The sequence below is a fragment of the Xyrauchen texanus genome, chromosome 2 (genome assembly GCF_025860055.1).
Source record: "Xyrauchen texanus isolate HMW12.3.18 chromosome 2, RBS_HiC_50CHRs, whole genome shotgun sequence".
Taxonomy (NCBI): Eukaryota; Metazoa; Chordata; class Actinopteri; order Cypriniformes; family Catostomidae; genus Xyrauchen; species Xyrauchen texanus.
Genome location: NC_068277.1, coordinates 4,200,412 through 4,261,425, shown reverse-complemented (window position 1 = coordinate 4,261,425; position 61,014 = coordinate 4,200,412). Strand labels below are relative to the sequence as shown.

The window sequence follows — 61,014 nt, the reverse complement described above, 5'->3', positions numbered from 1 at the left end:
TGAAGTGGGGTAAGATGAGCTGATTTTGTTTCATATGATGGCAAATTAGGCAGAGGTCAATTTAATAGAGCAACCTTTATTTCAAGGTGTAATCTAAATGTTGTTATATATTTTTTTGTTATCACTGTACAGTACGATTCTATTTATTATCATGAGTAAATGCATTAATATATATTTAATGTACTTTATCACATTGAGAATCATGAAAAGCTGAACAATGTTGCTTTCAAAGGCTTTATATGGAGTTAGGATGAAAATAAGATGCACTTTAAACTGTTCTGAGACCAGCTGATAGACAGCACACTAGAGGTTATGTATGTCACTAAGTAGGGAGCAAGGGAGCATCCCATAGCTTCACTATACATTTAAGTGCATTCAGTCCTAAAATCTGACCAAAAGTTCAGTTTCAGGCGCTAGATGATGTAGATGACACACATGGGACAATAATAATCAGTACATAGATTCACAATTTATAAAGTATAATTTTATTTAAACATGTTTGGCAGTGATTGGATGTAATTGGCCATTGCTTTGAATCTGAATTATATATGAATCTTTCTAGAAAATCTGCTGTAATGTCTATAACGTCTCAAAAGCATGAATAACCAACATTCCTGTAAACATAATAGCATAACTATTTAATTAAAACAATCTGATTTTCTACAACTTGGTATTCCTTAAAATGTCACAACTTAATGTCATTTTTGATTCAATGATTTGTAACTAGTAGGACCTAATAAACAAGCAAAAAACAAAACAAAACAAACAAAAAAATATATATATATTTAAGTAATATCACACGAGCAAGTGTGCGATATGGTCCTATATCAGCACTGCTGTGATTCGGCCACAGAATGAGTGTCGTAGGTAATCACTGCAGTGCTGATTTAGGGCCATGTATTATGATTGCGTGTGTGATATTGCTTATATACAACAGTTCAATGAACAAGTCAATTTTTTTTTAAATTAGGAAAGGTACATAAAAATGCATTTGTGCATGAAACTACTTTTTTACGTGACCGATCAGAATCTGCCGTTGCTGGTTCAAAACAAATGATGCGTCCAAGGCTCTGTTAGTAATTCAAAAATGTCACTTCAGAAATAGTATCACGACTTGTGCTGTTTCTAACAAGTCATTGGATAAACAAGGATGTGTGTGTGTGTGTGTGTGTGTGTGTGAGAGAGAGAGAGAGAGATAGAGAGAGAGAGAGAGAGAGCGAGAGAGAGAGAGAGAGCATGTGTGATCAACTGTTGCCACTCCAAAGCAGAGATGCTGTCAGCTTTCTGAAGATCAGCTTTCTCAGTGGAAAAATAGCATCCAAGCGGGTGTTTCTCCCTATTTCACGGAAGCTAGTGCGCAAGAATCGATCACTATAGAAACCAGAATGTCCTCCACCATTTTTAACAGCACCCATTGTGTAATTAATCAGTCTGTTGTGTCTCTCAGCTGTGATGAGCCGTAATGCTGAAGTTGTTCATTTAAAGCTATTTCCTATCTTTAGTAGTGTAGTAGTAATACAAGCGATCACAAAGAACTGTTGTATGTAAATGGCTGATGCAGATTCACTTCATGTCACCAAATCGGCTCATATTACACACAAAAATGATCTTTTGTCACCACCTGCTGGCTAACATATGTAAACAAAAGACAAACAGTAGCTCTTAACACATCTGCACTGCTCTTACACTTTAGTTTAGAACGGCAGGAACACAAGTGGAGTGACACACACAGTGAAGCGTGTCACAGTGATGATGGTGTGAGACCATCAGTGCTCATGGAACGTCTGTCGTCCAATCAGATTCGAGGACCGGAACTAACTGTTGTATATATATATATAATTCGATTTTTCCCTAGAGCAAATAGTTTTCCTAAATATTGTCCAAAATTTAAAAGTCACACAGGGGTCTCAAAAAGTTATATAAGCAATGTAATACTGGTGGATGTTAATGAAAATCAATAAACAGATTATATTCTTGTGTGCATTTAGAGAAAATAAGCATGGAAAACAAGAACACAATTATTATTTTTGACTGGATGAACATTTAACATTTAAAACATTTTAGCTACTTGACAGTGGCTGTTTAATTGAAATGGCAGTTCCTCTGACATTTGAAGCCATCCCAGAACACATGAATAAATAGAGATTTAATATCTTTTATATTTTTCGGTTCACCCCTAATCTCAACACATTGTCAATGTCCTGTATAGTGTAATCTTTCTCTTAATTAGGAGGCATTCTACAAGGTAGGTATTGAATAGATAAATAGGCTGCACACACACACACACACACACACACACACACACACACACACATACACACACACACACATACAACACAAGCCTACACATCTCCCTCAACAGCTGAGAGAGAGAGAGAGAGAGACAGAGAGAGTGAGAGAGAGAGAGAGTGAGAGAGAGTGAGAGAGAGAGAGACAGACAGAGAGAGAGAGAGAGTGAGAGAGAGTGAGAGAGAGAGAGAGAGAGAGAGACAGAGAGAGAGAGACAGAGAGAGAGACAGGGGGATGGGTGATGCTAGAGACAAAGAGAGAGGAGGGGAGATGCTGAAAATATGATGCTATTGGCTGGACTGCATGATGAAATATGAATACGCAGGAAAGGCATCATCCCTGGCAAAGCTTTTATTTTCAAGTAACGGTTTCTTTTTTCCTATAACGATGTAGGTGAATGCATAAATAAGGGGAGAGGTATACAGTTATAAAAATGCAGCATTTGTCAAGTGGAGGTAGACAATATGCGTCACATCTGTATACTGGATATATAAACTGACATATAAAGTGGCTCACATGGCCGACACAGAAATATGACCAGCTGTCAACACAAATCCATGCTGCACTGCACACGGAATGGACTCCAACGGTGATGAAAAACAGGAATGGACAGAGGACCAATGGGAGAAATGGTAGGAGATTGAGTGTTAGATTATGTTGTATCAGAAAAACATTGCTGTGGTAGTGTCTGTGTTATGGTGGGTAGGAGATTCACAGACTTAAGATACTAGTGTAAAAGCATGGTGCGAAACAGTGTGCTTAAAGGTCATTGAATATGTGTATGTAACAGTAGCCAGCTGGATGGTATCTGTGCAGTGTGTAAACCTAAGGGGGGTGAGTGCAATGGTAGCCAGCTGGTAGGTAGCAATATATTAATAGGCTGATACACTTGTGAAGTGTGTAAACCTCACTCCCCTGGCCTCAAGAGGCACACTAGAGGCTGTAGCCTTGAGCTTCCTCGTTAGAGAGCCCACCTCCCATGCGGAGACCCCGGCTCGAATCCCAGTCAGAGTGGGTTGAGCAGGACCAGGTGCAGTGGTACCGTGATCCGGATGGGAGTGAGGTTTAGGGGTTGAGTGTAATGGTAGCCAGCTACTTTATCTTTACTTTTATGCATTTGGCAGATGCTTTTATCCAAAGCAACTTACAGAGCACTTATTACAGGGACAATCCCCCCGGAGAAACCTGGAGTTAAGTGCCTTGCTCAAGGACACAATGGTGGTGGCCGTGGGGTTCGAACCAGCGACCTTGCTGATTAACTTTGCTGATTAACAGACCTGTGCTTTAGCCACAGGTCTCATTAGCGCGCCCGCCTCCCATGCGGAGACCCCGGTTCGAGTCCCAGTCAGAGCAGGACCAGGCGCAGTGCTGCTGTGACCCAAATGGGAGTGAGGTTCAGCCTTAGGTTCATTAACATATTAGTTTTTGCTGTAGTATTGAAACTGGAAATGAGATTCTTAAAATTGTCATCAGTATTGACTAAATATGACAACCCCTGAACTGAAGTATGTAAAACAGTATGTTTTGATTCTGTTGACAGGTTGACTCATGACATCGGTTTGGATGAATTTGAAGATGAGGATCTGTCTGAAATCACAGAAATCACTGATGAGTTTGTTCTCAGGGGGCGCTGCCACGGCTCCGACATCAAAGTGAGGAAATGGTTTGTTATAAGGATAACTATAGTATTCCAGAACGTCCTGTAACAACCTGCACTGGGGAACGCTGTCTTACCTTGTACCTCTGGTCTGGCTGCTTGTATAAATATTACACCATGTGTACAGAAATTAGGGTTTGTATTGTGTGTTTTCTTGTTTAATGCTCATTACATGCTGTCAATTTATAGACTCATTTTGGTTGAACACATTATTACATCTGTTATCAGTTTGTTACTCTCTATGTTAGTGATTCGTCAGGATTACCATAAATACACCATTAAAAAATACAGTAGCCTGTTTTAAAGATTTACGCATTTTTATTTCATAAAAATTCCATCCATCCATCCATCCATCTTCAACCGCTTATCCGAAGTCGGGTCGCGGGGGCAGCTGCTCCAGCAGGGGGCCCCAAACTTCCCTATCCCGAGCCACATTAACCAGCTCTGACTGGGGGACCCCGAGGTGTTCCCAGGCCAGTGTGGAGATGCAATCTCTCCACCTAATCCTGGATCTTCCCCGAGGCCTCCTCCCAGCTGGACGTGCCATCTGCAATTCCATCAAATTGAATTGATGATTAATAAACTTTTTAAATTAATAAACTTAAAATATTTGTATTATTTTATTAAAGATTACTCGATTAAATTTGATGAAATTTGATGAAAGTGTAAATCTTGAAATATTTGTTTTGTATGTCTGTAAATGGGCTTGTACAAGGATTGCTATAAATACTCAAATGGGCACTTCAGAAGACATATATTAAACCACTTTTTGTCAGACACATCTGGGATGGCACGAGGGTGAGTAAATTATAATTTTTGGGTGATCTATCCTTTTAAATTTGAACATTTGATTAACAAATGGGAAAATGGGATTGACATTTCTAATTTAAGTGGCATTCATCCAATTCCGACACACAATGCATCTCATACTTACTCTTACAGAGACAGGAACAGTTCATCCACGGAAATCCTTTGCATCTGTATCCATGCACAGTATTACAACCCAGGACGTTTTGGACTGAAAGTGGCCATTTTGTCCTTTGGAAATAAGATAACGCATTGGCAGTGAAAGTTAATGCACTTGAGGCAGTCATGCTTTGAGTGTCATTTTGTTTCTATGATTCGTGAACCTCACAAATACTGTACACAGGAACAGGTTAACATGCTAAACTGAATGCGTTAACGTTCATGTTCGTACAACCGATCATGCTTATTAATCTGAAAAGGTGTGCAAGGTCATGTAAACGCATTTAACAGCATTTCTTTATCTGGTAATGTCATAAAAGGCTTAAGCAAAAAAACATTTTTCCCCATTACCCCGATTTCGTGTTGCATTTCACAACTTCACTGGCGCTATTGCCGGCTAATCAAATGTGCGTAAGTATTATGCGCATGGCTGTTTACACTTTGACATCAAAATGCAGAGAATAATCAGATGACTTCAAACTGAGTATCGCTGAGTATCACCGGTGTTCAGCAGATGCTTCTTGTGAATAGCAAACTCAAGATGTTTGAGTGCTTTTTATATGTCAAAGTACAGTACTGTGTAAAAGTTTAGGCACATAAGATGTTTCACAAAAGCATTTGTCTTACGATGGTTATTTATATCTTCAGCTTTAGTGTGTCAATGGAAATATAAATGTTTGTGAGACTAACATTACTTTTGCAAATAGAAAAGATAGAATAGAAGAACAGGGATCCCTGCAACAGATGTCATGGCCCCCACAGAGAACACTGTGCTGAACATCGAGTCAGTCTGAGATTACATGAAGAGACAGAAGCGATCGAGACAGCCGCAACAGATTGAAGAACTGTGGTGAATTCTCCAAGAAGCTTGGAACATCCTATCAGCCAACAAAAACTGTGTCCAGGTGTACCTAGGAGGAGAATTGATGCTGTTTTAAAGGCAAAGTTGGTCACACCGAATATTAATTTAGCTTTTTTTATGTTTACTGGACTTTGTATCAAAAGTGCCTAAAACTTTTGCACAGTCCCATAGCTCTTACCCACACCTCCAATCCCGTTTCATTTACTGGATGCCAGGTTTGCCAACTCTTGACTCTAATTAGCTTTTGTTGACGTCATTAGCCTAGAGGTTCACATACTTTTTCTAACCTACAGTGTGAATGTTTGAATGATGCATGCAAGAACAATACAATTATTTCTGTGTTATTAGTCAAATATATACATAAATGCAGGTAATTCCAAAGGGTTCACAAATTTGCTCTTGCCACTGTAAGTCCCATTTTACTATAAAATCTCCTTCCTGTCGAGTTGGTGGCGATATGCATGAAGAATGTGAAAACTGTGAAAGTGAAAGTGGAGATTGATAGTAAAAAGGACTTCAGTATTTATCTGTATCTCACCTACACTTATCATATCACTTCTGAAGACATGGATTCAACCACTGGATTCCAAAAGATCCAAACCTTTCTTGTCGCAGTTAACAACCTAGGCAGTGACCAAACTGAAATGTAACATATTTTGCAAACTGTTGCACACAATTGAAGCTGAACTCAGACATAATTGCATGTGTTAGTGCGTCTCCTTGTGCTGCAGTGTGTAAACAGGCGAGATGAATAGTCTTTGTATCACACCCCTCCCCCTGTCTCTTGTTCTCTCGGCTGAGCTGGCACTGAAAATGCCACCGCCTGATGTCATATCTGGCTCCAATGGTTTGCTCAGTGGCCCCATGTCTCTCCTCTTGCTTTATCATACACTCTCTTGTTTGACTGATATCCGATCTGTCCAATCCCTGTAGGATCATGTGAAGAAGGCACCCAGTTGTGGTCTGGAGGAGACGGAGGCAGGAGCAGTAGCTGAGATCCAGTCAGAGGAACAGCCCTTATATCTAATTGACGCTTTGAACAGGACTCAGAGAGCGGTCTGTCAACACGACAGCAAAGCACCTGCTATGGATTCACCTGCTCTTCCTGTCACCATGGATACTTACCGTCCAAAAAGACCCACCACTCTGAACTTATTCCCGCAGGTACCCCGCACTCAGGTAATGAACACTGGCGGAGGAGTGTGTACAGATATGACTGATAGTTTTGATATTCAGCATGGGTCTAAAGAGGTCTAAGGGTGTGAATTTTGTTTTCGTGGAAAATCTATATTTCATGTTGCCTCAAGCACTTTTTTACTTACTAATTCTTGAAAGATTGAATTCATAAATTAACTAGAGAAGGCAAAATACTGAAAATCCACAGGACCTAAAGTATACACTTTTCCCTATGTATGTTCATATATATTTTAATCCAAAAATCTAAAAATGTGTATATATATATATATATATATATATATATATATATACCACAGTTAGTTCCGGTCCTCGAATCTGATTGGACAAGAGACGTTCCATGAGCACTGATGGTCTGACACCATCATCACTGTGTGTATCACTCCGCATTCATGCTGTTCTAAACTAAAGTGTATCTGTTAGGAGTCTTTATTTTTGAAATGACATATGTTAGCCAGCAGGTGGTGGCAAAATATATTTTTTGTGTGTATTATGAGCCAGTTGGTGACCTAAAGTGAATCTGTTAGTCATTGTTTACATAGAACAGCGCTCCGTGATCGCTCGTATTACTAATACATTACCAAAGCTAGGAAATAGCTTTAAACGGCTTTAAATGGACAACTTCAGTATTAAGGCTCATGCTGAGAGACACAACTGACACTTATTACAGAACTCAAGTGCTTACCTTTTATCGGAGTTTCCGCATTGGGCAGATGCTTTTATCCAAAGTGACTCACAGTGCACTTATTACAAGGACAATCCCCTCGAGCAACCTGGACCCCAAAGACACAATGGTAGTGGTTGTGGGGATCAAACCGGCAACCTTCTGCTTCCCATTTCTGTGCTTTATCCCACTCTGCCACCACCACTCCTGGCTAGATGGGTCACTCATACAAACAAGGTAATGTTTTGATAGAGACACAGTGTTTACAGTTTTTGGGGAGCAGCCTACAAATGGTTTACTTGTAGTTGTCCCTGAATATTAAGCTGGGATAGGGGAAATAATTTGAGCTTTTTTATCTGAGTGGTTTTCTTTCAATCACTCTTTCTTTCACAGGAGTTTGGTTTCATCCCCTCACTTGATCACTCAGAATGTCTGTTCATCTCCTCTACAGGACACTGTAAACAACAACTCATTTGCAAAGAAGTTCAGTTGGCAGGAGAAAATCTCTCAGTCCTCATCGCCCCTAAAAACAGGTGAATGTAGCGTCCATGTTCACTTTGGAAACGTTTTTTTCTTATTAGGGAAGTTGACATGACAGCAGTTTGACATGCTGTACTTCATCTAAAACTATTTTAAACTGCTTTATTATGATTTTTATATTTGTGGACTATTTAAGTGAACTGCAAAACTTGTGCAGGTTTGCAGGCAAATTTAGGTTTGAAAAAGTATGTGAACCCCTAGGCTAATGACGTCAACAAAAGCTAATTAGAGTCAGGAGTTGGCAAACCTGGCACCCAGTTAATGAAACGAGATTGTGGGTGTGGGTTCGAGCTACTTTGACTTATAAAACGCACTCAAACATTTTTGAGTTTGCCATTCAAAAGAAGCTTCTGCTGACGTGGACCGTGCCTCGCAAAAAAGAGATCTCAGCAGACGATCAAGAATAGTTGCTTTGCGTAAAGCTGGAAAGGGTTACAAAGTTATCTTGTAGAGCTTAGATATTCATCTGCCCACAGTTAGAGAGATTTTATATAAATGGAGGCGATTTTGTACTATGGCTACTCTCTCTAGAAGTGGCTGTCCAGCGAAGATGACTCCATATAAGATTATAATTGTTTGTGTGTTGTTATCTTAAGCACAGCTAAGTCCAGCTAAATCCAAAGGGTTCACATACTTCTTCTTCTACGGCCCCTAGTGTGAGAACCACAGTATTAAAGTATCATCTCTTGAGCACCACCCACTCATTAGCATAAACTATACATGTTGACTTTTGCAAATGTATTTGGCACATTTGTCACAGACACTTTTGGAAGAATAATTTGTGTTAAAATTGGCAGAATATAAGCTCCACACCTCTCCCTTACATATTCATTGACATTTTAACCTAAAATCTTGATGTAAAGAAAGGCTTTTTCATTTATAATAAATCTCTCAGATATTCCCTCATGACAATTATACTAACTATACAGTATTTTTGGTTGCATGATGTTTGGTTATAGTGACAGAAGTGTAGTTTGGCTCAGTGTGTGAGCTCAGTTCACTGTATGCAAACTTTCACTTGCTCTGTTGTCTCAATGACAAAAGGCCAGCCATGTTTGTCTGCCAACTACAGTCATGTGAAGTTGATTTAGCCCAGTCATCGACAAAAATATGTTTGCATGTGCAAAGAATCAGTCTAGCCGAACAATGGATCGCCACAAAAGGCATACTGACAGTTTTTGCTTTTGATTTGTCCTTGTCTGTTTCAAGAACAAGAATATTGGAGAACAATTTGTATGATTATGTGCCATTATTGTTCCAAACAATGTTACTCCGTGGAACACAAAAGCAGATGTGAGGCAGAATGTTAACCTCAGTCACCGTTTACTGTCACTTCATGGAATAAATGATGCAATGAAAGTGAATGGTGACTGAGGCTAACATTCTGTCTATCATTTTTTCTGTTCAATGCAATAATTCGAATGGGTTTGGAACAAGAAGTCATTAATTATGACAGAATTTTCATTTTTGAGTGAACTTTCCCTTTAACGTTAAAGAAATGATGCAATTCAAACACAACAATAATTAAATACAGCTCTGCTATGATGAACATGTTTTCAGTTTATGAGTTCAAAGTCATTTTTATATTTTAGTCAAAAATGTCTAAGAGGTGTAACCGTCTGGAGACAATAAATCAATAGAAAGTCCTGTTAAAAAGACCCTTATTGACCCTCATGACTGTGTTAACTTTTTTTGAAATATCAGATATTTTGACATTTATATGAAAAACACATTTTGTTCAGGTCAATTGGAGTAGCCCTAAACTCAAAAATGCCTCAAAAATTCATGATATTTGTAAACAAATATTTTTTACTCTGCAAAATATGTTTGATATGGAAATGATTGATTAATGCACTCACATGTATTTTAGGTACAAAAATGATTTAATAGCATTTACTTGATGGTTACTCCACTTGACATTTTTTGTATCATTACATTTTAAAATTCAATCTTTTCTCTTTTTTTGTAGAAAATGCTATACACGTTTTTTAAAAATATTATGAAACCAACATGGACACAAAGATTACATTTTTACTAACTTGACACATTTTAACTACATTTTAAGAAGATTTCTCAATTTTATCACCTTGGACAACCTTACTTGTCAACGATCAATACGTCATTATTATGGAGTGTTTGGGAGAGAAATCAACCCTTTAATCTCTGAGGGTGTTTTTAAAGATTTCCTCTTTCAGTTTCAAAAGTTATAACAAAAAATTCAATAAATAAATATCCTCAAAAAGCCTCTCTAAACAAATAAAACATAATAATTGTATATAAGAACTAATTAAACATGCAAATACAACAATGACTAAAGGTTTGCATAGCATGCAAACATGATTTTAGTCATGAGATTTCACAGACTGAGTTTCATTCTGTGCCATTTGAGTCATCAATAAATCTGTCATGTACTTGGCGCCATCTCCTGGTGGCCATATGCAATTACAGTGATTGATCACATTATTCTCTGCCCAAATATGGAGGACTATCACCACTGATTGGAGCAATCTAAACCCAGTCTGGTTAAAGGTTTAACAGCCTATTATGTTTTTGGTATATGGACTTAATAAGTAATCAATCAAGTCACAATAATGTTTTTGCTTTAATTCTGTTGTATCCAGGAGAGCTGACGCCATCTCGCGAGCACATCTGTCTGTGCGATGATGAGAAGCTCCAGCAGGGCGGCAGTGGAAGTCGGGTTCATCTGAAAGACTGTGGCACCTCGACTGACAAGCTGCCCATCAGTTGCACCTCTAAAAAGACTCTTGCTTCCTCTGTGCCATCCTGTAAAGCCAGCTTTCACCGAGAGGCAGGTCACTGCGAGCAGATTCGTTATCACACCGATGTTTGTCTTGAAGCTACTGAAGAAATATATCTGACGCCGATCCAGCGTTGCACCGAGGCTGTGGAACAAGAGAGAACCTCAGTGCTAGCCCAAGTCATCGAGAAAAAGCCAAAGTTTGTCAACTCTGACAATGAAGCACCTCCACCGTATGAACCCCCTTTTCATGAGCAGATCATTCCATCCATCAGAGAGCAAGAGGAGATGCTTCAACCGCCCTCGTATTCCTCATGTGTGGAAGCTTTGGCCACTCGAGACCCTGACAGCAGCAGTGAAGAAGTCATCGGAGATCTGTGTTATAGAGATTGTGGTGCTGGAGAGGCTCATGCTCCTCACGAGTGCATTCCAGGAACACTGATACACCCCGGTACTCTTCGGATGTCTGAGAGCAACTCGGATGCAAGCGGACTTTCTTACGATTCTGTGAAGTACACACTGGTTGTAGACGAACATGATCAGTTGGAGCTGGTCAGCTTGAAAGAGTGTTACCGTAGCTATAGTGATGACAGCGATTCTGCAACGCTCTACGATAACTGTGTGTCTCCATATGAGTCAGTGCTTGAGAAAGAGTACGAAGAGGACGAGGATGAAGACAAGGGAAGAAAACTGTGTGGGATCCAACGCAAAGCTTCAAGCTGCCCTTCAGAGGACTCCACGCCTGAAGCTGACATTCCGCTTTCTCGAAAATTTGTTAATGTCGTCATAAATGGCTGTTCCCGCTCTTCCAGTAGGTGTTTTTTGTGGAATTGCAATTGTCCTTTTTATATCTCAACTACTCCCATTTTCTTTTGTGCATTTGAAAAAGCTTCGGAAACGTTACTTGTATAAACAAGGTTCCCACTCCTTTTCGACAAGTGAATTTACATGATTTTTCCATGACATTTCAGTGCATTTATTGGTCATTTGGATTACTGGAAACAGAGTTCCCATTGTCGTGAAAAACATGGAAATATCAGAAAATTCTAAAATGGAGATTTCTAGGCCTGGAAAAGTCATGGAAATGAGTTAAATCGTAAAAAGTCAAGGAAATTTCAAGAGTGAATATACATTTTTCTTTAACCCACGTTAAATTAGGTGTCTACTATGCACTTAAACATTTTATACAATGTACTTATTATGTACATACAGTACGTGCCGTTGCATTGCGTTTACATTTAAAGAACCTGCATTTAATTACATCTGTAGTTACACTGTTAACCTCACCACTAAGCCGAAAGGCCCAGAAATACTTCATGTGAAATTGAAGAACGAATGGGTTTAACGTCATTAGAACAAAATCTGGCCAAAAAGAAGGTGTTTTTGCATTCGTTTCTGTGGTTTTGGCACCAAAAGCAATATGTAGTTGTAAATTACATAATACAGTCAACAGGAATGCATATTTTATTAACTATGTGGCCTAACCCAAACCCTAACCCTAAACATAACTGTAACTGGAGTAAAACGAATAACGAACCTCCGAATTGTACTCACATTTGTTTATGTGAACGCGATCACTTCCTGGTTTCCATGGGACTAGAACCTGGGTCTAACAGATTGCACACACAACACATTCTCAGGGTAAACACATTTGATGCAAAATTGTCTGATGAAGGGTTATTCGGGAGAATGGGGTCGATTTCAAAGTACATCAAAATTAAGAAGCAGCGTGTCGATTTCCCGTGTGATCATGATGAAACTGCACCCTACCACACTTGTAGTTGTTGTTGTTTGATTCACCCCAATTTATTTTTGTTCCTAGAGCTTTTAAAGATTTGTTTTTAGAGCTTTTAGAAATCAATTGTTGATAACTAATCGTCATTTGGAATTAGACCGAATCTTCAACTAGAATGTTGAATTTTCTCTAATGGGATCTCAAATCAGCATCCATCATGAATGGGGACACGAAGGACTGATGACTGGATTAGAATAGACATTTACATTTAGTCATGACATAACATCAGACTGGAATTACCTAATATAATACACTTTGATCAAATTAGAACACTCCTTGTTGATTTTGTGAAAGTGTTTCGTATAATACACTGCGTTGGTGTCTTTGTTCACTGTAGGTACAGAATCGTTTGGCTTGTTTTCCTGCACAATTAACCGAGAGGAGAGGGAACAGACTCACAGAGCTGTCTACAGGTAAAACCAATGAACAAACAAAGACTTGTGGATGAATGCACAGCACAAAAGCTCCTTTATTTGAACTCTGTTCTTTCTGTTTTGTGAAACCCGGAGGTCACAATCATTTCCTGACCTCATGACTTGTGTTTGTTTTTGTTAGATTTGTTCCTCGTCATGACGATGAGCTGGAGCTGGATGTTAATGACCCTCTTTTGGTGGAGGTAGAGGATGAGGATTACTGGTACGGAGGCTACAACATGAGAACAGGAGCACGTGGAATCTTTCCTGCCTATTACGCCATTGAGGTATTCAAGGAGCCAGAGAATTTAAAAGGTAAATAGTTAAGATATATATAAGATCTAACCTAACCCCAACCATGTCTACACTAATACGTTCTCGTTTGAAAACGCATTACTTTTGCTACATTTACGCCTCTCATCCACACTAGAATGGCAGTTCCACTTCTGTCACTCACTTGACGTTGTGTCGATTGTAGTGACACAAGGGGTCTCTTCTGAGAGCCTCGTGTAACTCTGAACTTGAACTTGAGAAAAGTTGGCAGACAGAATTTGCATGCCCCGCCCCCGGATATACAGGTAGAAAGGGAGTGGGCGAGCGAATGTCAGACAGATTTTTTCTTCGGAGCCGAACGGTTGTGTGATCAGTGAGCTGTGTGACAATAAAAGAGTTTATTCTCCTCTAAAAGAGCTTGATTCTGGTAAAAGAGCAACATACACAAGCGAGCGTTGAACGTCCTTTTCAGGACGCGTCTTTTCAAAGATGTCCTTCCGCCACTGTGTAGTTCCTGGACTGCGAACACACGCAGGCAGCGTTTTATGAATGGTTCATGTTCTCAGTGAGAGAACATAGCCATGGCAACTTTGTGGTCGCGGCTTTCTTTTCTCATGAAAGAAAGCCACTTCAGCCACCCCTGCGTCATTCCTTCTTCCCATGGGATTGAGGATGACCCAGCTGGCATTGAAGGTGATTTGGGGATGACGATGGGCTCGGTTTTGCCAGGTAAAACCCCACGAACCACCCACCCCCTGGCATGCTTGCTTGCTTCCGTCCGAGCTTGGGATGAGTGTGGCTCGATTCAGCGGAGGAATTCGCCACCAGACCCACCACGAGTCGAGTGCTCCGTGTTGGGCTTGGGCTCCACAGGCATAGTTCGCGCTTCAGGCAACTCCCTGTGATGTATTTTCCGCGGTACGGTCCCCCCGCTGGCAGGACCCGCGTCTCCCTAGGGCAGTCCTCGCTACTCCCTGGTCGCCGAGTCTGTAGCAACTCCTCTCTTGTCAGGCAGGATCTACCACCGCACCATGTCCACGGGTGGCTTGACAACCCCCGTGTGTATTAACCACAAGTTACCTCCCCCAGTTTGGTCAGTTCGTGGTCTCCACGGCAATGCGCTGTAACCGTATTCTCGGCTCCTCAGTGAAAACCTGTCTGGCATTCGCTCGCCCGCTCCCTTTATACCCGTATGTCCAGGGGCGGGGCATGCAAATTCTGTCTGCCAACTTGACATTGGCCTTTTCTCAAGTTTCTCAGAGGTACGCAAGGCTCTCTATTTATAATAGGTTTATGTCTATTGCGAGACATACCTCTATTCAGAGGCAGTTACCTACATGTTAAAATGATTGAAATGGTGAAAAAATACAAATCCTCGTATAACGAATTGATAGTTGGCTGAACAAGAAATTAGTAGTTCTCACAACAAGAATTTTTGCATTAAGTGAACAAATATATTCAAGTTGACTAAACAAAGCAATGTTACTGAGGACAGTTATTAAGACATATTAAAAAATCGTACTGCATCATGTTGCCTTGATTTATTTCAGTCTCACCTCATTTTTAGATTTACTTAACTCAAAGATCTTGCTGTGCATGATCTAAGGTGAGAGTGAACCGGATTTATAGACATTAGAACAATGGTAAGAAATAATGTATGTGCGTACATAAATTATGCATCTGAACACAAGTATGCAATTTCAATGCATTTAGTCTTTATGTCATTTAACTTTCAGAACCATTTACATTCTCTCTGTCTCTTTCTCTCTCTCCATCTTGTTTTCATTAGTAGTAAGTTCTGAATGGGTGGAGCAGTACAGACTGAAATTTCTCGGCTCAGTCCAAGTGTTGCAGCACAAAGGCAATGATGTGTTGTGTGCAGCCATGCAGAAGGTTCGTATAAGATGTACACATTTCCCCTGGGGGCCAGATTCAAAATGAACCTTACCTCTACTGCTCTTGATAGGATTGGGGCGGCTGTGGTTCAGTTGGTAGAACGGATCGGCCACTAATCGCAGGTTTGGTGTCCACATGCCAAAGTGTCCTTGGGCAAGACACTGAACCCCAAGTTGCTCCCAATGTCAGGCTAGCGCCTTGCATGGCAGCTCTGCCGCCATTGGTGTATGAATGGGTGAATGTGTCACAGTGTAAAGTGCTTTGAATACTGTTAAGGTTAAAAAGGTGCTATATAACATTTACCATAGGTATTAACTTTGGGTTAAACCTAAAAAAGATGACATTGAAATATTCCTCTGCACGATTGATTCCAGATTGCGACGAACAGGAGACTGACGGTACACTATAATCCACCCTCATCCTGTGTGCTGGAGATAAACGTAAAAGGACTGAAGCTCACAGTGCAGGACGATTATGAAAGAGTAAGAAAACACACAAACACAGAAATTAAACAATCCGATGAATGCAGCCCAAATACAGGCTATGAATTTGGTGTGAAATGCAAATTTGTCTCACCAGAGGGAAGTGAATGATGCAACAAACATGTTTGTAACACTTATGCCTCCTACACACTACACTACTTTCAAAGACGTCGGATCGTGGTACCGTTCACATTACACAACTGTCCGTCTTGTCATCGAAGTCGTAGCGTGGGGGTGAACACGTTACAAAACGTTTCACTATTGATGAATCCCCGACGACTCTGCCTGGACTCCAAATTACGTTTCACAACAGAGTACACGTGAGAAATGATGCAAGATACGAAAACAAATGCATGATCATATGTTATGCATTTCAGAATATGATGTGAATGTTTTTAATTATATATTTTATTGGTTACAATATGAAAAATCTACCTATTTGCTACCTGACTGTCCAAGAGAATTGGCAATTTCTCTCCAACTCTTCTTTCTCCACCCTGTTGTGGTACAGTTTAGATGAAACATCAAATAGGCACTGGTGCTCTTGCCAATGTTCCACAAATTTTTCCTCCATTTCTTCAGTCCAATGAGACTTTCTTGATACCACAGGCATGCTAGTTGATGTTCTGTTGCAGGTACATCAGGACTCCTCCCATTGAAACATCCCGTGGCCTGTTTCTTGCTCTCTCATTGGCTGTAGGTCAACGCTGCAGTTTCACATTGTGCGATTTGGAATCACAGACGGATCCAGATATTTAACATCCTAGATATCTCGCTGACATGGGCGACCTGTCGGTGCTTCTCTCAAATCGCATGTTTGATAGTTTTTACATTGCGATCATCGCTCCGATTTGCCTACGATTTCAGGCTTTTGTCGGCAATCTCAACAAAACTGTCAGCGAGCGAAAATCAGGCTTAAAATCGTGTAGTGTAAACTCGGCATCACAGGCTGTTCTGTGCATACGGCTCTTATCCATACAGCCTTGCCTTTAATGAGTCTAATTAATTGGTTAGTCAGTCTCATTTTAATTAAAGTAAAGAGAACTTCATAGTAGTTGGCTTAACCACCCGAGACCGTGACTGCTGTGTGAATTTTCCATTTCCCTTCACATTGTTTTTTATCTTTTAAAGAAATGTGGTGCCAGTTTCCACGCACGTGGACATCATGTTTATCAGTGCGCTGACATGTGAAAAATTTTGGGATTTTTTAAAGCTGCATATCAAACGAAACTAGAGACACTACTCTTTACACCTAAACAGGATTCAGTGAAAAACATAAAGAGGTTCCTTACCAGAGGCACTTTAGTTGGCTCTGCGCCTGTAGAAGCGCTTCAAGGAAATCAACGTCATGTTGTTGTGTCACATGACTCGGTGCATCAGAAGTTTAACCCTTAAATGACAGACTAGAGTCTTGTGAACAGTATTCAGTTGGTGAAAATGTATTTAAATGATGCGTTGCGTATAGCGAAGCCAAAACACAACGTCCACACACGTGGATGCAGGGTCACACGTGGTTAATAATTACAGTTTAATGTATCAATTAATGATGTGCACAGGTTTGTGAATTTGTAATGTGAAAATTGACATTTTCTAAATGTTTCTAAAATGTGTTTCCACAGAGCAGCCAATATAGTCACTTTTTTTATTTGAAAAACGTCTCATTTTGTGGCTACCATCCCAGAAACAGAAAGTAAGTCAACCATGTTCTTGCATCCCTTGATTTTACGATTCTGTCGAGAATTTATTACTATTACTATTATAATTATTTTCTTTTAAACTTGTGCATCTGCAGGTATTTTGGCTTCATTACAAAACACCCGGCTGACGATCGATTTGCCTGTCATGTGTTTGTGTCCGAGAACTCCACCAAACCGCTGGCAGAGTCTGTGAGGTATGACATCTTATTTTTAGTAATATTTCGTAAAAATAAAATAAAAGGGCTTAATGGACACAATTAGCTTTTTTGTATAAATGTTCCTGGTTTTGTGCATGTTAATCCAAAGGGGATAAAAGTGTCTTTGTGATCTTTCATCAAAATGTAAAAACTTGCCCCACCTCTGAAAATCAACTTTTCATTTGGTATTTGTATGTGTACAGCCGTAGCCAAAAGTATTGGCAGTGACATAAATTTTGTGTTTTGCAAAGTTTGCTGCTTCAGTATTTGTAGATTATTTTTTCACATGTTTCTATGGTATACTGGAAAACAATGATAAGCATTTCATGAGTTTTTATTGGCAAAAACACTGAATTTATGCAAAGAGTCAATATTTACAGTGTTGACCCTTGTTCTTCATAACCTCTGCAATTAACTCTGGCATGCTGAATATCAGCTTCTGGGCCAAATCCTGACTGATGGCGATCCATTCTTGCCTTATTAGTGCTCGGAGTTGTTCACAATTTATGGGCTTCTGCTTGTCCACTCGCCTTTTGAGGATTGACCACAGGTTCTCTATGGGATTAAGATCCGGAGAGTTGCCTGGCCACTGATCCAAAATTTCAATGCAATGTCTCTGAGCCACTTCAGTATCACTCTTGCCTTGTGACATGGTGCTCCATCATGCTGGAAAATGCACGGATCATCACCAAATTGCTCCTGGATTGTTGGGAGAAGTTGCTCTTGCAGGATGTTTTGATACCATTCTTTATTCATGGAAGTGTTTTTGGGCAGAATTATGAGAGAGCCCACTCCCTGTGATGAAAAGCAACCCCACACGTGGATGGTCTCAGGATGCTTTACTGTTGGCACGACACCGGACTCATGGTAGCGTTCACCTTTTCTTCTCCGAACTATCGATTTTCCATATGTCCCAAACAGTCGGAAGGGTCCTTCATCAGATAAAATAACTTTGCACCAGTCTTCTGCTGTCCAATCCTTGTACTTCCTGCAGAATGTCAGTCTGTCCTTGATGTTTTTCTTGGAGAGAAGTGGCTTCTTTGCTGGCCTTCTTGACACCAGTCCATTGCCCAAAAGTCTTCGCCTCAGATGCGCTCACACCAACCTGCTGCCAATATTGAGCTCTGCACTGGTGGTGACATGATTCCGTAGCGGACTCCTCAGGAGGAGACGTCCTGGCACTTGCTGGACACTCTGGGATGTCCTGAAGCCTTCTTCACTGCAGTTGAACCTCTCCCCTTGAGGCTCTTGGTGATCTGGTAAATGGTTCTTTCAGGTGCAATATTCTTTGCAGCAATTTCCTTGCATGCGAGGCCGTTTTGATGTAAATTGATGATGGCTGCATGTCGTTCTTTAGAGGTAACCATTGCTAACAAGAACACAATGATGGGAAGCACTTCTTCCCTCCTTTTATAGCAATCAGTCTGCTCTTATAATCCAATCAGAATGATAGTGATGTCACCTGACTAGTACTCGTTCACACTTTCCCAGGTGCTGCTGTGAAATGATGTTAGCTGGTCCACAGTGACAATTTGGTTTTTGTGATAAGGTAAATTTTTTTGGCCAATGAAGCTTTTTGCAATTATTTAAATGCATCTGATCACTCTGCACAATAATCTAGAAAAACTGTGAATAAACACCACAACAACTGAAACAGAAAACTTTGCTAAACACAAAATGTATGTCACTGCCAATACTTTTGGCCATGGCTGTATGTTTAAATTCGATTTTGAATCCCAGACCCCAAAGTACGTCACATTACAGAAGCAAACACGGGTTGCAAATATAAGTTAATGTTGACTTTAATACAGTTTTATTAAAACAGACTTTCTGGATGCCATCTACATTTCTTTGTCTTAATAAAGTGTGTAATATTCACATGAGTATATTCTCTTTGTCTTTATAAACAGGAAGGCGTTCCACTTGTACTACAAAGTGTTTGTGGAGGTCACGTGTCCAACAGAAGATATCTACCTGGAATAAACCTCATCACCTCTTCACTCAGTACATAATAGCTTCACTACAGGAATATATGATCATCATATATCAGAAAATCATCAAAGACTAATATATCTGACAAACAATAAGAACCAAATACGAGGTAGAGTGCTGGTTGTAAACGTTGATTATATGCACAAATGAATTGATGGATTCAAGTGATTCGAAGAACTTCAGAGGAACTAATAAATAATTAGGATGCGATATTAAAGACTGACAATATTTTCCAGAATGCTGAGGATTTTGAAAGCTTTGCGAGAGTGCTTATATCATTTTTACAGATTTAGTGTGTTGTGATTGTGTTTGCTTCAAGCTTAACAGAAATAAGAGAGTTTTGTTCTATTTTTAATAGCACACCTGAAACACACTTACCATTTCCTCCGTAAAATACATCCACATATAGAAAATACGACTAAAACTCATTAACGTGTTCCAGTTTCCATGTGATTAACAAAACCACCTTGTGATATCTTGATATCTACATTCATTTACAGGTTTACCAGCATAATTCATATCTGCCTGTAATGTGAAGCTGATCAACGTCATGATGATTCATTTGAAACGCTGAAAAAATACAGTGCCATTCAAGCGTTTGAGTCCACGGTGAAAATCAGGGATTTAACTGAAACCTGCAAATCAACAACGTTTTCAGATTTGTACAAATGTCAAACAAATCAATGTTGTGACAGAAATGAGAAGTATTTAAGATTCACTAATTAAATGTTAAATTATTAAAGGAATATTCCAGGTTCAATATGAGTTAATGCCAATCGACATAATATCCATGACCACAGAAATGACTTTCGACTCGTCCCTCATTTTCCTTTCAATGGAGGTGAATGGGGGCCAATCCGTACACCTTTCAAAAGTAGTCACAAGACATAAACAATATGTGTGTAAAATGTATGTTAGTGTGATACAATCACTTCCTAACCGCATCTGTGTAAAGTTATAGCCAATTTTACAACTTCGTTGCCATGAAGATGACATAACGACAAATTGGCCCCATTCACTTCCATTGTAAGTGTCTCACTGTAACCTCGATTTGTACTTTTTTTAAGAAAAGGAGGGACGAGTCGAAATTTGTTTTGGTTGTAATCAACATTTGCAGTCAAATGCTGTCGATTGAGATGAACTTGTGTTGAACCCGGAATATTAAATTAATGATACACTCAAATAAAATATATAAATAATAGATTTTTGCTGCTTATTCTATGTAATGAGCTAAAGAAACACAATTCTAGAATATTTTGTTTTGATAAAACTTAATTTCAGAGTGTTTTATCCATTTTTAAATTTGCGGAAGGGCGAATTAAGACTTTTTAAGACCCGCGGAAACCCTGATTTAAATGTGTAAAATGTAAGATTCCTTAAAGAGTTGGGACTACATGAATACGTTTTGTGGTGTTAACGTAGCATTGACAGAACTGGGCAGGGGATTTTCATTTTCTGGCGTACTTTGCAGGATACTCAATAGTGAGAGTAAGCGTTAAAATGAAGTGCTGATTGTTTAAGATTAATGCAAAGGGGGATTCTTGTTAATGTTTAATGTTTTGATATGTTGAGATTTAGAAGAGTTCCTGTTTGGTTAGCATTATCTTGAAGAGTGGAGATAACAATAAGGGCAAGTAGATGTGGCGCATAGTTTCGCCGAGCCATCGCCGTGTTAACCATAGCATACTTACTCAACCAGATTCTGTAGTGCTTCCAACCAGCATTTATTTAACATGCTTACATTCACTTTGACTAGTTAGTACAAAAACAAATAAGAGATTTATTTACACGTCTAATTTTGTTGGGTTTACCCAATTCAACTAGGTTCTTTCTACACAAATTGATGGTGTTGAGATTGCATACGGATTTTAAGTTACGAAAACTCATTTCAAACATGTGGAACAATGTGGATCAATTTCAGCCAAAGAGCAATTTATTTTGAGTGCAGGATGCAGAGCACTACATTAGTGAGGCGAATTTGTGACATTGTATATTGTGCACTGCGCACATGGTCACGTTTTCACATGTGGACTCAGATTTTTAATGGCAAATATACAGTATGTCAATAGTTGTAAAGCAATTCTCACTTGTTTATCCCATCATTTTACTGGTAATTGTTTTTAAATCCAAAAGACACCACAGTGCCATGAACTTCCCTAATAATAAAAAGTAATAAATGGTCTCCAGTAGAGATGTCTTTTCACTGTTGGGTTGTTGTGTGAGATCACCAGAGCTTCAATAAACTCTTATCCTGAGGTATTTCTTGTAACAGCAAGTTTTGAGCTTAAATCATGTGCAGATGATGCACGCTCATTAAAGGCTTGTTCAAGGAACGCTTGCCAATTGCATGTTTAAAATACAGATATTTCTCCTGTTCAACCCAAAAGTTCTATACCTGACATTCACTGGCGGCCAAAAGTTTAGAATAATGGACAGATTTTGCTCTTATGGAGAGAAATTGGTACTTTTACTCACCAAAGTGGCATTCAACTGATCACAATGTTTAGTCAGGACATTAATAACGTGAACAATTACTATTACAATTTGTAAAAAAAATGTCAGAACGTCTTAAACTACTTCAAAGAGTTCTCATCAAAAAATCCTCCATGTGCAGTAATGACAGCTTTGCAGATCCTTGTTATTCTAGCGGTCAGTTTCTCCAGATACTCCGGTGACCTTTCACCCCACACTTCCTGTAGAACTTGACCTTTCACCCCACAATTCCTGTAGCACTTGCCATAGATGAGAAGTGCCCGACAAGACAGTCACTTCTCACACACCTTACAGTCTAGCCCACAAATGCTCAATGGGGTTAAGATCCATAACACTCCTTTCCAATGATCTGTTGTCCAATGTCTGTGTTTCTTTTTGTTTTTCTGTTTCAAAAGTGGCTTTTTCTTTGCACTTCTTCCCATAAAAGTCTTCTCTTTACTGTTGTACATGAAACTGGTGTTTAGCGGGTAGAATTCAATGAAGCTGTCAGTGGAGGACATGTGAGGCGTCTATTTCTCAAACTAGAGACTCTGCTGTACTTATCCTCTTGTTTAGTTGTACATCTGGTCTTCCACATCTCTTCCGTCCATATTAGAGCCAGTTGTCATTTGTTTTGACAATTTCAAGCATTGTATTACCGTCATTCCTCAAAACAATGATTGACTGATAAGTTTCTTCTTTTTTGCCATTTTTGACCTAATATTGACCTTAAAATGTGCCAGCCTATTGCATACTGTGGCAACTCAAAAACAAACATACAAAGTTAAGCTTCATTTAACAAACCAAATAGCTTTCAGCTGTACCAAATTAGCAATTTAGCATGATTACTCCTGTATTGTCCTGATTATACTTTGTGATCAGTTGAATGCCACTTTGGTGTAATACAGCAACAATTTTCTTCTGAAACAGCAAAATCTGAACATTATTCCAGAAATTGGGCCATCAGTGTGTATGACACACTTTCATACCTCAAACGTGAATTTGAGGACGTAATGAATTACATGTTTTTTTTTTTATAAAACAAGGTGGCTTCAAAAATCACGTTTGAGGTATGAAAGTGTCATTTATGTTAGAAAACAAAACATCCACGTATTGTCAAGTAACGTTTTTTCCTCATACGTTCAAAAACCCCATTAAAAAACCCACAGGAACATCCAGAAGGAACCCATAGCAAATTCTCTTCCGGGTTTTTGGACTAGAAGTTGAACAGCTCCATTCTGTAAATGCACCAGGAGGAGGCGAGGAAGCTTCCCGAGGATGCTTGAGTGATGAAGCACCAAAGCATCCTATGTGGAAGACTTTTTGGTCAGAGCACCTGACACATGTAAACATTTTCCTCCCCCTTCACATCTGACACAATAGTTTTAATTCAAGTATCACCTTTATGGTTTAAATCAACCACAATTGTCACATACATGAACAGTGCGTCTTTAATTACTTTATTTATTATAAATATATTAATAAGCAAAGTTTTAATAACATAAAGGCAAGTTTGCTGAGATACTGCAGCTTTGCAGAAATGGGGCTTTGATGTGAGCAGGACATTTCAATTTACAAATCAGTGTTGCTTCGATTCTTCCATCCTCTTTTCCTTTCCTTCCATCCTTTTCTCGTTTCCTAAGAAGGTTGAACTAGGAACAAGGAAGCACAATTTAAGAAGTGAGAAACACCCAGACTTCAAGAATCTGCTGCAAATGTGTTGGTGCCAGATACCACCAGACGCCTTCAGGGGTCTCGTGGAGTCGATGCTTCGGTGGGTCAGCGCTGTTATGGCGGCACACGGCATATACACACCAATAGCATATTAGGCAAGCATAATGTTTTGGCACATTGGTCTATAGAGCTTTTAGACCTTCTTGCTCAGCACAATTTGGACTTTATTTACCATGATGCATGTGAATCGGTAACCACCACTTAAAACACTAATCACATGACCCATGTGTTGAAAACACCTTATTTATTTTATGGGTAAAATTTGAATTTCCATATTGGATATTTAATTTTATAAGTGTTAGATAATAAATTATCACTACCAGTCCAAAGATTTAACACCTCATTATTAATGCTCTTGCAAATAATAATGTCTAATGTCTATGTCTGCCAAAACATTAAAACCACCTGCCTAATATTGTGTAGGTCCCCCTCGTGCAACCAAAACAGTGCCAAATCTCAGAATTGCATTCTGAGATTATGTTTTCTCACCACAATTGTACAGAGTGGTTATCTGAGTTACTGTAGACTTCGTTAGTTTGAAAAAGTTTGGCCATTCTCTGTTGACCTCATTCATCAACAAGACGTTTCCATCCACAGAACTGCCCCCCACTGGATGTTTTCAGCACCATTCAGAGTCAATTCTAGAGACTGAGATCAGCAGTTACAGACATACTCAAACCAGCCCATCTGATAACCCCTCTGTATAATTGTGGCGAGAAGAACAATCTCAGAATGCTATTCTGAGATTTGGTGCTGTTTTGGTGCCACAAGGGGGACCTACACAATATTAGGCAGGTGGTTTTAATGTTGTGGCTGGCCACACCCACACCCACCCCCAAACACACACCAAAATGTACAGTATGTTTGAAATAAACAAAGACTTAAATTTGAAAGCTTTATTTACATGGTCAGACAAATCAAACCTTAAGTTACAGAAATTGCATGTTTTTACTGAAGTCTTGGTAAAATATCAATGGTGTTAATCCTCAGTACAGTCTGTGGTTGTATTATGGCTGCAAAATAAACAGAAAAATGTATAAATTGGGTGGAACAATGTCAAAAAAGGCAATAAACATTTTAAAAGTACAATTAAAATCCCACATACTTCTCTTTTTTTGATATCGATGTCTCTTCCAGAACCTCATGTGAACCATCGGCCAGGATTCGGTTTTCTCAATGACTGTGGCCTGAACTCTCACCAAATCACTGCTGTGAGTCACACAAACACAAGAGTTTTTAGTCCATACGTTAGTCTTTTAGCCAAGTCCATATTACTAGTTTTCCAAACTTCAATTAGATTTGCATCTCACCCAAGAAGTGGCTTTCCAATAAGAGTGAAATCATCTCCTCCAACTAACAGCACCTGCAAAAGCAGAACGGTTAGCAACCTGTACATTAGAGGTAGACCGATATATCGGTTTTACCGATTAATCGGAGCAGATAGTTGCATTTTGGATTGTTGCCAATAGTTTTTCATAATTTTGTCATTTCAAAATACGAGTCCCAAGACTGTTTTAGGCATGTTTATACTTAAGTCGTAAATTATGCACCAACTTTTTTGGTTTGGATTTTAGTTGAACAAAAACTGAAAACTGGGATTACACTAATTTTGTCTAAATGAATACCTACAATAATAAAGAATAAGCATATATATATATATATATATATATATATATATATATATATATATATATATATATATATATATATTCTATAAAATCAATTTGAAAAACTATCGACCGATTAATCCCTTATCGGCCTTTCCCACCATCGGTCGAACTCTACTGTACATTTCTGTAAAATTACACCTTTTGTGTTCCACTGAAGTCACACTGGTTTGGAACAACATGGGAGTAAATGACAGAATTTAAATTTTGGGGTGAACCATCCCTTTAAAAAAATAAAATATGAATGCAGCAAAGATGGCAAAAGAAAAATTTGCTTTAGGGAGTAACAGCAAACCTTCTCCAGTCTTATTCTGTCTCCACACTCGGCATCTATGTGGTTTTCAATGAGAATCAGGTCTTCGTTTGTCACCTTCCACTGACGGCCAGCAAACTGAACCACAACAAACAAACGCCCGTATTGTCCCTTCTCAATGAGACCATTTACTTTCTGTACAACCACTGCGAAAAAGAGATTAAGAGGTTAACATCCAATACAAAAAGGAAATAAATTCAGATTCAAAATAAATCAGAAAAACTGTCCAAATGAGCCTAAATTGATTGTTTTGTTCTGCAGTCACTGACTGAACCAAAGCCATTAACATTGGCAGAGGTTCCATTAATCCTCTATGCATGTGACTAACAGAAATGGAATAATGTGTTCCTGAACAAAGGGGGGGGGGGGGCGGGGGTGGGTCAAAATCACAAGTAACAGTCAGTATCCGATGTGGCTACCAGCTGCATTAAGTAATGCAGTGCATCTCGTCCTCATGGACTGCACCAGATTTGCCAGTTCTTGCTGTGAGATGTTACCCCACTCTTCCACCAAGGCACTTGCAAGTTCCTGGACATTTCTTGGGGGGAATGGCCCTAGCCCTCACCCTCCAATACAACAGGTCCCAGATGTTCTCAATGGGATTGAGATCCGGGCTCTGGCCATGACAGAACACTGACATTCCTGTCTTGCAGGAAATCATGCACAGAACGAGCAGTATGACAGGTGGCATTGTCATGCTGGAGGGTCATGTCAGGATGAGTCTGCAGGAAGGGTACCACATGAGAGGAGGATGTCTTCCCTGTAATGCAGCGTTGAGATTGCCTGCAATGACAACAAGCTCAGTCCGATGATGCTGTGACACACCAACCCAGACTATGACGGACCCTCCACCTCCAAATCGATCCCGCTCCAGAGTACAGGCCTCGGTGTAACACTCATTCCTTCGATGATAAACGCGAGTCTGACCATCTGGTGAGACAAAACCGCGACTCGTCAGTGAAGAGCACCGTTTGCCAGTCCTGCCTGATCCAGTGAAGGTGGGTTTGTGCCCATAGGCGATGTTGTTGCCGGTGATGTCTGGGAAGGACCTGCCATACAATGGCTCTACAAGACCTCAGTCCAGCGTCTCTCAGCCTATTGCGGACAGTCTGAGCACTGATGGAGGGATTGTGCGTTCCTGGTGTAACTCGGACAGTTGTTATTGCCATACTGTACCTGTCCTGCAGGTGTGATATTCGGATGTACCAATCCTGTGCTGGTGATTTTACACGTGGTCTGCCACGTTGCTGTCTTAGGCGTCTCACAGTACAGACATTGCAATTTATTGCCCTGGCCACATCTGCAGTCCTCGTCTCCATGCAGCATGCCTAAGGCACGTTCGCGCAGATGATTCTGGTGTTTTTCAGAGTCAGTAGAAAGGTCTCTTTAGTGTCCTAAGTTTTTATTACCGTGACCTTAATTGTCTACTGTCTGTAAGCTGTTAGTGTCTTAACGACCGTTCCACAGGTGCATGCTCATTAAGTGTTTATGGTTCATTGAACAAGCATGAAAAACATTGTTTAAACCGTTTACAATAAAGATCTGTAAAGTTATTTGGCTTTTTACAAAAAAGATCTTTAAAATAGTGTCCTGAAAAAGGGACGTTTCTTTTTTTGCTGAGTTTATTTTCAGAAAAACCTCAACATCAATTATGTTATTCCATTTATTTGCAAATGTTTCTAATAATTTAACGGCAATTATGCACAACCCAATCATGACTTGTATTTCTTCTTTTCAGACAAGAATGAGCACAGCAAGAGTACACTGTTAGCTCTTCCAATTGACAACAGTGAGGATGAGCTAGGCTTTAGTCAGTGAAAAGAATCGACAATAATTCAATCAATTTTAGTTTGTAGGAATTCCAAGTGTATAAATACATTATTACATACATCCTTAGCGATCATGATTTCAAGCTCGATGGCACTAGGAAGTGTAATTGATATTGAAATAATGATCGCCACGGAGAAGAGAGTTACATTTTGGTCTGTTCTGGTGCCCGACCGATTTATCAGTCAGCCGATATTAGCCGTTCACAGATATATTTGTATCGCCGTATACGTTTTCTGATATGTGCCGATATAAAAACTTTTTCAGAACATATTTATGCAGAAAACAATGCTTTAGAATTGGTGTCATGACGTAGTTTGTCCAGCAGAGCGCGCTCTGACTCCAATGTTTTCAGAGCTGAGCTGGCTTGGCTCTGCAGACAGGACAGAATTAAGTGGTGCCGAGTTAAGCGGTGTCTTCACGGTAAGTTGCTAACTAATTTGTGAAATACATAATCGGAAAGTTAATAAAAAATGACCCCATCATTTTCCCTTTTCTTTTAATATAACATTAATCCTGTCCCTGACAACTCTCCGTGACAACAACTTATAGCTAACTGGCTAACCACGTAGCTAGTTTAATTGCTTGTCAGCTGAGTGGAAGCTAATCTGTAAACATGTATTCACTAAACTGTTTTGTTCAAGATTCACAGCTTTGCGCCCCCTTCAACAAATAATTCCAGATGTTGCATCTACAAAATGTAATATTTAATGTCTGGTTTTCCCCTGAATTTAGCAGAATACGATGAAACACCGCTGCCGCCGTTTCTCTCTTGACTCAGCAGAAGGGAACCATGAGTTACCGTTTGTGACTGTTCTGTTACATTAACAGCGAAATATTGCTAATGATGTTTTGATAAGACTCCACTACATTTCAGAGGGAAATATTGTACTTTTTCCAATGTATAATAAAAATATCAAATATTCTTTGATAAAAATATTAGTTTAAGAAAGCTGCCCTCTCAGTACCTTTGCATAGTCATATTGGTGCAAAATCGGTGAACAATCCTCATAGAAAATGTTTGTTTTCATTCCAGCTCAAAAATGAACAATATCGGCCACCATATCAGTAATCTGTAAATTTTCAACCTCTAAAATCAGTATCGGTCTCAAATATCGGTTGAGCTCTAGTCTGTTCTCAGAAGACATGGATTAAACCACAGGAGTCTTATGGATTACTTTTATGCAGCCTTTTTGAGCTTCAAAATGTCTGATCATCATTCACTTGCATTGTAAGGCCCTACAGTCAAATGCTGACTATATTTATACTGCCAGTCAATTAGGGCAATGTTTAAGCGTTATATTAGTTATATTGAAAAGGGAAAATGATGGAGTCATTGTTTATTAACTTTCCAATCTGTATTTCACAAACTAGTTAGCAACATACCGTGAAGACACCGCTTAACTCGGCACCGCTTAACTCCGCCCTGTCTGCAGAGCCACCGTCAGCTCTTTAAACACAGTCAGAGCGCGCTCTGCTGGACAAATTACGTTATCACACCAATTCTAAAGCATTGTTTTCTGCATAAATGTGTTCTGAAAAAAGGTTTCATATCTGCGCATATCGGTAAACATATACATCGATACCGATATATCGGTGAAAGGCTAATATCGACCGACCGATAATATCAGTTGGGCTCTAGTGTTCAGCAGAAGAAAGTCATACACATCTGGGATGGCATGAGGGTGAGTAAATGATGAGAGAATTTTCATTTTTAGGTGAACTGTCACTTTAAGACTTGAAGAGCTCTTGATACAGACATTCTTGTGATTTCAAGATCACATTAAAATACCATGTTACAATATTTTATTGACGGATAAAATAGAGCATGACAGAAAATGTATAACCAGTCTGTCAAATTGACAGATCATTATTTGTAGCACAACCCCTGAAAAGTCAAAGGAAAGAACGGATATTTTAAAAGCATAAATGCACCAAGTAGTTCATATCTGCAATAAATCCAGGAACATTAACACAGATCCAATATTAAACTTTGATGAAACTTGCCTTGATGCTTTTTAACCTCCTCTTCAGGGTCAAACACTGCTAATTCAGGCCACGGCGGTCTGGATAGTGAAGTCTGTGGTACATAACTGAGAATAAATATAAATGAGGATGAGTAAATCATGACAGCATTTGGGTGAACAACGACTAGATAAAAAGTAGGTTAAGTTAATTTACAGAAAAACTTTTACACACAAAACTACAAGCGGGTTACCTTGAGGGATACGAGATGCTTGTAGAACTTTGACAGCATGTCAATGTCGGAACCAAACATCCTGAAAAATATATCAATGACTGTTTAGCACATGATATAGCTTAACTCCAGCGAGTCCACAGTGTTCTGATCAACCCTGAAAAGTATGTGAACCCTTTGGAATCAGCTGGTTTTCTGCATTAATTGGTGATAAAATGTGATCTAATCTTCAAAGTCACAAGTGTAGACAAACACAATGTGCTTAAGATAACAATACACACAATTATTTATATAAAACATTTGAAGCCATTCTGTAGTGGATTTACTTCGCTATTTGGCGTCATTGTCCTGCTACATCATCCAACTTCTGAGTTTCAGCTGGCACATAGACACACTGACATTATCCTGTAGGATATCTTAATAAACCTGGGAATTCAGGTTTTTTCCTTGATGATGACAAGTGGTTTAAGACTCCAAAGCAGCCCAAATAATGATGCTCCCTCCACCATACTTAACCATTGGGATGTTTTTATGTCGGTATGTGGTGCACTTTTTATGCCATATGTAGTGCTGCGTGTTCTTCCCAAACAATTCAACCTTATTTTCATCAGTCCACAAAACATTTTCCCAGTAAAGTTGTGGAGTGTCAAGGAGGTCTTTGGCAAACTTCAGGCATGCAGCGATGTTTTTGTTGGAAAGCAGCGGCTTCCTTCGTGGTGTCCTGCCATAGACACCATGCCTGATTAATGTTTTCCGTATAGTCGACTCATAAACAGAGATGTTAACCAGTTCCAATGATTCCTTCAAGTCTTTATCTGTCACTCTAGGGTTATGTTTTACCTCATTGAGCATTCTGCGGTGTTCCTTTTGAGTAATCTTGGCAGAACGGCCACTTCTAGAGAGAGTACCTATAGTACTAAATCATCTCCATTTATAGACAGTTTGTCTCACTGTGGACAGATGAATATCTAACGGCCACTTCTAGAGAGAGTACCTATAGTACTAAATCACCTCCATTTATAGACAGTTTGTCTAACTGTGGACAGATGAATATCTAACGGCCACTTCTAGTGAGAGTACCAATAGTACTAAATCACCTCCATTTATAGACAGTTTGTCTAACTGTGGACAGATGAATATCTAACGGCCACTTCTAGTGAGAGTAGCTATAGTACTAAATCATCTCCATTTATAGACAGTTTGTCTAACTGTGGACAGATGAATATCTAACGGCCACTTCTAGTGAGAGTACCTATAGTACTAAATCATCTCCATTTATAGACAGTTTGTCTAACTGTGGACAGATGAATATCTAACGGCCACTTCTAGTGAGAGTACCTATAGTACTAAATCATCTCCATTTATAGACAGTTTGTCTAACTGTGGACAGATGAATATCTAACAGCCACTTCTAGTGAGAGTACCTATAGTACTAAATCATCTCCATTTATAGACAGTTTGTCTCACTGTGGACAGATGAATATCTAACGGCCAATTCTAGTGAGAGTACCTATAGTACTAAATCATCTCCATTTATAGACAGTTTGTCTAACTGTGGACAGATGAATATCTAAACTCTTCAAGATAATTTTGTAACCCTTTCCATATTTATGCAAAGTAGGGCCGCAACTAATGATTATTTTGATAATCGATTAATCTAACAATTACTCGACTATACAATGATTATTGCAACGATTAATCATCAGCTCTTAACCGATTATTCAGCTTGTGTCCTGACTTATAAGGCTGTATTAAATGTGCTTAATAACAATAAGGACAAAATCATCTTTTAAAAATACCTCTAATAGACATTCACTGAATTAAAGGGGAAAAATACTTGGCTTTGTATTGTTTAATTAGTTAAACATTTCACTGCAAAACATCCTCTTGTTATCAAGAGTCTTTGTCTTGTTTTGCATTTAACATTGTCTAAAAATCCTTAAAGATCCATTTACTTGAGAAGCAACAGATAAGATATTTAGACTTGCTTTAAGAGAATGTCTTAAATATAAGTTTGTTCAATACTTGTTCATACTTCTGCATGTGCAGTAAAGAAGAAATATACTCATTCAAGATATTTGCTCTAAAAGCGACTCTAAATATCTTATATGTTGCTTCTCGGGTAAATATTGTTTTAAGGATTTTTCGATATTTTAAAATATTAAATTCAAAATTCTCAGCTATAATTTTAGATATTTATATTAGAAAACAAACCAAAAAAGACAAATCAAACAAATATTATTTTGCATTGTGTAATTGCGAAGACTACATCCACTCACATTTTTGTTCATTTGATTTCGATCCATCTTTATCTCACAAACTCTATTTCTTTTTTTATAGAGCTGCCTCTTCCTCATTATTTGAGCTTTAATAAAGGATCCATTAAATACAGTATATAACGGCGCAGTGTTTCCTTTTTACCCACTCTGACACCAGGTACGTCTCCGCTTTATTTCACGACGACACTGTTTCTGTATTTACTTATTGTGCATTTTTGTATTATAATACTCTGTGATCTACATCACCTTAATCTGTGTGGAAATACTGGAGTGCGTCTGGACGGTGAGCCGTTCTTTCTTCCCCTCCTCAATCAAGTGCGAGCTGAAGTGCTGCTCTCCGCGTATTCGACAATGAAAATTTTTATTTATTGACGTTGTCGATAATGTCGACTAATCGTTTCAGCCCTAATGCAAAGCAACAATTCTTGATCGTAGGTCTTCTGGAATCTCTTTATTGTGAGGCAAGATCCATGTCAGCAAAATGTTCGAGTGCTTTTTACAAGTCAAAGTAGCTCCAACACACACCTCCAATCTCGTTTCATTAATTGGATGCTGGGTTTGCCAACTCCTTACTCTAATTAGCTTATGTGGATGTTGTTAGCCCAGGGGTTCACATACTTGTTCTAAACCTACAGTGTGAATGTTTAAATGATGCATTCAGCATGTGATTATAATTTGTGCATTATTAGTTGAACTTCATTGTGTTTGTTCATTATTGTAACTCAGATGAAGATCAATCCAGATTTTAATTGAAGGGGGTTCACATAATTTTTCTTGCCACTGTATTAGCCGATAATTGATTTAATATGTAGATAAAATGGACAATGTAACATGAATATACCCATATGAAGCCTGACTCGAGAGCTTGTGAAATAACCGGCCCTTATTATATGATATCGGAAGTGAAATGCACGTTTAAAAAAAACATTTTAAACTATTACATTCATGTAAAACAGAATGGACATTTTCATATGGTGGTGATTGTATGGAAATACTATACTTTGCTGTATAATCATGACCCTGAATGATTGCCATATACATATACAGTGGCTTTACATTTACATGGTAAAACGATATATATATATATATATATATATATATATATATATATATATATATATATATATATGTATATAGCACGTATGCGATAGTGTTGTGAGTTAACACATTTAAATAGTGTTGATGTCTAAATGTCATTGAACTGATTGAATGAGCGTCACATGACACAAACACGAGCATTAATAACAATAACACTAACAGTACATGATGTAAACATTTAAACTCATACACACGTTTAGCAGCAGTCTGTGGTAAAAATGATCCGGTTGTGTGTAAAACTCTCAGTATTCCTGCGATTTTCCCTCTCAAAGTCACCGACATGCTGCCAACCGCCGGAAACACTTTGACAAACAGTGAAATACGGTCGTCTGGAAACACTGAACGCAAACAAAGGTTCCTATCAAACCCCATCACCGGAAATGTGTAACGCTAGTAGATAGACTACTAAATGTAAATAACTAAAGGAAGAAAAGCTGTAGAAATAAATAAATATGGGATGACTTCACTTCCATTTTTTTTTTTAGATTATTATTTTGTATATTTATATTAAAATAATTGGGGCTAATTTTTGGAGGGTTTAAAGGCAGAAATGTGAAGCTGGTAATTTTATAAAAGCACTTACATTAATTCTTCTGTTAAAACTCATTATTATTTTTGCTTTTTTGTTGTTGTTGTGAGGCACAACATCAGCAGACGCTTCTTGTGGATAGCAAACTCAAAATGTTTGAGTATTTTTATAACACTTCTGACTCTAATTAGCATGACGTCATTAGTCAAGGGGTTCACTTACTTTTTCCAATTTTTGTACGGTTTAAACGCAGAAATGTGAAGCTTATCATTTTATAAAAGCCCTTATGTGAATTCTTCTGTTAAACCTTTGTATGTATTATTATTGTGCATTATTTGAGGTGTAAAGATGTTTACTTATTTACTCATCTGTAAAACCTGCCTATTATACTTTTATTCTTTAAAGTTGTCTTTAAAATCTATCTTTGTTCATGTGTGCCTGGTAGGTCACTCTATGGCAAAATACTTAAAGCATCTTTGTTCATTGCGTCTTTGTTCACTGCACTGTAGTTAAACCATCATATGGGCCCAAAAGGGGGCGCTATGCTGTGAAAAACGTTTACACTTAAAACGTTCAAGTCTCTGAATACAAAGTCAGGCAAATGAGGTGTCATTTGAAAGCTTAGAATCTGCTCTTTTTATAGATATAGATTGTTATATTAATATCAATGTGATTTTTTTTTTACTGCAGTAATGACAATATTGTTGTCAATGTGATTGTGGTAATGAAAATTGGATTTTTTGTCACATTACATAAATTTTGATATGTTTCTTTCACATTACGGTAATGAGAACATATTATTTTTTTTGGTTGCATTAATGTACATTTATGCATTTGGCAGATGCTTTTATCCAAAGCGACTTACAGTGCACTTATTACAGGGACAATCCCCCCCGAGCAACCTGGAGTTAAGTGCCTTGCTCAAGGACACAATGGTGGTGGCTGTGGGGATCGAACCAGCAACCTTCTGATTACCAGTTATGTGCTTTAGCCCACTACGCCACGTAATGAAAATTTTATTTTTTGTCACTGTTATTTTTATGTGATTTCTTTCACATTACAGTAGTCAGTGAGATATTTTTAACATTACAGTAATGAGAATGTGATTTTTTTGTCACATTAAGGTAATGCAAATGTGGTTTTGTACACACACTCACACAAAATCACATTGCCATAACCGTAATAAAAAAAAATCACATTTGAATTAATGTTACAAAAGTTCACATACCCATTACCGTAATGCCACATTAATGTCAATGTGATTTTGTTTTCAAACATTACGGTAATGCAAATGGGATTTTTACTTTACAGTAGTTAATGTGATTTGTTCACATTGTTCACATAATGCAAATGTAATTTTTTTAGCATTACGGTAATGAGAATGGGATTTTTTTTACATTACGGTAATAAGAATGGGATTTATTTTACATTTCGGTAATGAGAATGGGATTTATTTTACATTACGGTAATGAGAATGGGATTTATTTGACATTACGGTAATAAGAATGGGATTTATTTTACATTACGGTAATGAGAATGGGATTTTTTTTTCACATTACGGTAATGAGAATGGGATTTTTTTTTTGCCCCGCATTTTACATTAATGTGAATTGGGGGGGAAAAAGCTGATATTGCTATGATGATAGAAGTGATGTCATCACTTAAAGTTGTGTGGTCAGTCTTAGATGGGTTTAAATGATGGCGAGGGGTTTCAGGTTTAACCGCTGAGAGGATCCTCATGATAGTGGATAGCATAGCGTAACTTCTCCAACATCACGTCCAGGGACGAGTTCTGAGGCAGTTTCACCATGAACATGCAGGTCTCCACGCGAATGTATCGCAAATCTGATACACCCACATAAAACATAAAACATAAAATGTCACCAACAGTCCTTCAAAGACATCGGTACACTGCAAGACTCATCCACTGCCCCAACAGGTGGCGCTTGGGACTTTTAACACTAAACATGCCTGACACACACCAGGGACTCTTATTTTGAAATGATGGAGACTTGGCTCTGTATTTCATATTTACCAAATTAAGATTTTCATAGCCTATTTATTATTATGATTCAGAATGGAGGTCAACTGATAGTGGATTTTACTGATACCGATAACTAAGGAGGTAGGAAAGGAAGATAACCGATTAATCGGCCGATATATTGCTATATTATAACGGCACAGAGGCAAAAGAGACCAAAACGTATAAAATCCCAGATTCAGTTTATTGTTTAGCCATGACACCTCAGCACAACCTCCAGCTCCGTTTCCTCTGATAACACAAGAGCACAGAGGTTAAAGGTCAAGTTTAGGGTTAGAACACAGTTGCGGTTTATAATTGGGTAAATCACACAAAAACATTTCAGCTCAAGTCAAAAAGAGAGAGACGAAAACAACAACAACAATGTGGACTTCTAGAAAGTAAAGTCTTGTTAAAGCATTTTTCGCACATTTTTTAAAATTTGCCAACTGGGTTTTAAATTCTGTGGCGCAAATGATGGAAATTATATTTGAAACATTTTGTCTTGCTAATTTCATAGCTAACATTTTATGTATCCAATATAAACACACTGAAATTATATTGTTACACTTCTCATGCAAAACTTTGGCAAAATTACAACTTATATACTTAATTACAACTAACTATATTTACCTTGAATAATCTCATATTTCATCTCAAACATGTTCTTCACTGACACTTTTGTCCACTTGTTTGAGAAGTACACTAACTTAAAAGTGAGTGGTGGTGGCGTAGTGGGCTAAAGCACATAACTGGTAATCAGAAGGTTGCTGGTTCGATCCCCACTGTCACCACCATTGTGTCCTTGAGCAAGGCACTTAACTCCAGGTTGCTCCGGGGGGATTGTCCCTGTAATAAGTGCACTGTAAGTCACATTGGATAAAAGCATCTGCCAAATGCATAAATGTAAAAAATAAAAGAAATACTTTTCACAAAATAAACATTCAAATGATTTATGTTTTAATTCACATTTTCTTAAGAATATTTTAGTTATATTTAGAATATATTTTTTATAGTTCAATATTAAAAGTCTGTGTCTGGAACAGTCTATACATCTCTAAAAAAATCTATACATGACCATAAATATATAAATATATAAATATATAAATATATAAATATATATATACACAGGGTCCGAAATGAACTTTTTAGCCCACCAGACAAGGGGCTGATAGATGAAAAAATGTACCAGCCAATTTATATTTATTTTATTTTATTTATTTATTTATTTTTGTATTAGATTTTACAGACATGAGAGATGAATAAAAAATGTACACATGTTTAAAAGTGAACTTTTTGTTCAAGAACTGTATTGTTTTATTATTTATTAAATATTTACGATATACCATTGTCCAAAAGTATTTAAATATTTATGTCACGCTTAATATTGTTGCATTAGACAGCAAAATATCAGAGCAAGTGTTGTTTATTTAAAAGAATAATTGCAAGCATACTTTCCCAAAATTAATAAATAAATACAAAAAGATGTTTGTTAGGTTTGAAATGATAATAAATAACTATCACAGTTCAAAATGAAAACAAGGAGTACTTTATAGTTGTCAAATCTAGTTCCAAAATCATCCATAATCCATTTGTTTATCTACATTATAAATGTGTTCTTCATAGCATAATCATTTCAGGGCTGTTGTTTTTAACCAGAATGCTGGGTTGAGCCTGCTGGGTCATTTTGATGGGTTAGTTTCAGTGTTGGGTGGTTTTTAACCCTACTTTACTGGGTTAATGGTTAATGGTGACTCATTGTCACTGACAGTAAAATTCACTGAAGCTGCCGGGTCAAAATAACCCTCTGTGATCGAGCTTCACGTCACGGCTGTAGTCGCGCCACCCGTTTGACAGGATGTGAAACTTCAATGTCCAGAGACACAAGGTTAAGCTCTTTTTCTTCAACATCACTTTGTAAACATGAATATATTGTCATATATTGAACTGAAACTGATTCTAGTTGTCTTTTCACAGGTTCCAGTGCACTGAAGCTCCTTTTGCTTCTGCCACCTCCTAATACACAATATAACTGTTTTTCCTTAAAGGAACAGTCCACCCAAAAATACAAATTCATTCATCATTTACTCACCCTAATGTAATCCCAGATGTGTATGACCTTCTTTCTTCTGCTGAACACAAATTAAGTTTTCTAGAAGAATCTTTGCAATACAATGCAACTGAATGGTGACCAAAACTTTGAAGCTCCAAAAATCATATAAAGGAAACATAAAAGTAATCCAAATGACTCCAGTGGTTAAATCCATGTCTTCAGAAGTGATATGACAGATGTGGCTGAGAAACAGATCAAAATGTAAGTCATTTATTACTATAAATCTCCACTTTCACTTTCTTTCACATTTTGAAAAATGAGTTCAACAGATCATGCCAAAATGATGATATATTATATGTAGCATCACTCATGTTCAAAAGTAGTAGTTCAGTAGTGATTGAGAGGTACAGCTTCCAATGTGTGCATTTAGTTTAGGTTAGGGAAGTACACAGAATCAGTTTTGATAGTAATGCAGATTCATTCATTTCACTCATTTTTATTTCAAAGTATTAATTTCACCAGTGTTCATAAGAAGCTTTTCAATAATGCACATCAATGATTTGATCAATATCTTAATTTCTAGAATCCCAATACAACTGTTAAACTCATTTAATAGAGGGTTTTAAAGCACTCCACAAACTGATTTCCATCCCTTGAAGAATTGGGCACAGCTGCTGGGGTTTCCACATCGAGCTGTCAGGGGTGTTGACTAAGTCGAGAGAGCCCCACACACATCTTCTTACAGGGAAATCAGGAGTTTGTGCGTTTGATCATCATTAACACAACCGGCTCTCTTCTGCACGCGCATGCACTGGCTCGGCGCGCACTACACGGGCATCACTGAATAGTGCGCATTGTTTGCAGTCGCCTTCCCTTAAGAGTGGGCTTTTGGAGGCAGGTAAGGACACTAAGACATTTTCAAGACAACAGTTTCATCCTCGTGTTATCAATGCACGTTTATTAATACAACGAACGATTCATTCAGTGAATAATAACGATCTCATTTGCGTCTCGCGCAGTGAATGAAAACATGAACTGTGATTTCACACCATGCAATTGATTTATGTGATAGTTTCCGTTAAATACGTGGCGAATGCACGAATATATTTAGCTACCAGTCATGCATTCATTTATGAACGCGTGTTGTCGACATGAATGAATTCAGTGGTCAGCTGTAAAATGGGTTTAATGCGAAACATCATGGAAGCAATTGAGGGTATTATTTGTCCCATCTGACGGCGAGCCCCTCATGTTTGTGTTTTACAGAAGAGTAAGGTGTGTCATGTCAATGCGGTTTCTGTTGTTTGGTCGCGAGAGGCGCGTGCGTTCACTCGTTTTATGTCGTAATCAATCACTAGATGATGCGCGAGCGCTTGAATCATTATTGCGCTGCAAGGCTGCAGCTTTTCATCTTTTTGAGTCAGTAACACCGGACAGTTGCTTCTGTCGATATGCAAACGAGTGTTTGTTTTCTGTAAAAAAAAAAAATTACAAATTGGTTTCACATTTTTAGCCACATGTTGAGGCATTCTGCTTGATCGCACAGTATTGCGTAATATTATTTACATTATTTTTTTCATCGCTTTGCTTCTATTTTAAGTGCCTCCCGCAAGAGCATGCTATTTTATGCATTATATATTATTATGTGCATAACGGGAGGAAAGTGGGAGTACTCTGGATTTTGGCAGTAAGATGGGGATGCATAAAGATTAAAATACTTCTTCATACAAAATCATGCAATGGTGTCATATTGCATTGGATGATGATTATGTGCAGGGCACTGATTTAAACAACCCATATGACAGAAATCTGATATAGGCCTTATATGAAAAACACAGATATGAATGTCTATGAATATTTATTCACCCTCATGTCATCCCAGATGTGTATGACTTTTTTTCTTCTAAAACACAAATTAAGATTTTAGAAGAATATCTCAGCTCTGTTTGTCCACACAATGTAAGTGAATGAGGTCCAAAGCTCAAAATAAGCTCATAAATGTAGCATAAAAGTAATCCATACGACTCCAGTGATATAATCCACGTCCTCTGAAGTGATATGATCGGTGTGGGTGAGAAACAGTTCAATTTTTAATATAAATCTCCACTTTTACTTTCACATTCTTCTTCTTTTGTTTTTGGCAATTCTCATTCTTTGTGTATATCGCCACCTACTGGGCAGGGAGGAACATTTATAGTAAAATAGGCCTTAAATATTGAGCGGTTTCTCACCCACACCTATCATATCACTTCAGAAGTCATAGATTAAACCACTGGAGTCATATGGATTACGTTTATGCTGCCTTTATGTGCTTTTTTGAGCTTTAAAGTTCTGGCTACCATTAACTTGCATCTTTTGGACCTACACAGCTGAAATGCTCTTCTTCAGCAGTCAAACACATCTGGAATGGCATGAGAGGATTTTCATTTTTTACCTGTTTATGTTCATTTAATTGTTCATCACCACTAGAGATAGACCGATAATCGGTTTTACCGATATTTTTAACCAATTTTTACACTTTTTAAAGTTAATTCTTTGTATACTGTGTCTAATATTAGTATAGTAAAGCTGTTCATCTTCATAAGTTAGCGAAAAACGATGAATTTGTCATTGTGCCTAAAAGTTAATCGGTTATCGTACATTTATCGGTTACCAATATCGGTTGATCTCTCATCACCACTGCTTTGTTCTCAATTGTTATCAGATTCGTAACGCTATGTCCACAAATTCCACCAAGTTCACGCCTCTCAAACACGCTAAAACAACGTTTTAAGAGCGTTTCGAAAAGGCTCTCCATTACGGCACACTTCGACGTTAGGAAACAGAAACAGTGCGGCTGTGGCCTAAAGCATTAGTAGTGCTTCCACTGAATACTTGTAATATTTAAAACACTTCAGCTTGTATATTCTCAATGTATTGTCATACATTTGTACAAGGCTAGGCAGTCTAAGATTAGATTTCTACCTGTCCATAAAGACTTCATTTAAAATGGCTCTGGTCACAGGCTATTTTAAGACGCTTTATGCTCGCAGAGCCTGTGGACTACTTAGACATTGCCCAAGAGACATGAAAAGAGTCATTCCACCGCACCCTAATGGTAAGTATATAGTACGGACGTAAAGGCATAGTGCCCAAGTAATGCCAACAGGATTAGTAAATGGAAGCCTATAATGCTTCCAAACCATAAGGCAAAGAAACCATTAGTTCAGCTCAATATTTTGAGGTTAACCTCAGGACTAGAACAGCCTTCTTCCACCTCAGAAACATTGCAAAGTCGCAAAAAATACTCTCAGTTCATGATGTAGTGAGGTAAGTTCATGTGCTCATTACTTGAGTGCAAGACTAAATTACTTTAATGCACATTTGGCTGGATGACCTTCAGTCTCCGCAACTTTGGTTGGTACAAAACGCTGAAGTCAGAGAGTTCTTGATTTATATTTACATTTATTCATTTGGCAGACAATTGAAGAAATTTTTTGCAATTGAGAAATAGAAACTTGCTTACCTCATTAAAACAGCTGATGAAAAAGCTTTCTTAAACGGCATTTGCAACCCATTTTATTTCGCTTTTACTTCACAGTTCTCAGTGATTGGTTTGACAATGACAGACACTGTGATGGGCACTAAAGGTGTCCACGTGCAATCTGGACCCGGTCTTGGTGCTGACCTGACTGATGAGGAGAAGGAGATTATCAACAATGTAATCGCTCGTGCTGAAAAGATGGAGACGATGGAGCAAGAGCGGATTGGGTGAGATGAGTGATCGCATGTTTATTGATCGTCAGTGATCAATACTGTCTGTCAGCCCTGTAGTTAATGAAGTGTTGGGGAGGCACTTCAAATCTGCTCAAGCTACAAGCTACTCAGTCTTTAAAGTAGTTCAATCACAGTCAATCTACCCTTTTAAAGTGGGGTAGCAAGAGTAGCTCAGCAAGTAAAGACGCTGACTACCACATCTGGACTCGTGAGTTCAAATCCAGGGCGTGCTGAGTGACTCCAGTCAGGTTTCCTAAGCAACCAAATTGGCCTGGTTGCTAGGGTGGGCAGAGTCACATGGGGTAACCTCCTTGTGGTCGCTAAAATGTGGTTTTTACTCTCGGTGGGGCACGTGGTGAGTTGTGAGTGGATACCGCTAGGACACACGCGCTAGGTCTCCACGGTAACGCACTTAACAAGCCACATTATAAAATTCGTGGATTGACGGTCGCAGCTGAGATTCGTCCTCCGCCTCACGGATTGAGTCACTACACCACCACAAGTACCCAGAGCGCATTGGGAATTGGGCATGCCAATATAAAAAGGATTATCATATAATGTCGTGTTTGGGCTCGTTTGAATCAGGATTGTCTGCTGTAAGTTACGATATGTCTTTGTCTATGTTATATGTATGTTTTAGGAAGCAATAAGGAAAAACATGAGTGAAACAAATCTGCTCATCGTATTCTACAAATTGCGACCTTTCCAACGATATACTGTATGTGCTAGGCTTTTTATTCATTTACATCTGCGTACTTGGACTGCACTCTGTTTTATATCTGCTAGACGTCTGGTGAATCGTCTGGACAACATGAAGAAAACAGTTTGTGGAGACGGCGTTTCTCGCTGTCTGTTGTGTGGAGAGCAGTTGGGTGCAGTTGGTGTGAGCTCAGTGGTTTGTGAGGACTGCAAAATGGTGAGAAACGTTATCTAAACCGAACCATATATTGTCCCATCATGTGAATCATTTGGATTGGAATTGCTATATATTCTAGACATAAGCTCTGTTCCAAAACCTCATGTGCACTCTCAGCATGAAGGTAGACCGAAATGCTGGTTATAAATGTATATTTCAATCAATACGGAAAATTGTAGTACAATAAAAAATGGTTCAGACTAATTATAAACAAGCTATTTTACCTAATGTTTGTGTGCTACATGTATTTCTATGCTTATTACAGTATTACATCATTAGATTTTCCACATGAAAACGACAAACTATTGAAAGCAGTTGCGATTTAAGTCTTCTCATGAAGTTGCTGCCCATTCCCACCATTGAAATCTGCTGCTGGAAAGAACCCAGAAGTGTGGTTTCATGCCGTGTGAAGTCAGAGTAATTTCATCAATGTGGGCCAAACTCACTGCCGAAATGTTGCCAAATTCGTCCCAAAGCTATTTTGATATCTGGGGAGATGTCAGGCAGAACGTTAGTCACCCGTCACTTTCATTGTATGGAAAAACTGATGACAGAATTGTTATTTTTGGGCACAGTTTGAAGAGTTGTATCTGTTGTGAGACTTGTTCATTATCTACCGTATTCTGTACTGTACTTAAATAAGCAATAAGGCATGAGCGGCAGTATTGTGAATATAGTCACGGCTGAAGGGCGTTGTTAGGCATGAGTGTCTGGAACCCCTTCAGCCGTGACTATATTCACAATACGCCACGGCCTTGAGTGCATTATTGCTTTTATAAAACGGTCACCACAAAACACAAATGTTTTTTTTTTTTTTGCAAGTAAAGACATTAAATGCCATCCTTCTGCCAGACAACATAGTCCAGTAAACAGATCGTTGCTAGGCAACAAGAATAACTGTGAACTATGGGTACTGTGTGGAGTGATACAATTAGAAGTTCCGAGATGAGGTCAGAGCTGTGATTTATTATGAATATAGCATGGCTGTTAACCAATCAGCATCCAAGACCGGAACTATCCATTTTATAATTAACCGTATGTGACATTTAGTCTGTTGTTCTCATGTTTTTCCACTCAGAACATGTGTACCAAGTGTGGAGTGCAGACTAACGCTCGGCCGCGGTCTGTGTGGCTCTGCAAGATCTGCAGTGAACAAAGAGAGGTGGGAACCCGTCGTAGTATTATATCTTTAAGGAGTTGAACAAAACTGGCCCTTCTCAAAGCCCCGCCTTAAAAATCATCACTGACCTTAGCAACTGTTGCCAGCCACCGATTTAAAAGACACACTTTTGCTCATTATTAATGTAATTCTATGGAAGCACAGTGCGTTTGGAGAGTTTAAAAAAATAATATTTACCATTATAGGTATGGAAGCGATCTGGAGCCTGGTTCTTCAAGGGCCTCCCGAAACAGTTCTTACCCTCACCAATGCCCATATCCCGACCCAAAGAGCCCAGTCCACAACGGACTCACCCAGCTGCTGTGCAATCTCAAGCACAGGTCGCAGGTGAGTTGGACAAGCAGTGATTTTAACTACTCTGCATACACTTTGTCAACCACAGTAGCTGATAAAAAAAACTGCTGATGTTTGTAGGTTCAATGGAGAGTCAGTCTTCAGACTGCAAGCTAAAATGGAAATTCTCTCACCCTCATGCTATCAGATGTGTATGACCTTCTTCTGCAGAACACAAACTAAGATTTTTAGAAGAATATCTCAGCTCTGTTGGTCCATATGATACAAGTGAATGGTGGCCAGAACTTTAGCTCAAAAAGGACATAAAGGCAGCATAAAAGTAATCCATACGACTCCAGTGGTTTAATCCATGTCTTCAGAAGTGATATGACAGGTGTGGGTGAGAAACAATATGGGTAAAGAATGTGAATCGCCAGGGACCTGGGTAGCTCAGTGGTAAAGATGCCGGTTACCACACCTGGAGTTCACTAGTTTGACTCCAGCCAGGTCTCCAAAGCAACCAAATTGGCCCGGTTGCTAGGGAGGGTAGAGTCACCTCCTCGTGGTTGCTATAATGTGGTTCTTGCTCTCGGTGGGGCGCATGGTGAGTTGTGCGTAGAACATAAGTTAGAACACAGAAATGCTTCTAGAAAGCATTTGATTGGACAACTCTGGACCTCTAAGTGATGTCATGGGTGTTCCTGAGTCTTTTTAGCCAGAAAAGAGAGAGAATGCAGATTTTAAATGCTTACATCTTTTAAGTAAACTAGCATATATGTAACGGGAGCCAGCTGGTAGGTTGCTGTGCAGTGTGTAAATCTCAGGCCTTTAGCCTCCTCATTAACACACCTGCCTCCCATGCGGGACACACCGGTTCGAATCTTGCTCAGAGCGGGTACAATAGGACTACCGGGTACAGTGGTGCCGTGACCCAGATGGGAGTAAGGTTTGGGGGGGGGGGTGAGTGTAACGGTAACCAGCTAGTAGGTAGCTGTGCAGTATGTAAACCTCACTCCCCTGGCCACAAGAGGTGCACTAGCAACTGACACTAGAGGCTGTAGCCTTTAGCCTCCTCGTTAGCACGCCCTGCTTCCTTGCGGTAGACACCGGTTCGAATCCCGTTCAGAGCACGGGACGTATAGATGACCCGGTTACAAATAGATGACCTAAACGCTAATAGATATGGACTAAAAGCAGCTACATCACTTCACTTTTTTTGTCCGGGTTAAACAGTCATTCATGATTCGTTGTGCTCACAAGGTACTAAACAAATTGAAACTAAGATATTTATTTGGTACTACAAGGCTGAATGTTTTAGTGTGCAATATGCATGCACTATATACTTCAATGCCTGAATGTGTATGTTTGTTTTATAGCTCCAGAGCCAACAAGGAATCCAGCAATCACTCCAAAACCACCCGTGGCTCCAAAACCTGCCAATATTCAGTCCAACTGTTCAACAGAGTCTGATGGAAGCTCCCAGAAATCTCCAGTGGTGATGAAGAAAACTGTGAATGTTCATGCTGCCAGACCGCTGTCTTCAGCCACAAACCAGCCTGGTGAGAAACCAGCCCAGTCTGCTCTGGTTTCCTGGTTTTAGAAGCAGTTAATGCAATTATTTTCATTTAGCTTTTGCTTTAGCTTTCGTAAGTTTGGTTCCATCCTGTCCTAATGATGTCTCCTTAATCACATACTCAAGGTGAGTATATTCTTAATATTCCTGAATGAATCTAAGGGGATATTATTTTTTGTCCAGCTGCTAAAGAAGCAGAGAGAGCATCCTACCAGTCCAGTATTGTGCAGGAGAGAGAGCCCCCTATAGAGAGGGAGGAGCAGCGGTCTGCTGTCTACAACCCTCCACCTGCCCATCATCAGAGCGCTCCACCAGTGGACGACGATGAAGAGGCAAACAGCTACGACTCTGATGAAGCAAGTAAGACAAGCAGGACAGTATTTAATATCTAGTTTTATTGTTTTCATTAAGCAATCCTGGACACATTTACAAATGCATTGACGAAGCACCTAAATACACAGTACGCAGAATGAATGAACTACCACAGACTACAAACCAAAACTGCATCACATGACAGCCTTTCTATTACAAAGCTGAAGACATTCTAATCTCGATTTGACACACATATACACTGGCGGCCAAACGTTTGAAATAATGTACATATTTTGCTGTTAGAAAGGGAATTGGTACTTTAATTCACCAAAGTGGCATTCAACTGATCAATAAGTACAGTCAGGACATTACTGATGTAAAAAACAGCACCATCAATATTTAAAAAAAAGTCATATTTGATCAAATCTAGACAGCAGCATCACTCCAACACCTTATTCTTGAGTAATCGTGATAAATTGGTCATTTGGTGCTAGAAAATCACTTTCCAACATAGGGTGATTTTAACGTACCCTGTCAAGAATATGTCCTGGTCATATTGAACTCCTAATAAACACAAAATAAATAAAAAATAAACTAACTGCATCAAACTCTGTATTGACATTTAAAAAAGACTTACGTAGGATGACATCATAATAGCTTGTAATGTAAAATAATGAGATCTTTATCATTACAGAGGCTGCATATATGAAAATACACAGAAATATTAGTTCACACTTTACATATATCTTATATAATGTATATGTCAGAATTGTCAAAGTTCTGTGATTTTATTTTGTGGTGGGCATGAATGTAATGAAATGATGATTGAGAGGTATTCTTTAAAAGCTTGTTGTATCATATTTAATATGTGGATTTCAAAGAGGGATTTTCAATAAAATGATATACACAACTTTAATCAAGCACAAGTTGCTTATATTCAGCAAATACTCATTTTAAAACATCAGTAACAATATAATCATTACTGCCACTTACGTTATTAAAATAATCTCTCATTTATCCCAACATAAGAGTCACTATTCACACAAGTCTGCCATCGTTTTAAATAGATCGATATAAACATTGAAACCACTTTTTTCCACAAATAACCACTAGATGGTGCCGTAAACCATACAAACATGTTGTATAGGACCGGGACATTTTCTTGACATGTTTTATGAGAATTATCCCATAACATCATGTCTAATGATGTTAATATAACTAAACAATTATTTATTAAGCGCAAGGCTTATTTATTGCTAGAGATGAAGTCATACGTTTTAAAACTGGACAAAACACTCTGAGGTGTGAATTCATATAGTAGATCAATAAACAATCTAAATGTCACAGATTTACCTTTTGGCTGAATAAAAAAACCACACAAAGCTGCTGTTGTCTAGTGCGACCACAATAATCTGCGATGCATTATGTGATGAGTGTAAAGGTGACCAGTATCCAGTATATCCCTTTACTGGCACACAGACAGTTACTCACGGTGGGTATATGGAACTGCACTGCCCCATTTTTGTTTATTATTGTTTGTGTAATTTTCCATTTTTCTTTTGGGGCTTCAGGAACGGTTGTCTGACTGGTCATATATTGAATTTTTTATTTTGTTGCAATGAATGAAATTCCTCTGTTTTGTTACTGCATTGAATTGTGACATTGTGACATGGGGGAGGGCGGGGCCGGGTTGTGATGCTACACACCCGGCCCCTAATCAGGCTAATCAAGCATCAGAGTGGGATAAAGGCCAACTGGAGACTGCAGTGGGACAGAGAGAGATTTTTGGGCAGTGGTACGACACCTTTGTGCGTTTGTCTTTTTGTTTTAGTTCCTTATTAAAATATTATTTATATTGTCAAGCCGGTTCTCGCCACCTCCTTTCCATTAATACTTTTACACTGGTGCCGATTGCATGATAAGGAGGACATGGAAGGCGAGTTGCTCCATTCACAGGTAAGGATTTTTAATGAACACACTGCAGCGCTTACAGCTGTACAATAATAGCTCTTCAGGACCCAACTCTCTCTCTCTGTCCCACTGCAGTCTCCAGTCGGCCTTTATCTCTCTCTGAGGCTTGATTAGCAAGGGTGGAGGAGGTATGATTGTCAAGCCTGACAGTCTGTGGTCTGTTAGTTAGAAAGTCTAATGTCCAGCAGCAGAGGGAAGTGCAAATGATCAGCTTGGATGGGTATAATAAAATAAAGTTATTCTTTGATGTAATGTAAGCCTATATTGTATTTGTTTGCAGCAACTCTTGGGGCGCTGGAGTTCAGTTTACTTTATGATCAAGGCAACAACAGCCTCCACTGCAGTATTATCCGAGGAAAGGTAACTTCATCTATTTTACCATATTAATGTTTGAAGTCTAAACTCCTTAATAATGAAAAGTGTAGTTATATATGTTTGTAAAAATGCAGATTTTAAGATTTTATGTTAAAGTAATAGTTCACCCAGAAATGAATATTCTGTCATCATTTACTCCAAACCTGTTTAACTTTCCTTCTTCTGTGGAACATTAAAAAAAGGTTAATTTTTCAAAGAATATCCTGGTTGAATATCCTATGGCTATGCCTTTTGTATAAAGAAAACAGATGGGGAATAGGTCTGTAAATGTTTGGGTGAACTCTTCCTTTAATTAGTGTCAATAAAAAGTATGTGAACCCTTTGGAATCAGCTGTTTTGTGGACTGATGAAACTACGAATGAATGAAAAATGAATTCCCAAGTTTATCAAGATATCCTACAGGATAATGTCATGGTGGCTGTGCGGCAGCTAAAGCGTAGTAGAAGTTGAGTGATACATCAGAGAATAAACACTACAGAATGGCTTCAAAAAAAGAAAATCCACCTTTGGAGTGGCCCAGTCAGGTCAAGACCTTAACCAAATAGAGATGCTGTTTAATGACCTCAGGAGAGCCGTTCACACCAGACATCCTCCGGTCTAATCCGCAACTACTGGAAATGCTTGGTCGAGGTTATTCCTGCCAAAGGAGGATCGACCAGTTGTCACAGTTGTTTTTCATCAAAGCCACAAGCATAGACAAATATAATGGGTTTAAGCTAACACCACACACACAATTATAATCTTTCATATCTTTATTGAACACGTTCCATAAAACATTCACAGTTCTGTGGAAAAGAAGTGTACTCTTGGATTTTTTATGACCAATTAATGCAGAAAAGTGCCTAATTCTAAAGGGTTCACATGCTTTTTTCTAGCTAATTTATATTGCACTTAGCACAATCTGTGTTATTGTGACATCAATTCTTGATAAAAAATATACATTATATATTTTATTTTTCTATTAGGGTTTAAAGCCAATGGATTCTAATGGACTAGCAGATCCATATGTTAAAATGCATCTGTTACCTGGTGCAAGTAAGGTGAGTGTTTTTAATATAGTACTTACTGTAAAACTCTTCCTATTATATTTGAATGATCAAATATTAATATTTAAATATCATGTTTTATCTCTTCAATGAAATGAGGAAGCGGGCACTGCCCGACTCAGTCCGGGGAACCATCCGGACTGCCCCCCTCCCTTTTTGGAGAGGAAGTCCACGACAGTCATCTGCGCCCCCTGACTGTGGACCACCTCGAACTTAAATGGCTTTGTAGTGAGATCAGTCAGCGGGCTTATCTGAATAATTAGGAACAAACCGCCAGCCAGCCTCAGGAACTGTCTAACCTTCATTTTGGTCTTGGGTCGTGGGCAGGTCACAATCGCTGTGGTTTTATCAATTTGGGGCCACACCTCACCGAGACCCAACTGGAACACTAGATACCGTACCTTCACCCAACAAACTGTGCACTTCTTGTTTGCCGTGAGTCCCGCTTGTTGCAGCAATCTCAGAACAGCCCTCAGATGCTGCCTGTGCTGCTGTCAATCTTTACTTTAAATAATGATGTCATCCAAATAGGCAGCGGCATCCGCACTGTGTGACCTGAGGACACTGTCTATAAGATGTTGAAGCGTAGCCGGTGCCCCAAACAAACTGAACGGAAGTGTCACAAATTGATGTAAACAAACGGTGTGGAGAAGGCCATTTTTTCAAGGGACATTGGCGTAAGGGGATCTGCCAATATCCCTTTGTCTAATCCTGTGTCGAATAAAAGTGAGCCATGCCCAACTGATCGAGCAGTTCATCAATACTCTGCATTGGATACGCATAACATTTTGACACCATGTTGACTTTCCTAGAATCCAGACAGAACCGGACTGAGCCATCGCTCTTAGGCACCAGAAGCACCGGGCTGGTCCAATCACTGTAGGATTCTTCTATTAACCCCATATCATGCGCTGCCTTTAATTCTTCCCATACTACCTCTCTCTTATGTTCGGGTATTTGGTAGAATACCACTACACTGGGGGTTGTCTCGATGTTGTGTTCTATGAGATTAGTGCGTCCGGGGAGAGGTGAGAACACGTCATAAAAATCCTTTTGCGGAGGTTGCCTCCGTATGTTTCGATGGTGAGAAGTGGTCTCCACAAGGTACTGGGGTGAAAAGATTGGCTTTTAGATTCACCTCTGGTCCAAGCTCCCCCCTCTCCGGAACTACAGTCACCAAGATACGGGGACCACCTCTCTCCATGGTTTTAGGAGATTAAGGTGGTAAATCTGATGTGCCCTGCCCCTACCCGTACGCACCACCTCATAGTTAACTTCCCCAACTCGCAGTGTGACCTCAAAGGGCCCTTGCCACTTTGCGAGACATTTCTAGCTCGATGTGGGCAGCAATACAAGTACCTTATCTCCCTGTGCAAATTCCTGTAGCCGAGCTCACCTGTTATACAGATGGGACTGGCATTGCAGCGCCTGTAGCAAATTTGTCTGTGATAGTTACACCACTGAGTGTGGAGTTTTGTTCTCAGGTCAAGAACGTATTGAATTTATTTTTGCTCGGTTGAGGTCCCTCCTCCCAATTTTTCTTCATGACACATAACATGCCACGGGGCTTATGCCCATATAACAATTAAAATGGGGAAAACCCCATGGAGGCTTGCGGGACCTCTCGCACTGAAAAATAATAGGGGTTCAAGCCACTTAACCCAGTTCTGAGCATCTTCGTGCACAAACTTACGAATCATATTTTTTAAGGTCTAATTAAATCGTTCGATTGATGAATCCTGATGATTCGGATGGCACACGCTTGTCCGAATCAATTTATCCCTCAGTAATTTGTACAGCTCACATAGAATGTGTGACATAAAAGCAGTGCCCTGATCAGTGAGAATTTATTTTGGATTTCCCACTAAGGAGATAATTCTGAAGAGTGCCACCGTAAAACTATGTACTGAGATGTTGCACAGAGGCACTGCTTCCGGATATCATGTTGCGTAATCCACTAGAACTAACACAAAGCAATGCCCATGTGCTGTCTGTTCTAATGGCCATGATGAGGTACATGCCAATTCATTCGAAGGGAACCTCAATCAAGTGGAGGGGGTGCAATAGCACTATTGGAGTGGCCAGCGGATTCACCAGCTGGCATTCACGCCATGCTGCACATCTCCATGAATGCCTGGAAAATAGAAATGGGCCAAGTAATTGCTTAGTGTTTTCCATTGTCCCAAGTGACCAGCCATTGGATTATGATGAGCCACCTGGAATAACATTTCCTGACAGCTCTTTGGTACCAATAACTGGGTTGTATTTTCCTTTGTCAGAGCATCCTGTGTCACTTAATACAATCAATCTATTATTAAAAATATGGATATGTCAGTGTGATTCCCGGCTAAGACATTGACCATCAATCACTATCACTTGGTCAAACACGTGCATCAGGTTTTCATATCACAACTGCTCTAGAGCGAAATCCTCTACCATGAATTCCTTAAGGGCGGGGGAGGATGATACTTCCCCTTCCCTGGTGCCAGCCTGACATGATGCAGACGGCCCAGGCCACGCCTCCCCAGCCAGCGCTTTGCACATCCCACACCGACTCACTTTCTCACAGGACCCATCCACACACAACCCCTTCAATAATAATCGAAAATCCAGCCAATTAGTTCCTAAAATTAGTGAATGGTGAGGCGAGAACTAACCACAGCCACAATATTGTGTTTTTGGCCCCTGAACATTATCGTGACAGTCAACACAGGATAATCATGAATATCCCTGTGCACATACCTAATTTTCACCTGATTATTTATGTCCAAAGCCCCATTTTGTACCAAGCATTGATGAATGGAGGTTTGATTACAACCTGAATGCACCAAGGCTTGGTATGTAATCCCCTTGACACTAACTGGATGAAGAGAGGGAAGAGATGGGGTTTTTTGGCACACGGGTAGCTGGTTTGTGCGAAATTATCCCTCGTTACCGGGGGACAGGAACAGGGCAGAAGGAAGGAGGTGTGTGTATGTGGGGGGGGGGGGCTAAGACAACAGGGGAAAGGGCATGAGACAAGCCGGCCCACAAATAAGCCACCAGATGGACTTCCACACTGGACTGGACACACTTGGCCATCCCCTTTGGCAGCTGGGAGACAAGCTGCTCCAGCACCACCAAGTTGATGATGTCATTGGTGTCGCTGTCCTCCTTGGCCAGCACCAACCACCGGAAGACATCACGGAGCTGCTGAGCAAAGGAAAACGGGCAGCCAAACTCGCTCAGCATCAAGGAGCAGAAACACTGGCAGTGTTCTTCTGGACTGCAACCGACCCATTGCAGGATGGACTTCTTGGACATTGTGTAGTCCAGGATGTTGGCGACCGGAAGTTGGCTTCCCCGGTCAGCAGGGGTAGAAGATGTACCTCCCATTGCTCCTGTGGCCATCTCTGGGTTTTGGCCATGACCTCAAAGAGCTAGAGGTAGGCCTCAGGATCATATTGAGGCCCCATTTTCATGAGCAACATGTGAGGATTCGCTGCTGCCGGAGTCATACTTGATGTAAAACTCTTCCTATTATATTTGAATCAAATATTAATAATTAAAAATCATGTTGTAACTGTTCATGCTAACTCCTCCTGGGGCACTAAGTTCCACAGCACACACGTTCATCTTCCTGGGCCAGAAGGAGCACCTCAAAACACTGATGCTGCTCCAAGCATAGGTCCACAAGGGCCTGGTGTTGGGCCTGGTGGATGCTGGCAAGGGACCTGAAGACTACCTCCACCGCTTACTCTCTTTCCTGATGAACGCTCGACCATGCCCTCGCCTCCACACATGTATATAATGTTGATTTAAAATAATAATTTGTAAGTGCTTAATACTACTTTTGCAATATAACAATTTCTTAAAAGTTTTTCACCATTTATATATGGTCCTGCGGTGTCACACCACAGGTAGCTATGCATTTGCTTTAGTTTATAAATATAGAACTTTCTACAGTACTTTAATACATCTAGAAAACTCAAGGGGTTCAGTTTTACTTTATTTTACAGCATTCATATCTAGTTAATCAATGATGCTCTTTGTTTCCAATGCAGTCAAATAAATTACGCACTAAGACTCTTCGGAACACTCGTAATCCGGCCTGGAATGAGACGCTGGTTTATCACGGACTGACAGATGATGATATGCAGCGCAAGACCCTCAGGTTACAAGACCCACACTACACTGTACTTTTGTACCTTTTCATAATATTAATATTATACTGTTATTAAAGTCAATACTGCAGGTGAAAACAGACTCAATAAGCTGCACAAACAGAAGGTAACTGACCAAAATGACCGTTATCTCCGCATATACTGCTGTGGTAAAAGTGTCAATTCAAATACACACCTGAGACTCATTTACTAAATCAACGCCACACTGAAAAAAATTAAGATTTACTTTTTTACATTTTTTTTTTATTTTATTTATTTGCCAGGACAATGCATATTAACAACAGTACGCCTGTAACATGCTATGAGTTAACCAAAGGCTAATTTTCATCTGTAGTCCTGTTTGCCAGTTGTACAATGGCAAATTTAGTTCTTAAGTTTTTGCACACAGTTTTTCTAAGTAAATTGTAATGCTATAAAATTAAGTAAAGTCAACTTAATTTCCTGACATAATATTGATTGAAGTGAGAGAGTAGTTTTATAACTAGTTTTAATGTACTGACAGCCCTAGTATTTACATGTCCGAATTTCTGCTTTACATGTTTAACAAAGCAAAATCTTTCAAAGTACCCCCTGGAATAAACAAGTGATTTTAAACTTAAAACTGTTATTATTATTTATGTTGTTGCAGATTATCAGTCTGCGATGAAGACAAGTTTGGTCACAACGAGTTTATCGGAGAGACCAGAGTTGCCCTGAAGAAACTCAAGTTCAATCAGAAGAAAACCTTTAACGTGTGTCTAGAAAGAGTTGTACAGGTTAGTCCTAAACACTCTTACACGTATACACAGAAACACCTTCAGCTGAATGTATAATCATATCAAACATTTCTGCCTTTTTTATATAGACAAAGAGAACATCGATTGCTGGTGGTGCCCGAGGAATCGCCCTCTATGAGGATGAGGTAAATGTTTATATTCTTAAACCTGTACAGGGCGAGAGCAAAATATTGCAAACACCTAACAGTAAGAGATCATCTACCGAATTGACCCATTAAACGCAACCTCCACCACCCCACCACCACCAGTTGAGCCCCATCCCACACGGGGGTAGGCTCCTCGCCCCTGCCTCCTATCTCCGGCAGTTACAAACCTCAGTAAGTGCTCGAGGGGGCGATAGAGTTACCTTCAAATATCTGTTCCATTAAAACAGATCTATTGCTCTGTCATGTCAATAGTTGACCTGAAGACAAAACTGACAGTCAGTAAAACACAAAAGGCCCATGCAAAATGTGTATATATATATATGCAAAGTACATTTTTACATAAATGGAAGCGCAGCATAGTTCTAGCGGGAAGACTAGCAGCTGTACATCATCACCTCATTAGCTGGGTAATTCCTAGCCAATCACATGTAAGCCGTTGCTTTATAAGTCCGCTCACACTCTTTCACATTGCTGGTTCAGTGTGCTAACACTGCAACCTCCACCACCCCACCACCACCAGTTGAGCCCTGTCCCGCACGGGGGTAGGCTCCTCGCCCCTGCCTCCTATCTCCGGCAGGACATGACGGTTCCGGGTACAACTCCCTCGGACCGCCGGACAGGGCCTACGCCAAAGAGAGAGACATTACTTTCTGGTTTACATCTATCAAATAAACAGCATCTTAAACTTCACTCAAGCCTGCGTGTCTTCCCGATAGAACTGTGTTTTTGTGTATGTTATTCTCTCTAGTCAGGGAAGGATGGAGGTGAGCAGGAAGAGAGAGGTCGTGTCCTGATATCTCTCATGTATAACACTCAGTTGGGTCGTCTCATTGTTGGCGTCATACGCTGTGTGCACTTAGCAGCCATGGATGCGAATGGATACTCTGATCCTTTTGTCAAAATGTGAGTCTATCTTGATTAAACCCAATGTTTGAACACATGTTTGGGTTACACTTTTATAACTTTCATTACTTAATAAGAGTCAAGGTAATTAGCAAAACTATGACTTGATACAAAAAACATGGTTTAGGGGCGGATGTGGTTCAGTTGGTAGAGCGGGTCGGCTAATAATCGCAGTGTTGGTGGTTCGATTCCCGGCCCACATGACTCCACATGTTGAAGTGTCCTTGGGAAAGACACTGAACCCCAAATTGCTCCCAATGGCAGGCTATCAATCTCTAACAAATGCATAAACATGCAAAGGCAAAATCAGTGAATGGATCATAATGCTGTATATTAATGTTTGGATGTAAATTTGTTTTCATGTCTGATGGATATAGATGTCTGAAACCTGACATGGGGAAGAAAGCGAAAAACAAGACGCAGATTAAGAAGAAAACGCTCAACCCAGAGTTTAATGAGGTATGAAATGTGTGCTGCTGTTTGCACATATGGAGCATTCTCCTTCATGCTGAGTTCATGTTTCTTGGATGACCGCTGCTCAGTCTTATGAACTATTTCTTCTGCAGGAATTCAGCTATGAAATTAAGCATGCAGAGCTGGCCAAAAAGACTCTTGATATCTCAGTATGGGACTACGACATGGGCAAATCCAATGATTATATAGGTAGGACCTTGGTTATATTTTATGTTTATTATGTTTCATATCGCTTCTGCATCCTCTTTTTTTCCAGTGTCTAAAGAATCAGTGCTCTACGATTCACATTAAACCTCTTATGGTATTCGGTCATTTATGACCATAATACATTGTCCTCATTTATTAAAAAGTGTTTCCTTTATCTGAGCAGTACAAGATTTTGTGACTTTTCCACCATTTGCCATCTGAACGTACAAAGGTATTGGCTTTTTCGGCTAAAATTGTCCGACCATTGAAAATGAATGGGAAAGACCAAAAAAACAAAAAAAAATTTTAATCTGTCAAATGCAATCAATAAATCAGCCACAATGCCAATAAAGGGTGAGACCCTAAAACATCAAAAACACACACACACACACACACACACACACACCACACGCACACTGCCGAACACACACTACACACACACACACACGCGCGCACCACACACACACGCACCACAAACGCACGCACACACACACACGCATGCACACACACACCACACGCACACACACACACACACACACACGCACGCACACACACACACACCACACGTACACACCCACACGCACACACACTCCACACACACACACGCGCTACAAACGCACACACACACACACACACACACACACACACACACACACCACCCACACACACACACCACACACACCCACCCACACACACACACACCACACACCACACACACCCACCCACCCACACACCACACACACACACCACACACATACAACACACACACACGTGTGTTTGCAAAATAAATATTTACTATAGAAAGTTTGAAATTTGTTAAATGTTTATTCTTCTGTTATATATTCTAGTTGAATTTTCTGAATTTTAAAGCTTTTTTCTCCCCAAATTGAAAAGCCCAATTCCCAATGCGCTCTAAGTCCCCGTGGTGGCGTAGTGACTCGCCTCAATCCGCGCATCTTATCACGTGACCTGTTGAGCATGTTACCATGGAGACGTAGCGTGTGTGGAGGCCAACGGCATTTATGCACGACTCACCACGCGCCCCACCGAGAGCGAAAACCACATTATAGTGACCACGAGGAGGTTACCCCATGTGACTCTACCCTCCCTAGCAACCGGGCCAATTTGGTTGCTGTCACTCAGCACGTGCTGGATTCGACTCGCGACTCCAGTCAGCTAGTCAGCGTCTTTAATTACAGCTCATTTATGTTTCTTGACGTGAATTTTCTTGACACTATTATGCATTTACTTCAAGTTATAAACTTTTTCATGTTTGAAATAAATTATTGGTAGAAAAATCAATATCTGCGTCTTCTCTTTGTAACACCATGGTCAGGTTTGATTGCGAGCATAAAAACTGACACTTCAGATCTCAAATTTAAAGTGCTAAACTTTGACAAATAATAGTTTGATAATGTCTAAATGTATATCCAAATGCATATCTTGTGATAAAATATAAAATTATGTTATAACAAGGCATCAGACTACATCTACTGGCTGTTACTGGCACAGAATGATTTTCGAGTCATGTTATTTATATTTTGTTCACCAGATGGCAGCAGTCTTCCTCCAATTCATGTCACACTCTCATATATAACATTTTCCAATTCCAAAAGTCTGTTTTAATAAGCATTTAACTGTGAATGATTAGAATGATGCATGCTGTCTTTCCGTTATTAAATGATTTAATAGCACCCATGTTTTTCTAATATCAGGCGGATGTCAGCTGGGTATCACTGCCAAAGGAGAACGCTTGAAGCACTGGTACGAATGCCTGAAGAACAAAGACAAGAAGATTGAGCGCTGGCACACTCTTCTGAATGAAAACCACATCTCCAGTGATTAGAGGATTCAAGCTTTCTGCATGCCTTAGACAATTCACTTCCCTGATCTGTACCTGCTCTTTTAGGTAACTAAAGTTCTCCACTGATGGCACATCTGTGGCGAAACCGATTCAACTCACATCCGATCGTCAACGGAGATGCTTTCAAAATATCTGATGATGCCTGAAGCTCATCTGCCCATACAATTCATTTATTTTAATATGTGCAAAAAACAACCGCACGATGGACCTCAGTCAGGGCAGACACTATATTTAATCTGACACAAATTCAGCTTTGATGCGTTGAGGACAGACGTACAGTCTGTTCAATATGTCGCACTCTTGTATAACGCCAACAGCGTACAGCACCATTAAAATGTCCACAACATTTTCAGATAAAAATATTTTGATATCACAATTTCAGGCAAATGATCCATAGCTTGTAAAATCAAAGGTCATTTCTAAAAGTGAGATTTCCAACATTGTTTTTGTATTAGCCTTATTTTCAATTGCATCAAACTGAAATGGCGTCAACACTTCTTAAAGGAAAACTTACCCAAAAATGAGAATTATCATCATTTACTCACCCAAATGCCATCCAGATGTGTCTGACTGTCTTAGAAGAATATTTCAGCTCTGTGGGTCCATGCAATGTACGTCAACGGGGTCCAGAACTTTGGAGCTAAAAAAGCTCATAAAGATGCAGCATAAAAGTAATCCATACGACTCCAGTGGTTTAATCCATGTCTTCAGAAGAAATTTGATAGATGTGGGTCAGAAACACATCAATATTTTTGTCATTTTTACTATAAATCTCTACTTTTGAACTAGCGATCTTCAACAGTTCATCTTTTGTTTTTGTCGATTTACATTCTTTGTGCATATCACCACCTACTGCGCAGGGAGGACAATTTATAGTAAAAAAGGACTTAAATATGAATCTGTTTCTCATCCACACCTGTCATATCACTTCTGAAGACATGGATTAAACCACTGGAGTCTTATGGATTACTTTTATGCTACATTTATGAGCTTTTTTGAGCTTCAAAGTTTTAGACCCAGTTGACTTGCACTGTATGGATCTACAGAGCTGAAATATTCTTCTGACTCAAACACATCTGGGATGACATGAGGGTGAGTAAATGATGAGAGAATTTACATTTTTGGATGAACTGTCCCTTTAAGGTCCATAATGTCCTGTTTAGGTGTTCTCTTATCTGGCCACAGTAACATTAGGATTGCAAACCTTTTTCTTTTCAATGTTACAGCAACTGTAAAACTGCAAATATTCACCTTGTTGTGGCATGCCTTAATATCATGTCTGTCTTGTTTAAAAAGCATTGTGAATGTTTAGCTCCTTGTAAAAAGAGGCAGATATATAGAGAATATATAAGAGACACGTGCAGTCAACGGTTTACATGTCATCATAGAATGTCAGGTTACATTAATTCTATAGCAAACGTGGCTTGTTGTTGGCTAAATAACAGTACCGGATGGAGAAATCGTAAGAAATCGTACGAGTTGGCTCATACAAAAATGTGTAACCCCAACCCAAACCATAAAGTCTAACCCCTTACCCAAACTGTAAACCTTACCATAATTTGAATAGGAAAAAAAACGAAAACATTTATTGACATACGTCATTCTTTTGTTCTTATGATTTCTCTGTCTCGTGTGAGTTATTATGAGACTATGTTGCATTCAGCTTCAGAATCACGTCAAAGCTCGACACAAGAAATGCTTTGAAATGATTTGACCTCTAGAGATGTTTACACAGCACAGATGACACACGTTTAAAAGCCCAAATCAGCACATTTCAATTCACTATTATTTTGTGTGATCTGTTCGGCAAATGACACGTTTACAGTCTTCTAATGAAGACAAGCAATATTTTATGACACATCCTGTTTTCTTGCATGTGTTGCCTTGCGTTGATTCTTTTGTGTAGTACAAACAACCACTGCTTCTGGTTTGGGGCTTTTCCACTGCATGGTACAACTCGACTCGACTCTGCTCGCTTTTTTGGGGTTTTCCACTGTGGATAGTTCCGGATACTTTTTTTTAGTATCACAAGGTTCCAAGCGAGCTGAGCCGATACTAAATGTGACGTCAAAATCCTGCAGATCACTGATTGGTCAGAGAGAATCGTCACTACCGGCGTCACTGGATTTCCGACACGCGACATCAACCCGCTAGATTTAAAGTTAGCTACAGTGATAACAGTATAATTTATTCACAGGAGTTTTACAGTAAATTGTAAAAAGAAATGACAACCACACCGTGGCTAATAAACGAGGTGTAGACGGTCCACTCGTTAGCGATGAGCGAAACGATAAAGTCTCTCAGGAAGTGTCTCCACTGTTGGCCGCACACAGCTGCCACCAGACCTCCCAACAGTGACAACAGAGGAAAAGTGGAAGTGGTTCGACCAAATGGACGCTATCTAAACCGGCGAGCAATGGGAGGGAGGATGGTACGTTTTGTTTTGTTACGTTAACTCGATACTCTGCTTGAAAGCTTCACTTTATTTAGTTGAGCAGCTACTGAACGCTTCTAGAACAACCAGACCAATTTAACTGTTACACTTGTGTAAAATCACCATGAACAACTGCTTTATGCAGCACAATGAGCTAGCAGCTAATAGCTAGCGATCGTGCTATTGTTTTGGTCAGTTTGTGTCCTGTTTAAGATGATGTCACGGCAGTAGAGGCGGCGCATCTATGACGATCAGCCTATAATCCCACCCATGTTGAGGCGGCACTAAACTGCAGTGGAAATGCAAGCTCAGAAAAGTAAAGCGAGAAGAGGTGAGGCGAGTCGAACCATAACGCACAGTGAAAAAGAGCCAAAGTTTCACAAACTCCTTACTGTACATGCAGCAAAGAAATGTGTATTCATTTATCAATTTTAATGGAATTATATTATATATTATATTATATTGCCTTTAAAAATTGGTTCTCACAAATTCAAAGTTTACAGAGTTCAGAGTTTGAAGTTTACAAAGTTAAATATAAACCATATTTACTTGTTTATGGTCTATAATGTGTTAAAGGGGTCGTATCATGTTTTGAGATAAGAGCTTGATGTAGTGACCATGAAAACATGCTGTAACTTTAGAAATCAAGGCACAACTCACCAAGCGCTGGTCTCTCTCTCTCTCTTTCACAAGAAATATGAAAGGAAAAGGCAAATGTAGTTAGGCTGCACAAATTATCGAAACAGTAAACAATCAACTAATTGGAAAAAATTCCAGTTAAAGGAATATTCCGGGTGCAATA

General features: G+C 39.3%; 3 protein-coding genes across 3 annotated transcripts; 2 read left to right on the top strand and 1 right to left on the bottom strand.

The window, feature by feature from the left end:
• The first annotated feature begins 2,669 nt into the window (after positions 1–2,669).
• Positions 2,670–21,878, top strand: LOC127659104 (C-Jun-amino-terminal kinase-interacting protein 1-like). The gene is made up of 12 exons (XM_052148753.1): positions 2,670–2,921; positions 3,830–3,941; positions 6,708–6,953; positions 8,084–8,165; positions 10,794–11,741; positions 13,063–13,138; positions 13,281–13,453; positions 15,201–15,304; positions 15,682–15,789; positions 17,409–17,479; positions 17,582–17,680; positions 19,594–21,878. The coding sequence occupies exons 1-12, from the start codon at positions 2,866–2,868 to the stop codon at positions 19,664–19,666; spliced, it is 2,148 nt and encodes a 715-aa protein (XP_052004713.1). The 5' UTR covers positions 2,670–2,865; the 3' UTR covers positions 19,667–21,878.
• A 2,884-nt stretch (positions 21,879–24,762) lies between these two features.
• Positions 24,763–33,577, bottom strand: mrpl21 (mitochondrial ribosomal protein L21). Its single transcript, XM_052151105.1, has 7 exons — positions 33,457–33,577; positions 29,907–29,967; positions 29,696–29,781; positions 25,844–26,007; positions 25,192–25,244; positions 24,987–25,090; positions 24,763–24,894 (listed from the first exon to the last, which is right to left on the bottom strand). The coding sequence occupies exons 1-7, from the start codon at positions 33,542–33,544 to the stop codon at positions 24,830–24,832; spliced, it is 621 nt and encodes a 206-aa protein (XP_052007065.1). The 5' UTR covers positions 33,545–33,577; the 3' UTR covers positions 24,763–24,829.
• A 7,888-nt stretch (positions 33,578–41,465) lies between these two features.
• LOC127661609 (rabphilin-3A-like) lies at positions 41,466–57,760 on the top strand. Its single transcript, XM_052152384.1, has 15 exons — positions 41,466–41,614; positions 42,407–42,536; positions 43,615–43,698; positions 43,902–44,043; positions 45,366–45,548; positions 45,746–45,922; positions 48,126–48,205; positions 49,186–49,260; positions 53,310–53,419; positions 54,058–54,184; positions 54,274–54,330; positions 55,100–55,254; positions 55,632–55,713; positions 55,821–55,917; positions 57,630–57,760. Exons 1-15 carry the CDS (start codon positions 41,466–41,468, stop codon positions 57,758–57,760), a joined length of 1,779 nt encoding a protein of 592 aa, XP_052008344.1.
• Positions 57,761–61,014: the final 3,254 nt, after the last annotated feature.

Bases quoted from the DNA above. Each gene is read 5' to 3' on its own strand.
- mrpl21 (XM_052151105.1), bottom strand. From the start codon at position 33,544: ATGTCGGTGACTTTGAGAGGGAAAATCGCAGGAATACTGAGAGTTTTA. The intron at 26,008-29,695 runs GCAAGTTTCATC...TCTTTTTCGCAG, and splicing joins GGAGGTTAAAAAGCATCAAG to TGGTTGTACAGAAAGTAAAT. The intron at 24,895-24,986 runs GTATGTGGGATT...TTTATTTTGCAG, and splicing joins TCGATATCAAAAAAAGAGAA to CCATAATACAACCACAGACT.
- LOC127661609 (XM_052152384.1), top strand. From the start codon at position 41,466: ATGACAGACACTGTGATGGGCACTAAAGGTGTCCACGTGCAATCTGGA. The intron at 43,699-43,901 runs GTGGGAACCCGT...TTACCATTATAG, and splicing joins TCTGCAGTGAACAAAGAGAG to GTATGGAAGCGATCTGGAGC. The intron at 54,185-54,273 runs GTTAGTCCTAAA...TTTTTTATATAG, and splicing joins GTCTAGAAAGAGTTGTACAG to ACAAAGAGAACATCGATTGC.
- LOC127659104 (XM_052148753.1), top strand. From the start codon at position 2,866: ATGGACTCCAACGGTGATGAAAAACAGGAATGGACAGAGGACCAATGG. The intron at 3,942-6,707 runs GTGAGGAAATGG...CAATCCCTGTAG, and splicing joins GCCACGGCTCCGACATCAAA to GATCATGTGAAGAAGGCACC. The intron at 17,480-17,581 runs GTAAGTCAACCA...GTGCATCTGCAG, and splicing joins TACCATCCCAGAAACAGAAA to GTATTTTGGCTTCATTACAA.